Raw genomic sequence first — 71,222 nt, 5'->3', positions numbered from 1 at the left:
TCCCTGCTTTTTTTTTCACTCATGGAGCACCTTAGAGCAGGATTAGAATAATACTAACTACATATAGACTGGTCAAATCTGGACTAGGTTTGTCCTACGTAGGCTGAATAGTCTTTAAACAAAGTTTTTGATGTATTAAACCTTTTGTTCTATGTATAATAATGGGGAAAAAAGCAAGATTAGTTTGTCCCTGAGAGGTTAAGGACTCTTTAAAACTGAATTTGTAAAGCCACTAGTATTTGAACAAAAGTTTGGCTCTTCTGTCTTTCTGCTCTGCAAACTTCTCTGTTCTTTTTGGTTGAAGTCCCTCGTCTCTGTGAGCAGCTATTTCTCCACTGACAGCATGACCAGTGCATGAAGTCATCAGGACAGGAGCTGTCATCTAGTAGAAAGGCCGTGTGACGCTGTCAGACACTCAGTTAAAACGCAGTCGTAACAACGTCAAAGGACAGTTCTGATATCCAACCACAGAAGACAAAAGCAAATAAAGACAAAATTAATTGGCTTACAGCAAACGTAGACCTGGATGCACCGAGCTGCGTCCCGTGAGAAAATCTGCAGCTGCCAATCAGCTCAGGCCAAGGTCACATGATCACGATAAGTTTTTTGAGCTACATACACACTAATGTGGCCGCGACCCGCATCCAGGAAGTGTAGAGTTAGTAAACACGCAGTGAAGACTAATTTTGAATCTGTTAATAATACAAATATTGTGAATATGGCAAAAGAATATGAACGTTATTATTAATTTTGTGTTATAATTAATTCAGGTTTAATTTTATATTTGAGAACTACTTTTTATCTGGTCATTAGCAGTGGGGTGCCCCCTGTTGACCACTGATGGATTGTCTTGATTTGTCTAACACTGATGGAGCTGCTTTGTTCAACAGATGCGAGGTTTGGATTTCTATAGACTCTAACATGTGCCATTCAGAGACAGGATCAGCATCCTCGTAGACCCTGGATTGTTTTTAACACACGAGCTTTGGCTGAAGACCGTTAAGCGTCGTATAAGTCTTTGTCATGGTGCCCGGTGCTAGCAAAACGCTTACAATGCTCTCTGTTTACCTGCCTGAAGTCCGAGTGATTGCTCCCTCTGTACGGAGCAATAAAAGACTTGACCTGGTTGTGAAAACACATACTTCAGATGATTTGCATCTTCTGACTTGCATGTAGAGAACACAGGATTCCATGGGCTTTTGGAGATTGGAATCCTGTCCACCCTTCCTTCTTCATGCTCCAGTTCAGACAGCGCCCTGCTGGAGCTTTACTACAATTCTACAGTTTCATTTGGAACACGCTTTTACCCAAAGCGACGTCCATCTGAGAGTAAACAACAAGGTTCACGACCACCTACGCAACATTGAGGACCGACTTAAATGCAGAAATGCTGTTTTGCAGAGCGGTTCGGCTGTTTGCTGGATTCATTTGACGAACTTTATTGTACTTGCTGTGCGTATTATGTAGGAAAATGGTGTAGGATTGAGACTACACTAAAAAAAAAACACAACACAGATCAGATCGAGGGTAAAAACCAGCTGATCAGGACCTCACTGTGTAGTGGTGTCAGATCTGGACCTGGTCCAATGTGATTTTCATGGGGGCTTTGTCTCATTTTTGCATTTTTACAGATAGTGTTTTGTAGATCACAGACTGTGTTTTAAATGATTCTCAGCCTCTGTTGGGCAGTAAAGCTCAGATCTGACTCCTCTATAAACAGTGTTATTAAATCAGGTCCTGGTCTACACGTGAAACAAGCAGTAATAACTTCATTATTGGAGATTTTCACAAATAGAATACATGTTGCACAAGTGTGATCTGTGTTTTAGGCATCATTCAGTATTTGCTTAAATTGTCCAACACTTTTTTTTCTTTTTTTTTTTTGCATTATTCAGCCCAGTTTCCTTTAAACCATCCAATGTGAAGCCGACTTCAGCATCGTGCGTAACTTGTAGTATTGTGCACCAAACGTCGCAGCCTGCGTGCGCTGACAGCAGCTTTATGTTGAAGTGTGTGTTCCTGGATGTGGCTGCGTTTCACTGTGGAGGACTTGACTCTGGACTCTGGCAGCATCTTGACTCGGCTGCAGGACTTTGAGAGAGAGGGAGAGAGAGAGAGAGAGAGAGAGAGAGAGAGAGAGAGAGGAGGAGCAGCTCCGTGTTTGGAAGCTTCGCGCACGGCTCCGTTTTTCCTCCTTCTGCCGGAGGAGTCGCGGCTCCGTTACGCGGATGCTTTTCGCACGACAGACCGAGTGAACCTGTCAGGTAATTTGTGTGTTTTGCCTCAGGAAAGAAAAGCGGTTAAGTAATAGTGAGCCTCATCTCGGCGATACAATTAGAAATGTGCGCTCCATTTAGATCTAATTAGGACATGGATTGTTAGGGCAAAGATGGAAGACGTGATACACTTGGCTCATCATTTTCAAGGCTTTGCTGATATTAAAGTATAATTCGACAAATGGTATCCTGGTAAATTTAGATTTTTCCCCCCTTGTTAATTCCTTGTGTCATATTTGGACTCTGCGTTTTTTCTTCATGGACATAATAAGATGTGGCCTCAGGGAACATACAGTAAATTATTCAGAGTACAAGTGTCAATTAAAGCAGGAGACACTCTTCTTTCTCTTAGAGAACCTACTAACAGGAAGCGTTACTTGTTTCTACTTATTATTTTACAGTCTTCATCTCTTTTTGTTGTGTTTATTCTAATGGTAGTAGAAGTGAAAGATCAGGTGATGCTCCTTCCTTTGCATTTCCTCCGCTTTTATCCGCCCGAGGCCAAATAGCTCCTGAAGTTAATTTGCTTTTCCGAGAAAAGAAAAAAAAGCTGCCTCATGGCTTGTGTTGCAGCTCTTTCCGCTTCCCACTGGAAGAAGTCCCCACTTTAATGGGCCATTAAGAGGCAACCACGATGGTTAAGCTGTCATCTGGCCCTGATTGATTTGGTTAGACCACGAGATGAGACTGATCTGTGCATGGGATTCCTCTGAAGCTCTCTGCTAAATGTCTCCGAGAGATGGATGGCTTCGCTTCAAGACTTTGGAGGAATCTAAAGTAATGTGCGTGTATGTGCAGTGCTTGTTGATCTTCAGCGTTTCCTCCCTGCAGTGCAGCCGGCTCACAGGTGGAGGGACGCTGAGGAAAGAAAAAGTTTAGCAAAGGCGAGGAGCATTTTGGGCTCCTTGTAAAAAGTGGGCCACCGGTCCCTGCGGTGAACGGTGCTTTTCTGGGGCAGGCTCGGTGATGACGCTCACCCAACCCGGATTGGGAACAGACACCCTCCGTCCGTCCATTTCAGAGAGAGGTCTGGAAGCTGCAGGAACGTCCGAGCAGAGAGACCGCAGCTCCAACTCCAATTGCAACTTTTTCCAGATCTTATCATTGATACCTGTGCGGGACGGGCCTGTAAGTATGCTTCACCTGTCTCTGGCATTAAATCAGTCCTTTGTGTCCCTAAGAAGGAGACAACAGTCTTAAGTAACGACTTTCTTCCACTGACTTGGCGGCGTTTTGTGCCCAAAAACCCGCACCCTGGAGTGAGAAGCGAGCTGCTATTTAAAGATGGCATAACCCAGCCAGCTGCTGCCGTTTCCGCTCCCATCGTAATTGAATCAGCGCTTAGCAGAGTGCGCCAGTGAGGGTGTGTGCGCTCCACAGAAGATTACACGGTCGGGACCTCGAGGCGGTTCTGTAACGGCTACTTTGGCATACCTGATTGGCGGCTCCTATTCCTGGTGAGTGTCGTTTGCGGTACGGAAGCTGGGAAGAGGACAAAAAAAAAGTCAAAGCGGGTGTCATCTGCCACACGTGAAGGATGTGGGCTGTTAATGTGAGGTAGCTGATTGCACGGAGCTACAGTCGATTATAGCGTGAATCGTGATTGATGAGGTAAGTTCGGCTCGTTTATTTGGTCCTGTGTCGGAAGCTCTAATTGGAAGGTTTGTGTCATTAATTGGTCGTGTGTCTTCTTCAATTTCAAGACTTTCGAAGGCCTCTGAATGTTTCTTCCTTGACAGCGAAGACACCAAAGTGACCTGGACAACCTCATCAGTTTGATATCGATCCGCTCAGCGTTGGAGGGCACTGAGAGGGTTAACAACTCAAAAAGGAACTAGGCCATGAACATCCCGTTTCTTTCTTTCTTTTTTTTAATGGGCACATTCAGTGAGTGGCTGTGAGCGTGACAGAAACACCAAGTGAGACAGAGCGATGTCTGACGGTGGAATGTGTCCGTTAAAGTCAGTTCTGAGTTTCTTCTTTTTGAAAAGCGTGAGTCGACTTGCAGTTTTGCATGTACGCCATATGAGGCTGTGGCTGAACTGCTGGAACGGTCGCTGCGTTTCGTAGGCCTACCCCCTCACTGCCTTTAATCCACTCTTACTTTCAGACTCCGCAGATATTTTCTCTTTCTGTGGAACATTCACCGCTCGCCTCGATTATTTTGAGTCATCTAGCCGAGGCTGCGGCGCTGGGCGGGAGTGTAAAAAATTTCATCTCAGACCACGAATGCATCTGCCTCGTCTCGGCGGTGTTGGGGGTTCTCCTCCGGTCTGTTTGCACGGCTGCGCTGTGAAAACTTCAATACTTTGAAGCCCGTTTCGTTTGCTCGTAGGCAGGATTATTGGCCCGTTTGATGCTGAAGTGTTGCTGCTTCTCTTTTTAATGTGGAAGTTCACCTTTGATCCTGCCAGTAAACTGGCCTGGAATAGAGAAGAACAGTGAAATCCAGATCATACTTCTATAGGTAGGAAGCAGGTTCTGGTTTGTGGATTTCACTGCTGCATAATCGCACATATTTCCTGGACATTGATGAGTAGATACATGAACAGTCTTGCCATAGGGCCTCTTGTAGCATCACCGCCTGCAGGGAGTCTTTCTCTTATCTCCCCATTGGTTGGAAGATAACATGAAGCCACAAGGCAACGAGGTTGCAATTTGGTTAGACCAGTAATTCACTCAAATGTAAGATGATACGGAGGCCTGTTCGACCACCAGAAGGTTACCTTGCAGAGCTGAATTCAGCAGTAACGCAGAGAGAGAGAGAGAGAGAAGCTGAAGGAATTCTGAGGGCTCGTTTAGGGTTGGACAGCTTGAAATGTCTCCTTCCCACCATATATTACTTTTTGGGTTCTGGGGCAAAGCAACTATTTGTGCTTGTTTTTCTCAGCTGCCCCAAAAGCTGTGGCCTCCACAGCATCACAGGCAAAAAAAATCACTCCGCTATGTAATGACGTTATGGTTACTGCAACAAATGAACGTTTTCATTTAGTTATTTTAAAAAACCAGCAATAATAAAAACTAGAAAACCTGTGAAAATAGTGCAGAATTTACATAAGTTACCCAAAACTCAAAAGGAGATGTTAAAATTGCTTAAATGTTTAATTTAACGCAGTACAGCACCAGAAGAAACTCATTCTTGGAAGCTGCAACTAGCAAAAGATTGTTTTTTTAGTTTATAAATGGTTTAATCAGTTGATCAGAATTGTCGTCTTGATCGTTTAACCCACTGGTGGTTTGATCTGCGGCTGTAACTAATGGTTATTTATTGGTTCAGCATTTTTATTATGAATCTATCATCTGTAAAACACCAGAAAATGGTGAAATAGTTCCCCAAACCTACATCAGTTGTTTTGTTTTGATGCAAAAAAAAACATGAAGAAATGTCGTGTGTTGCCATGTATGGTAAAGAAAAGCATCAAATTGTCACATTTGAGAGACTGGAGCTGATGTATGTTTGACATTTTTGTTTAAAATTGACTAATTGATTCGTAAAATAGTTGCAGATTTGTTTTCAGCCAATCTGTTAATCAACTTTTCAGAGAATTTGGTTATTTTCTACTTCCTATCATCCTTCCATCGTGTCCACCTTCGATCTCATGCTTCCTGTTTTCTGAGTGGGCTTCACTGAGTCGTCGATATAGAACACATGGTCGATCATTACCACATGAGATACCTTTTAAAAGGTTACGGTCACTCAAAGAGGTCGAATTTGGTAAAGCATTGACAGTTTGAACCTTAACTTAGACTCTGCATCTCCTTTAAACTGCAGGCTTTATGATTTATTAACTGCATTGTCATTTCGGCTTGAACTCACGATTCTCTGCGCTGAAAATTCTGGTTCCAACAGCCTCTGACTGGTTGATGCCAAACTCGGTCTCCTCTCCGAACTGTGTCACATCACAGCTGACTCTGTTTCCCCGCCGCCTCGGCTCTGTTTTTGACGCTTTATTCTTGTCCAGCTCCAAAAACAGGACAATCCTCCGGTTTTGGCGTGCACATTGATTAACCTTTAAACGGGCGTACCTGCATAGGGCCGGACACTTAATCAATTGCACGTCGAAATCGTGATCCTAAACAATGCAATTAGCGGATTGCAACGGCTGCGTTTAACGTGCAGCACATACATTATGCAGCACGTCTGACTCTGGCTTTAAACTGCCGCGTCAGTGGTTTCACAGATTCGTGCCGGTCTCCTTGTGTGACCATCACATCGTGGATGTCAGAAAGATCACGTGGTAACGCTCCATCGCGTCTAAATACATCACAGGGTGAATACTAAACTGAGGTTTGACTTTTAGAATTGTATCACAGATCACAATATCTGTCAAAAAATGTGCGAACAGTCGTGCACTTTGATTTCCCTCAGCTCAGCCCAGAGGTGGTCGTCTTTAAAAACTACTTTACCAGTGAAGTCGTTCTATTCTTTTCTACATGTGCGGCGTCTGTTCTCACATCGACTGAAGTTGCGCGAAACAACAAACACTGAAAGCATTGCGATGTTAAGTTCGGTGCCGTTTTGAGGAACACGTTTCCTGCGCTACGTTTTAAAAACACGAAAGACAGAAGTTGAACCAAATCAAAGGGCGGCTCCACAATAACCTACAGAGAAGTGCTGTCGTCTGTCATCCCGCAAAGCTCAGCAGCACCAGGTTTAGTTTTAGATGTGAATCAGCAGGAGAATTACGTCACAATTTATTGCGGGAGAAAAAAAAAAAAAAATCCCTGTCAGTGTATGTATTTATTTACTAAATCTGAAATAAATAAAAAAAAACAAATTTGCCAGGTATGAAAGGTCAGCTTTAAGAAAAAAAAATCAACAAATAAAACATTTATCAGAGCCAGAAACTGTAAAAATGTAAACGTCCTTAAATGAATCATGTGTGTCACGCTGCTCTGTCTGAAAATGAACCAGGAATGCATCATATCGACCGATGTTAGTGTTTTTTCCCATATATCAGTCCTACGAAGAAACCGATGATTGTCTAACATCAGCGCCTTCGTCTCTACATTTGATATTGCTGCTATTTCACAGATGTTTTAACTTAAACCGTCCTGGACTTACTGACTTACTTTTGTTGCATATTAAAGAAGACCATGTGGCCTAATTTGGAATGGGCTTCTTCTGAATAGTTTTCACAGTGTTGGCTTATTTTGAAAATCGACGTCGGTGATATCGGTTATCGGCGACGTCAGAAATCTTGATATCGGGATCAGCCAGAAATTTTAATATCATGCGTCACTAAAATGAACCAAATGTAGGCTTAAAATCTTGATATTTTTCATTTCTTATAGACATTTTATCTTCCGTCTCATTTTAAAAATAAACCATTTAAAGTTTTCGAATTCTGTACAAATTTATTTAGATTTTTAAAAATCTGTGCTGGTCGACAGAGTTGAGAAGCCACGAGGAGCTCAGCTATGACCGACAGTCACATGACAAAAATTCAGCGATGTTTCAACTGAACTGTTCACACAGCAGAGAGGAAACAAACTGAGAGGAACATGAAACATGGCATCACTAAAATAAATGTCAACAGATGTTAAATAGATATAGCGTCTCAAGACCCCATTTTTCCACATTTTTGGTAACACCTGTGGATGCTTGGAACAAACGTTGTACATGTTTGTTCCTGCTTTTTCTTCTTCTGTAAAAGAAATGTAAGTTTTTTTTCCTTTTTTTCCCCCTTGGTTGTGATGATATATGACACTGTAACTGTGTCATACTGACCAACAGACATCTCTGAGTTCCCTCTCTTCAAGCCATGTTTGTGTTATTTGGACCAGAAGTGCAGGAATTTATGGTGCAGTAAAAAGTCAGCCCACAGCGAGTAAAAATGTTGCTGGAGCAAAAAAAAGAGGGTTCATAAACAGTATTTGTTCAGCCAGAACGTCGCTAACCAAAATAAAGAACACATAAATATTTTTTGTCAAACATAATGACCCACTTTAAGCACCTAAGAGGGTTTGTGTGTAGTCCTGTAGTGATGCTAAGTGTTTAATTGCATAACCAAAAGTGTTTCGTGAGTGTTTTGACTTTTCACACGTGAACAGAGCAACGTTCGGTCGGAACTAAAAGTCTGAGTGTTTGCCAGGAAGCCGTTCTCCCACCATCACCACCAGCAGCAGCAGCGTGACGTGACAGCAACGGATCCACACTCCAGTCGTCCATTTTTGAGAATCCCTGTAGTGTTTTTTTTTTTTACCAAACCGTGTGCGATGTTCTTACACACTGAGCTTCTGAGGGCCTTTGTTGTTTTGTTTTTTTCCCTGCTTCCCACTTTCTACACCCTCGTTCAAATACATAACAGCACAAATTGCATAAATCCTCTTTCCTGTTTCATCCACACGTCTTTTTTTTTTTTTTTTGTCTGTCCTTTATTGTCCTAGAAAAAAAAAATTATTACAGTACTAAAAATAAAGCACATTTTTTCCTGAGATGTGTGATATCGTCCGTCGGGCTCACAGACACAGAGGTCCTGAGTTCTGCGTTCTCCGGTCCGGATGCTTTAATGTGTTTGCGTCTTTGCAGCCAGTTTCTGGGAATCAGTAGAACCCCATTAATTTTTGATCTTCGTTCCTTCTTGGCAATGCGTTGACTAACCCTGATGTCATCTTTCCTTTTTGTTTTTCTCCTCCAGAGGGGCTAAGATGGGTGGAGCTGCCATCATCAGCATGCTGGAGACCTGAGAACATCCTGCTGTACTGCTGCTGCTGAGGACCTCGACCACCTCCACCCACCCCACCCATGACTTTCTACAGTGTAGGTGTACAGCTTTTTATATTTACACAAATCCACAACTAATTATGCTAAAATGATTTACACACATATGAAAATTATTTTAAAACGAACGTGTGTTTACAGTATTTAAGAGTTGAATGAAACCTTGTTATGTAAAATTTGCTGCAGTGATTAATCGATTAGTTGTCATTGTTATATTAATCAACAAGGATTTTTTTTTAAATCAATTAACCAGTTTGAGTCAAAAAGAAAAGTTCTCTGATTCCAACCTTTTTCTTTTTTTTTAGCTGATTTTTTTTCTCTTTTGTAAAAACCAAGTAGATGAAAAAACAAGACATTTGAGGATGTTATCTTTGGGAGTTGAACATTTTAGAGCTCAAACAACTAACTGGTTAATCGAGAAAGTAATCAACAGATTATTCAACAATAAAACATATTTTTAGTTGCAGCAGTAAAATAAAATTGCAAATTTTAGCAGTGGTTTGTACCAAAATCTATCGAGAGATGGTAAAAAATATTTTATTGTTTGACACTTTAATAATTTGATTAAAGCAGAGAAATATACACATATGAATCCCTATACTGCATTTAAAATTGGATTCTTTCAGCCAAATTAAAGGCATATTGTACATATTTTATTCATTCAAATTTAGCTTAAAGTAGATTTTTGGATGATGCTTTTCCAGGTCAGTCTGGTTTAGATGCTTCAGATGCTTCTATGCTGGAGACTAATTACAGCTGTTAGGATGCAGGGCTAGCTCTGTGAACCCTATGAACCCCAAAACACAGGTTAAAAGGCATGTTATCTTTTTTAAAGAAATCACCACATTTACATCATTTATTGCCAGTTAGAAACAGAAAAAAACAGGTTTGCTTCATTTTCAACCTCCTGATGCTGTAAGTTTTACAATTTAATTCCACAACATTTTACCAAATTCAACTTTAAAATAGTGAGATGTCATTGAAGTCACTTTATTCTATTTGTTTTGTTTAAACAGATTCTGAAAATAATAATAATAATATAAAAATATCTGTGTTCCTTCCTTTCACTGTGAAGCTGTAAATGACTCAGCTCTGACCAGCAGCTATGTGACAAAAAATCTTTTTTTGGCATTACTGGGCTGAACTACAGGCTGTGCTTACACAGAGCGAATAGGAAACAGGCATGGAAAGAAATTAAAAATGTATGTAGTCAAATATTTAGAGTTTGCAGAGTCATCATTTACCTTTTCAGGATGTTCCCTGACGTTCGCTCTGTGTCAGCTGCAGCCCCACCAGTGGGCACGTGTTGATTCAAGGTTTTTTTTTTCCTCCACTCTTTTATTAAATAAATAATCAATGTTTTTAATAATATATGATAAATCTATTATCCTGCACAAGACATTTTTCCCTCATTTTTGTCATAGTTGTGCTGTTTCTATAGAGATGCAGTTGTTGAGTAAAAACATGACCGTTAGCAAATGACCAGAAATCGTTTGGGGTTCGGAGGATCAAAAACTTAAACTACAGTGCTGAAAAATAGGATCACTGCCACTGCTGTTTATCTGAAAGTGTCTCCGCTCACATGCTGAACTGTTGTTGACGCTCCGACTGCTGTTTTTCAGGAACCGTTGACTGGTGTGCCTCAAACTCTGTAATGGAAAATCGCGGTGAGTAGCAAAGTTACTCGTTGTGGTTTGTTAAGTGCAGTGTTAATGCCGTGGAGAGAGAGCTGTAGATCCACTCGTCTCGCTGTACATCCACTGTGTTTACGGGCTCTGTCTAGCCTCTGCGCCTTTTACGAGCCACTCAGGACTACAGCCATACATCCTCTCAACATCAAGGATCCCCTCCCGAAACCTCTGGCTTTTTCAGGGTTTTCCCTCGTTGCCGTGTGTTTACATGAAGATTTAGTTAATATCTATTGTGTTAAGTTCCACTGATTTTTTACTGAGAATTTGAGTTGCTTTGTATTAAAATGAGCTGCCCGTTGGTCACTGTTTTCACATGCTCTTGTGGCAGCGCTGCTCCTTCCTCCTCCTATAAACCGGGCAGCTGACTGGCTGTGCAGGAACAGGAAGTAATAAACTCGATTATGTGCACAGGTGGTTTTTGTTCACCATCACCTGTAGCTCTTCAGTTCCCTTTTGTGAAACAAAATCTGCCCTGAAAGCAGTTAGAATGTCTAAATGTGCCTCCGCTAAGCTTTCTAAAGGGACTGTCGTTCAAGACTTCTGTTCTCATCACTGTGTAAAGATCCAGCAGTGTTTTGGAATATGCATTAGAGGAATCGTTGGAGGAAATGCATTCACAAAGCCCCTCTTTAGACACGCACTCCGTCCATTCCTGTTAATTTGACGGCATCTGAATGTGGACTGTCCTGTCGACCACCCTCCTCGCTTTTCTGACAAAGCGGCGTCGGCAGTCTTACGAAGTCTGATGTAGAAACCTTTCCGTATCACTTTTGACATGTTCGAACTGCGTACCATCACATTCATGCAGAGGTCTGCTCAAGCAACCTGCTTTGAGTTGCGATTCAAGGAACGTTTTTTTCCCATATTTCATCACCAATATTGATTTTAAAATATCACACAGACACATCACAAAACATACAAAACAACGTTCTCATTCACTTTGCTCTACAGATTCTCATCTATTACAAACGGAAATGTCTATAAAAATGAAACTTTACTGCAATAAAGACAGCGTAGATTCATTTCTCTCACCAACACTAAATGTAATCCAGGTTTTGGTAAAACATTAACATGAGCTTTAGGCGATATTTCAATGCGTTTGAACCTTTGGTTTGCACGTAAACGAAACTATGAGTCACTGAAAACAATCATATCTGAAAGTTCCAGCCAAAGTGGAGATTTGGAAAAACGGAGAAGGAGTTTGACGCCACAGGATGCGACAAAAGCGTGATCACCTTCATGTGTGTTTACAGTTTGGCTGCTGTGATAGAAATGGATGCTGTTAAAGCCGTGCTTGTTTTTGCGTTTGTGCAAATGCTTTTGGCCTGTTTGCATTTACAATAACTAATGTTTTATTATGTGGAGGAGCAGAGGAGAAGGATGGCTTTGTTGGTCCAAACAAACGACCCTTGCGCCGTTACCAGGAAGCAACTCTCTTCTCCAGGATTCTGATTGGCTAGCATGACTTTATGCTTCTCGTTACACTGCCCCCTATAGGTTTGGCATGCTCATAGCAGCTCTTAACGGGTTTGTGTTAACAATCTGGTGTGAACAATGTTATTTTTGAAAACGTAGATGCCTGGCGACGTGTAAACGTGGCCTTAGTCTAGTTTTTTGCTGTCAGTCGTTTGTCGGGGTCTTTCCTCTGGATTTATTAGGTATGTCCAGCATTGAACAGCAGCATTTCAGTGTTTTAAAAGAGAGGGAGTTGAGTGCATTCACACACATAGAAGACATTAAGCATCACAGGAGGCTTTGTCATGGTGGCACTTGTGTAGCTAAAGTCCCACAATGCACTCTGTTTGCCGACACGGAAGTGCTGGTCGCTGATCTGCGATGCGTTTTATGTCCTTTGTCTTCTGCTTCGGGGGATGGGATTAATCAAGATGTAGTGATTAATAACTTCCCTGCATTTTAGAAAGGTGAGCTGTCACACACGTAGTTATGGGGATGTTTTTATTTTACTGTGGATAAAGTGATCACACATCAACACAATTTTCAGCATTTAGGAAATCATAAATAGCCTACACTGTCAGTTCTGCCTGATCTAAATGACAAATATTGTTTGCATACAGTGAGTCTCTCAGTCACAGTGGTGGGTACGTCTGAGCAAAGCCATGAGCACAAGTGACCGATGCCTGCGTGACAGAGTGCTGTCACTTCAACAGATTGATGAAGCAGCATCCTGCGTCTGAAAAGGGTTTATGAAGCTCTCGCCTGCAGCCTGTTAGCTTAGCGAATCGGCTGTCAGGATTCTGTCCGGAGGTAACACAATCTGCCTACTCGCGCCTCAAAAACTCACTAACATGCTACATCTAATTTAAAGTTTATTGCCATCCAGTCTTTGTGCCAAGCCGACCAGATGATGAAAAATAATTGCCCGTTCCGTCTCCTTCCCTTCGTCTTTACCTCCATGTACATTTCCGTGAGCAGTTCAGGTGATCAAGACATTAAACATTTGATGTCATGAATGAGCAGCGAGCTTTTCTAGCACCACCCTGTCGAACTCTCGGCATGTCGGACAGGCCTGGATGCACGCGTGCACGTACATGCTTACCTGACTTTTTCTGGCTGCCTGATGAAGTAGCCTGGCCCAGTCTGTTATCCAGGTCAGGCCAACAGGTTCTGGGCTCATGCGGATTGGCTCAGTTCTCTCTGGAAGCCGGCCCGGTGTGGAGGCTGTATGTGGGGCACAGGGAGAGAAAAGGAACGCTGCCGAACACACTCGTTCTCCATCTTTAGAAACAGCCCGAGATGCAGCCAAACGCTCAGAAAACTCTGATCTATCCAGGCATAATGACACAGCTCGGCGCACTGGATTCCTCAGAGGCACAAAACAAGGGTTTTTTTTTTTTTTTTTTTTGAAGACACTCAAACCTCAAAAGGAATCAAAGCACTAATTCAGGGGGTCCAGCTCCTGCTTTTCCTCTAGTTGAGAGAAAGTTTTTTTTTTTTTTTTCTTTTACTTTCTCGCTCTGCCTTTCTATATTCAAGCCCAAAACAGGACAGCTCTCCTTGGCAAACATGTTTCAAAGTCATGCTAATGCCTCCAAGTCTGTTCAAATTGTGATAAGAGACTTGGAGATGTGAGTAAAATGGTGCCTGGAGGAATTAAGAGAGGTGAGCAGCATGATAAACACCCTGCTAGTTCTGAACGACGGCAGTCGCCTCATATTAGCGAGCATACAGAATACATAAACTTCACCTTATAGCCGATCAACACATCTTTCTATTCGTCTGATCAATTCGTCAGCTCGATCGACATTCATGTGCAAATGCTGAGAGGAAAGTAGCATCTCTGGCACACTTGACCTTTACGCAGTTTCTGCAAAAATCAGGTCTGATCTTGTGTAACATTTCCCCTGATTGAAGGAATTGATTGAAACTGTTTGAGTTTTTCTCCTCCGTCCAGCACATCTTGACTAAATTACGGGTTTTGCTTGTCAGTTTGGAGGCATTGCTAATTTAGATTTGTGTATACAGTATCTTCTGTTCTCTCTCTCAGCTCGAGGAAGTCGTACATACTGACACTTTTGTGTTAGAAGGATAATTGTTTTGTGGACATGCAGTGTGGTCACAGCTCTGCGGTTTCAAGTCTAGTTTCCTCTGTGATGGTGAAGTCTTTTCCTTTCACTGTCTGGCCCGAATCATGAAACGCTTTCTTCTCCTGAGACGCTCTGCACCACAAAGCATACTTTAACGTCGTACATACATTATTGCACGCACACATCGCACCGCATACCGCAGCGCGCCCGTCAAAATTGAAAGCATAACTCGTCGTCCTCCCAGGAATGGTAGGCATCTGTCAGTGAATGCTGACCTGTGCTGCGAGCCAAGGAGGGAGGGTCAGTGAGTGGAGGGGAGAGGGAGTCCAGCTCCTGGAGGGAGGGAAGGTCTTAAGGAGATTGTGAGAGGGAGGGACTGAAGTGAAAGGCATAGAAGAAGAAGTGCAGATGAGAGAGAATACAGAGAAGAAGAAAAGATCTGAGAGAGAGCAAGAGGGCTTTGTTGAAGAAGAAGGAAGGCAGGTGCAGCTGCTGATCTGTCCAGCGTAGCGCTCACGTTTCTGGGTGCAGGACAGGTAGAGGCCCCTCAGGGGCTGGATCATGGGACAGAGCCTTCGTGTGGAGATCCCAGCTCAGGACCCACAACAACACAACAATGGCGGTGAGTTTCTGGACTCACTTCTGCACTCTCCTCAGTTGTCTTTTTTGTCCCCCCCCCCCCCCCTCCTCCACTCCTAACAGCATATAATTATTTTCCTCTTTGATAGTTTTTCAGTGAGGAGAGATGAGGTTTGAAGATTGTGTAATCAACTTCGCACAGTCTCCTCTCGCTACCCCCTTCTCTCAGCCCCTCCTTCACTTTCACCACCACAAGGAATGTTAAATCACTGGGATCACGTGGATCAATCTCAACAGTGTTTTTACACTCTCATGCATGTGTTGCGCACTTATTTTCTGATGTTACGGTGGAAAATTAGGTCAGGATTTCTGTCTGACTTTGGGCTTTTACATAAATTTGGATCACACTCGTAATTGAAGTTTTTTCATAGTTAAGACAAAATTATCGACTCGCAGACATGGATTAAGACTAATCATAGACTAAAGGAAAAGTTCACTGAAAAAAGTTTTTAGTCTTGGACCGGGCTTAATCTTTGTCTGGGAAACTAAACCTTTAAATTTAACAAATTAGACCACATGCTCATATTACGGTACGCTCCAGGACTGTTTTTCTGACTTCCCACGACTGGTGAACATTTTAGTAACCACAGGTTTCCACAAGAAGCAAGCACAGTTATTCTAACTGCGCCATGCTGTCAATTAAGTAGATTAGATTTCATAATCTGCCCTGGCATGGGTCGGGATTATAATGAGGTTGGAGGTATTTCCCAACTGTTGCACCCCCGTGGACGCCGGCTTCTTACGTAAGCGATCAGGACGGCCTTTAAAACAACAATCTCCTTTAACCACGCGCTCACCTGACCCGGCCTGCCGTGACTCATTGACTCATGAGGTCAGACGGACTCTTGGGGAGATGTTTCACAGAGCGGTAGGTGTGGCTTCGTAAAGGACGACGTCAGAGGAACACGTACACAATCACAAACCCCCATGTTTCCTGACTGGTGCCTTATCTTGGCAGAGCTCATGATTACGGAGCATGACTGCTATAATCCTGGTTTGGGCCTTGTTGTGAATGGACTACGTTTAACACCATCATTTATTAGTTTGACTGGTGTCACCCACCTTTAGCAGCGTGTTTCCCTGAGCTGTACAGCGGACCGTGTTGTTGAGTATGAGGGGAAGAGGCTGTCTTTGTTCTCGGGGAGGAAACGGCACTCCACCCTGATTCTGTGACTGTTTCCAGCCTCCCCCCCCCCCAACATAATGTCTGTACTTTTTCTCCCTTTGTAGCTCTTTTTTTTTTTTACCCTTTACTCTCATTCCCAGTCACACACAGCTGTAGTGCCACCACACACCAGACCTCCTCTCACTACAGCTGAAACAATGGCATGTCGGAGAGTTTTTCAGTATCTGTGAAGAATCCTTTTGAGTGGATCCACAGCTCTCTTGCATGTGATAATTGACTTGGACGATCTGTACTTTTTTCCTCTCTCTTTTTTTTTTTCTGATGGTAGATGGACACATTTTGTAATCGGGTTTTGCCGCCTAAGTCTCCTAAGGATACGGTCAGTCATCTTTTTCAAGCGGATGCCTGCTGCATGGGCTGAGTCCTGTGCGATCGTCATCTCTGCAGTGCTTTGGAGTGTGCAGGCCTGGCACAGCCAGCTCTTATCCTGCTTCACTGGCTTCAGCTGAGCCACTGTATCAGAGGCTTCTCTGACAGAGCAGTCTGCTGTTTGTGAGAACCTCAGTTCTGGATCACAGAGACGCTGCCTTAAGCAATGCTTAATCTGGATGTTATGGCAGCTGGTCTGAATCCTCAGATTTCTACCTCGCCAAGATAAGCTGGATTTCCATGGTGTGGATATGTCTCTTGAACCCGGAGCCTCTCTGCTGTAGTTTCAAGCAGCTCTTCTGCATTTTCTTCCTCTGTGATCTGACTGCTGGATATACACAGGATAGTTGATTTTGGGGTTGCTGAATGCTCCCTGCTTCCCCATGGCATGCTGCTTCAGGTCCCGCCACCATGGAAGCTGGACACTTAACACCCCTCTTCCAGGTAGATTAGTGTCTGTTTGTCAGAATGTCGTTTTAAAACTTGCAGTAGAGAGTGAGCAAAAAGAAATCTAATTTTATTTGTTTTGCGATCTCTGCTTTTGCCGTCTGCCAGGCTTCTAAACTCTGCGCTACAAGCATTCAGTTCAAATTTTACCCTGCCAGCAGTGTGGAGTTAAACACTCTGTCCTTCAGCTGCAAAAATGGCTTTGAGTCTTGTGTCAGCAACCATCCACCATGCTAAAATGTCCCTTAGTAAGATACTGAAACGCTGCCAGCTCCAGGGGTGCTGGTCTGTAGCTAGCTAACCCCGACTTGCTGTGCGTTTGTGAAACCAAGAGTCGCTTTCTATCCAGGAATAATATTGTTGTTATTGTTGTTCCTGGTTCCTTCATTGGACGGGTAAGTAAGCCACATCAGTATTGTGTGGGACCATATTGTTGTGGGAATCAGACTGCAAGGCATTACTGTCGCCTAGACATCCTGTGCGTGCACTGGGCTGATGTTTCAGTTCGGACTCTGTTCTCCCTCCGCTGGTAAATATTATGTCTGCTGGATCGAGCAGCTGCAGCCTGAACAGAGAGCGAATGTTTGAAACTCTCTTCGAGCTCAGCACTCTGTCAGGTGGCCTGTCAATCACGTCACCCGGAATATTTAGCCATGACTGCAGAATGCCATTTAATGAAGCACTTGGAGCCCGGGTGACACCTCATAATGACCGGTGTTCTCTAAAAGGTTTTGCTTCTTGGCTGTTAGCTCTTCGTATGCATCATGACTGGCAGCCTTTTTCTGCTGCTTATGACTGCATCCATGTGTGCCCTGCCTCTCCACAGAGGGCTGAAAGGCTGATAAGGCACTAGTCTCCATCTAGCTAAGGAATGTGAGCACTTGACAGTGAGAAATCCTGGCTCAGTGCCAGTGTCAGACCTCTCCTGTTAACTGTGGATGTGTGGAGGAGTCCATGAGCTCTCAGCATCAACCTGCCAAGGCACACTCAGTCCCCGAGAACTAACAGCTAAAGATAATAACAGCCGTAATGATCCTGGCCCTCGTTACAAAGGCAGCAGATCAGCTCGGTTAGAATTGAAAGCTGTGCTGTGGGGATAATATGGCTGCTGATGGATCTGTACGCTTATTTTCCATGTCGCGGTTTCTGATTTTAAAAAAAAATCTTCCTCAAGCAGTCTCTGGGCTTTTATTATTATTATTATTGTTTTTTCCTCCTGTCACATTTTCACTCACTGTGTGCTCTGCAGCTCCGTAGAGTTGGTCAGGAATGTTTAAATCAAGTTGTTGTTGGTTTTTTGTTTTTTTAAATGTGCACAGTCCAATACGAGTCATTTATGATTGTCTGGTGTCTGCTAATACACCATCTTCCTAGAATAACACACTTCAGGTATTGTAGATTAGCTGTAATACCTGGTTGCACCACCAGGTGGAGACTCTTATTGTAGAAACCAGAGAAGTCGGGCACTTCCGTGTTGACAAGCAGAGGGTATTGTGCGGGTTCAGCGAGTAAAGGGGCACCATGACAAAGTCTTCATGACTTTCAGCCAGCTCACATGACATTGTTCATATGTACCAGTGGTATTTGTAATGGCCACTGTCACAAATAGTATCATGCATCTAGCGTCACCACTAATATCAGCGCATGGCCGATTAAGAATTTGCTGAACTGATATTATTAATTAGTCAATCATGGATTAATGTTGCTGCACTTGCTAAACTATGTAATCAAATTTACAACACGTGTGTGTCAGCAGTCTTAAACAAAGGATGGGTCGTAGGATGATTCCAATATCGATCAGTTAAAAACTTCCCTGATCAGCCATGATCCCGATCTGGTTCAGGACATCTCTAGAAACGGCCCAACCATGGTTAGAAGTAGAGAGGATTTTAAAAATCCCTTGTGCAGTAATAGCAGAGTTATAATATCATAAATCATTTTTAAAAAAAGAAGAAAGTATGTATTATTTATTCAGCAAAAGAAATGTAAAAACCTGGAATCTATATGTACAACATTTTTCCATGTGCCCACAAGTGTTATCAGTGAAAACACAACAACAAAGGTGGCTTTCCTGCTAATTTAATCCTAATTTTGTATTTGTTTTCAGACCCGACTCCAATCTGCTCCATGTAAACATCGCCTGCAGTTCAACCCAGTTCAGTCTCTGAGTGTTTGTCACGTGACTAATTATTGCAGTCGAGCCACCAACAGCTTCATAGCTGCGCCACAGAGTGCAGAATTTTTTCCCGTTAATAGAATCAGGATCGCATAAACTGATTGTTTTTAGTGAGTTTTTTAAATGAGGCATGCCAAAAAAAAAAAATCGATTTTCGAAGATAACCTGCCTTTTATGGTTTAAGGCTTCAGAGGGTTGTACCTGCTGCATATTTATTAAATTTCTATCTTCTCGTTGTGTTTAGATGATGACACTGAGCAGCACCACGGCACAATGGTGGGAGAGGGGGGCAGCACGGGGGACAGCACCCCTCCCCCAAAGCGCAAAGGCAAGTTCTCGACCCTTGGCAAGATCTTCAAGCCGTGGAAGTGGCGGAAGAAGAAAAGCAGCGAGAAATTCAAGGAAACTTCCGAAGGTTTGTGCTGTAAAGTCATTGTGTGAGCGAACCCCGCCCCACCTTTATTTACCGGCCATGTCGCTTACATTCAACTTTCATCAGAAGTGCGTGTGTTCTCGCTCAAATGGCCAGTTTGACTCCCCTGATATAGTCAATGCACATTAAACAATAAGCCGCAAACAAAACATCCTGTTGAGTGATGGTTTCTGAGCTTGCATCTTTAAATTCTGGAGCATAAGGTCACTGCAGTGTTTTTCTTGAGGGGGAAAACATTTGGTGTGTAATCCTGTTTGTTGTCGGCAGAGCTGGAGAGAAAGATGTCGACGAGGCGTACGCGACAGGAGCTCATAGAACAGGGAGTGCTGAAGGAAGTCCCGGACAACGGTAAGAGGACTTCTGTGATTCATCTGATCTCTTTACACAGTAGTGTCTGTTTCTGACAGCAGCGGCCCTGAGGCGATCACACCCACGCAGGCGATGCAGTTAAGTCATCAGCGCGTTTTGGCAGGAGCGCTGTCGTCCCTGCATCCGGCAGGTGTCTGAGACATATTTAAAGAAGGCAAATTTACTTTCACCTTGCTGTTTTTCAAAGTAATGCAATATCTGTTTAAAATGACACGCCACTCTCCAGAGCTGAGGGAAAGTGGAACGAATCGCGCCCTGCAGCAAAATCGCTCTGAGAGGGGCGTGTGCGAGCGTTGTGCAGGCCCCGCTGTAGCAGAAGCCCATTTATTAAACCTACAGCTGCTCCTTCATCACACCAACAAACACTGGCTCTGTCTGTGGGGCTTGGGTTAAGGACACCTTCCTTTTTTTAAAACAAAATATGGAATGATTATTTTGATCATTTTCTAAAAATAATTCTGCAAAAACACCCGTCACTTTATCTCAGAGCCGCTCGTAGAACGGGAAAAAAATCTGCAAATCTTCACACTGACATTTAAGAAAGTAGAAACAGCAGGAGCTTCATAATCTAATAGATCAATTGTCTAATCATCAGTCCTGTTTATTGCGTCGGATTTGTTCTACAGTATCAAACGAGACAGTTTTGAATGTAATTGGTGTAATTTGATTAGTTTAGGAGTTTGGAGTCTGGCCGCGTACCAGATATTTGGTGACGCACTCGCTCGATGCCTCAGAATAACGCTGGATCTTGTCATTTTTGAGTTGTGTGTTCATCAGGGAATCAGTCTGACTCACTGGATGTAGACTTCAGGTATAAGCCTGCAATTTCCTCTCCTCCCCTTCCATTATCTGTGCGTAACTGTTTCCAGTCTCCAAGCTCGCAGCCAACAAGCTGAAAGCCTGAGTCGATTCTTAGTCATCCAGGTAATCAAAAAGCTTTAGTTGAAGGCAGCTGGACTTGTCTTTCTGGTTCTTGAAGACATTTCACCTCTCTCTTCACAAAGAGTTCTGGAGCATCACTTTACTTTTCTTTACAGACTTCTTGACTTGAACAGCGTCACGGCTCATATTAATCAGATTTATTTGTATTTTGTTGTTCTGGAACAGAATTGAAGAAGCCTGTTGAATGAGAGGTGAAACATTTTTTATAAACCAAAAAGTGAAGTCTTTTTGCCTTTAAGTAAAGCTCTTAAGAACATGCAGAACATTTCAAGTTTGCAGAAGATTTGGATTGTGCAAGAAGAGCTGCCTTCCTTGTTTTTTTTTGTGTGTGTTTGCCCCCTAAATGCAGATCACCAAAATTCGCACATCAGTTTTACAGCTGCTCCCTATTGCACCTCCAAAATGACTCATTGATTCAAAGGAATACAAACAGGACAATGCTTTCTTCTCCCCTGATAGCTGAATGATAATGAGGTGCAGTCAGACCCTTCTCCCTTTCTGACTATATGAGACTAACCAAGGTTTTTTTTTTTTTTGGGTCCAACCTTTTCAGATGGAGATGCACAAAAGCAGTCCTACGTGAAGAATGGCCACACTCTGCCTGTCGGGGTCGGAGGAGGTGGAGTCATCAGCGGTGGCAGGAGCCCGTGTAATCAGGGCAAACTCCCCTCAGAGTCGGACTTTAGGATGAACCCCGCATGGCTCACCCAGCCGGACGACTGCAGGGGCCGCTCACCCTCGGACGGAGACCGCCGCGGAGTTTTGTGCCCCAGGGGCACGGGGCATCACGACGACGGGCGGAGGAGCGGAGGGATGGGGATGCGTGGGCACGGGGAGGGAGAGTGGAAGTCTAACATGGCCTGGCAGGGCCAGATTCATGGCCAGATGGAGGAGGGCAGACGCGGGGGCAGACTTCACCCCGAGGATGGGCAGAAGAGGCCGGGGCTCCAGAAGGCCCCATCGGAGGACGGCAGGAGGAGTCGGCCCGCAGAAGCAGACTGGAAGCCGACGCTCCCTCGACATGCATCTGCTGAGGAAGGAAGAGCTCGCAGAGGTGAGTCATTTTCCAACCAGCTTTGAAAAGCTGCAATCCAGAGATCCCTGTTGTCACTGGAAGAAAGTCACAGACAAAGTGCACATTTTACAACTCGACCTCCTTCATACATGTTAGAAGATAGCAGGTGAATCTTTAGTGGGTGTTTTTTTTCTTTTTTTTTTTCCCTCCCTGCTCCTTGCTGTCACTTTCCTGCTTATGTGCTGTCCTCCCCGATATAGACAGACTCCTGTCGGCTCCCAGGGGTGCTGCTCCAGCTACGCTTCCTATTTAGGAACATGAGGGAATAGCTCGTCCTCTCTTCTGCTCTCCTAATTAATGTGGCACGATCACTATACCCATTATTGCCCTTTAACGCTAACACTGTCAGCTCAGTGATAATTGGTGAAGAGCCACAGCTATAATTGATTCCTCAGGAAAAAAAATAAATAAATAAATTGAGGAAAAAATGCTGGTTTTAGATCTCATTTGTCCAGTTGTTTCGCACCTGAATTATTTCCGGTTTTATCATTAATTCTGTGCGAAAGTATGTCAGTAAGATGAGAGGAAGTCTGAATGATCCAGAGAAGATAATCATCATATTGCAAACAACGATGCAAAACTACGACAAAGAATTCTTTCTATCGACGGATTTGTAGGTGAGCAGATATTTTCTCCTCCCTTCATGTGTCCCTGCTCGGCTCTATTCTCCATCTCACCTTGTATTTTCCTTTTTTTTTCTTTTGTCTTTCTCTCTCTGATGCTACTTTCTCTCCCACTCTCTTTCTATCTTTATCCTGCTTTCTGTCCTCCTTTTTCTTTCTCTCTCTCTCTCTGTTCTTCATTCTCACTTCCTGCTTCTCCGCCGGATTATTTCCTCTCCGGATCGCGTGACGTCACCGTGATAAAGGTTCATCTGTAAATAAATAACCCTGAACTCGAGAGCTGCAGCTTTGAGGAATGGCGTGGGAGCAGCGGCAGCGCGGGGGCCGCTCCGGGGCGCGGCGGGGTGGGCAGGGGGGGAGGTGGGTTTTTGGTGGTAATTGCAGCCGCCTACTCTGTTTATCTTCACAGCTGATCCCTAGATAATGCAATTCTCAAACAAGTGCTATCACAGAGAGCGCTCGGAGTGGTGAAGCGGCAGAAAAAGGCTCGCTGCTCAGTCTCTGAGCTGAAACATTTATAGCGATGCTGAGAGGTATTTTATGATTCAGTAGTGGAGAAGATAAAAGCATATTTTGTGATTTTCTTTCATGTAGAATTCAATGTTGGCACCTCAGCGGGAGATTTTTGTTTAAATTACTCAATCTATGTTAAAGCTGTATTATTATTTTTTTTAACTTTCTGAACCTTTTGGGTGTTTTTGCTCATTTTTCCTCATTTTGGGGGAATTTTTATTTTTTAATTTGTCTATGGAAACCGCACAACCATAGCTGGAAGAAAGGAGAACTCTTATTTTTTATTTTTTTTTTGCAGTATGACAGTTATAATGCCATAAATTATATAAAAAGGGAAAAAAAACAAAAGTTGATTTTTAAAAAAAAAAATGTTATTATTTTAAAAAAAAAAATAAAAAAAATGTTATTATTTTACAAGCATTGAAAAAGCCTGCTGTCATCATCTACTTTAATTTGCACTGTTTAATTGTATCTTATTAGAAATCCTTTTTTTATTATTCTAGTAAATTTACTTTTTTTTTAAATTCCAAATTTATTTTTAACATTGTGTTTTTATGGTCTAAAAACTGCATTGCAATCAATAAAATATATATATTTTCCAAATGATGTTTGCAACACTGGAAAACATTTAGGAGTGCCGAATACTGTCTTTATTTAACTACGTATGTTTTAATCTTATTCCTTTCTGCCTCTGAGTAAACACAGCCTGCAGTTCAGCCAATAAGTCCTTGAATTTTTGTCATGTAATTGTTGTTTGCGACTCTTATGGCTTCTTGGATGCGCAAAGAGGGATTTTGAACCACTGAAAGTTGTTTACTTTTGGTGTGTTTTTGAAGCAAACGTGTAGAATAAAGTGAATTTTATAAAATAGGATTTTAAACATTTGGTGAAGTTTTCCAGTGGACGGTTGTGTCACAGATGAGTAGTTCAAGGACTGCTGGAAAGTTGAAAAGCACTTGTTGTTTAAGTAGAATTATTTTGTAGTATATAACGGATCCCTTTGCTTCTTTTTGTTTTCTTAGAGTCAGAGAGCCATTTCGTTCCGGACCCGGAGGCCTTGCGCGACACCCTTCGTGAGCCTCTGCCGCCCAAACAGACGGTCATGCCTCCAAAGTGGCTGATGAGCTCCGCCCCTGAACCCGGCGGCGAGGGTCCGCCCCGGACACCATCCAACCACCCCTCAAACCAGTACTCCTCTCCCCCGGCTGTGGCGTCCAAACCTGTTCGGTCTGTGTCTTCTGCCGGGTCCAACACTCAGCAGTCTTCGGGCCTGACCTCCACCTCTCAGGTCGCCAAGCAGCCCCCTCTGCCTCCACCCAAACCCGTGAACAGGAGCAACGCAGCCATGCTGGGTAAGTGCTGCAGGAGAGCGCCAGATTCTGTTCAATGGCCCCTCTGTCTTCAATCAAGTTTTTTACCTTGTTAACATGTCCATATGGTGTTTTGTTTTTTTTATTAGCCAGAAGGGAAATCCTGAGCAAAATAAGCAGTCAACACCATGACTGAGCATTTCCACCTTGAAACTGACGACTGTCTCTGAAACACAGATTCAAGCCGCCGGGGTTTCATATAAAGAACGAATCCAACTTGCAGGGTGGGGCTCTCTGTGTCATTACCGTAGACAGTATAAAAGATGGACGTAGCTTCCGTGACGTCACCCGTTGGTTTCTGCACTGAGAAAATGAAGCCAGGGTTTTGCTACTTCCTGGTTGACATCTTGGATTTTTGGAGGGGGGCGGAGCCATAGGAGCAGCGATTGGTCAGACGGATTGAGAGGCGGGCCCTCTCTGCCCCGCCCACATTTACCGCCTTCTGCTCGCTTCGTCTGTATGGTCGCTGCCGACTGTCAATCAAGCCAGCCACGCCCCTTGTCCCGCAAAATGTTGACGATTTTTAAAAAATTCAGTATTGAGTTATTTTCAGATTGGCCACCTGATCTCTGGATTTGACCATGAAAACTAGTAAGAAAATAATCCTGAGCTGTAGGAATGCAGTATTTGGTGATCTGTGATCACTTCTTTTCCAATTCATTTCTATGGGAGCCAGGGCTTTGTGGAGCCAGCAGCTAGTGGACGTAGTGATATTGCAGGTTTTTGACACTTCTGGGTTGGCTTCATTTTTCAGGGCCGGTTGCTACGTCCATCTTTTATACAGTCTATGGTCATTACTCTTCATCCGAATTGATTTCCAGTTCGAACATGTGTGGCTGAATTCGCGTAACTTTGCGGTGTTTCAGCAGCGTTGTAGGCGAGCTGGTGTGCTCGAGCTACCGCGGGCACGGAAGAGTGATTTGAAAGGGAGGCGAGGATGCACTTATTCTGAAGGAGAAGGGAATGATTTTTGCTGAAAACGGCTTCTGAATATGTAACTATGATTCCCAGAGATGAGTAAAATCAACAATGGGAGTTGGACTTGAACAGACAACGAAGGGAAAACCACTTCATGTCATCAACAGTTACAAATGCACATCATGAACACTCGCATGTCGGCTCACTTAGCACGTAGTCTTCCCACTGGCGCATACAATATGTGCATTTATGAGTCAGTGCACAACTGACGGTAAAGAGAAGTCTTGAACACAACGAGCTACACACACACACACACACACACACACAGATGCAAACATCCTGGTAATGATGTTATCTGAACAGCTTGAGCAGCTTTTCCCCAGCTAATTACTTATTACGCCTGGACTATTTTAGCTGCAACTTTTCCAGCGTTTTACACTCTGAAGATAACAGGGACTCTTGTGGCTGTGGGCCGCTGCTCCCACAGATGCAGTGTAGTGGTTGTTGTTGTTGTTGTTGTTGTTGTTTGCTGTGGGTTAGTCTCATCTGGGATCTTGCCTTAATTCCCTCTTGGGCAAGGCTGTCTACTTTGATTCATCTTATCAGCACATCTGATGATTTTGGTACCTTTTTTTTTTAACATGTGCTTTTCTTGTCCTGCAGTCTGCATATATCTTTGGTTAAGGCGTGTTTTTATTTATCTTATGTGTTTATCATTTGTGTCATCAGATTGTCGTGCGACTCGTGAAATGGGAAGAAAAACATTACTGAAGGAAATAGAGAAGCTGTATTGTTCAGGAGTCCAGCAGATGAGCCGCTAATGTAGTTTAGAGAACAAACATTTGTTAGTGCACTTGTTGACTGTTTGCTGAACCTGAACATGAAGTCAGAATAACTGAGGATTAATATTTTAAGGAGTTGTTCGGTTCCATTAAAAATGGATCTGGAGCCAGGAGGCATTTAGCCTTCTTTTGTTTTTATGCTCACGTTAATGCACATTAACCCTCTAAACCCCAGGCACTTTCTGTTTGTTTGTTTTTGTCACATTTTTACCTACTTGTGGGCTCATTTTTCAGTGAAATATAAAGTTGTGAACCTCTTTGTAAAGATCACAACGATAGCCAGAAGAAGAGAGAACTCAGAAATGTCTTTTATGCAGTATGACATGGTTAAAATGAAAGAAATCATGATAAAGAAAACTGATTTTCATTGATTAATAGAAAGTTTGGGGAAAAAAAGTGATTGCACTTTTTTACAGTGTGTTTTCACTACAAATTATTTGTATTATACATTTTCTTTTCTAAATGAAATATTGAGATTAAGGAGATTCTGATGTAATATCACCATTTTAAGCTTGGAGTTGGTTAATGTTTCCAGTAGAACTGCACATTACACATGATTGATTTTTTTTAAAAGACTTTTTTTTTCCTGATTTTACAGCTTCGCTCTCTGCAAAAGTAACCTGAAAGGAGCCTTTTGTTGTTGTTTTTTTGTTTTTTTAAAGTTGTAATTCTATCCTTGCTGATCCTTGGGCATAGCAGAACAAGCCTCGATGAAATAGCAGCCTAAGTGCCAAACATTTCATTCTTTTTCCTCCTTCAGCTATAATATTTATTTTTCTTAGAGGTTTTTAAAATGTACGTTTGAGGGTTTTTTTTTAAAAACTAGAACATGTTTTTCAAACCTGTTTTGGGGTTCAGAGGTTTAAACGAATGACACAATGTGGTAATAAGAGCTCATGAGGAGCCCTTTTCCATTTCTCCCTGCATTGTAGCTTCATATTTAACATAAGGATTGTTGCAATTTCCTCATCTCACTACTGACTAGAAACAAATAAGTACATATGTGGTGCTATTCCTTTGGCAGGGTCGATCATAGTAATCAAGACTTTAGTTCAATCATTCATAGTGGATGAGCATCAGGGGCATCACAACCCTTCCCTCATCGTGTACCACTACTTAATATCTGATCACCAACATATACAGTTCCACCATGTAGCTGCATTCAGTAAACACTCCAGCTGAAGGCCTCCGTCTCCTCCCTGTTAGTCTCCGCCCTGCAGGGGGGAGAAAACGCTCAGCTTCCGCTCTACTGGTCCTGCTGGAAGCGAGAGTGCGACTATGATGTCTACCTGTCCCTGCCTGTGTACCTGTGCCGGCGGGCCGGAGGCCTGCGCTCAGGTAAAAGGATGCCCTCCGGTAGCTCTTTGACCAGGGTACCAGTGTCTGGAATGCCCCCCTTCAGAGTCTGCATTCTTCATCATGTCGCATCCTTTTTCTAGCTGGCAGCATATTTCCTCCCTTTAACTTGTCGATTGGCCTTGATCGCTTCCCTTTGGATGTGGTGTATAAGAGCCGCATGAGCTGATAATGAGCGCGCTTTCTGTGTTCGAGAGACAACTTCTGTGTGAGCGAGTGTGAGTGCAGTTGAGTGTGTTTGTCATGTGGATGAGGGAGAGCCTTTAGCGGGTTCCAGCTGCGGCCTGCAGTGCATCAAATGAATTTTATAGCTTCTAATCCACTCAGCTTCTGCTCAACTGGGATGGATGGGGGGGCCATGAATGGATGAATGAGTGTTTGGGATGGTGGAGGGGCAGTGGGGTTCTAACATACGAGCTTGACTTGATTTCGAGAGGAAGATGTAATCTGCACTGTAGCCTTCTGCATGTTTCAAGTCTGTCAGCACTGTTCTCCAGTAGCACGGCTATGCTTTCAACACTGAGCTGTTCTACAGAGTTCTAAGAACCATGTAGCAAATATACGAATCTGCATGCTAATAATACGACGGTTTGCATTTGAGCTTCTTGCGCTACACTTTGCTCGTAAATACGTTTTCATGGCAGGTTTAGAATCTGGCTGTGAAGCGCATGGAGGCTGTTTGCATCTTCTTTGGCTCTGTGACCCGGAGCACATGCTGCACACTGGTCCCGGTGTGCATTTATGGCCCAGTCATGTGATCCGACTCCGTGTATGTGTGCAAAAATGCTCAGTCAGACATGTAATCCCAGTTTTGTTCATGTGCAGTCTGTCATGTCTGGGTATATAATACATGTATGACTGATGCTTGTGCACTCAAGTCACAGAGGCAAACTGGACTGCAAAAATAAGGCACTTGCTAGCAACTCACTCACATGTGTAAGTTTATTTTGCTGTGCAGGATATGATTGGATTAACTGATTCTCCGTTTGCAGGTGACTTCATCCAAGCCACAGGAGGTGCCAGTCTTGTGCCGGCTAAGCCGTCTCCCCCGATGCCCCCAAAGAGAACCACCCCAGTCACCAAACGCAACCCAGAGGACTCCAACCAACCCATCAACCCGTCCCCGCTGTCTCTGGAGGACCACAGCAGCCTCCCCATGGGCTTCCAGCTGCCTCCCCCGCCTCCCTCCCCTCCCCTGCCGACTCACATACCGCCCTCGCCGCCCCGCCAGCACATACACACCCACCACCTGCACCATCAGCACTCCTACCCCCACCCGCTACCCCAGCCCATACCGATGCTGTTCGACCCTCCGAGCCCGACCATAGAGTCTCCCCAGCGCCCGGCTCCCGTACCGCTGCACATCATGATCCAGCGGGCCCTGTCCAGTCCAGGCCCAGCTCAACCGCATCCAGACGGGTTACAGCGTGCACACACTCTGCTTTTCGAAACCCCGCCGGAGTACCAGGGAGATCGTGGTCGCCCCCTGCCTGTCAGCATCCAACCACTAAAACTGTGAGTTTCTCTGCACACAAGCAACTAAAAGCAAGGTTAACTGACAAAGAAGGAAGCAGCAGAAATAATAGCCTTTCTGTAGTATTTCTCTCTACATGAGATCCAGCTTTTCAGGTGACCTTGGGCAGCCTCCGCATCCATTTTCTAAGCTTTGTACGCTTTGTACTTGATTCCGTACAAAGCTGGAGAAAATCTCACTCTGATCATCGTAAAGTCGGTGTAGCTACGAGGCCGAGGGTTAGACTTGTTTCCTGGTTACACTGAAGTATTTAATACTGGAGGTTGGATGCATACATTTTCTCGTCCTGTCACATTTTGTACTCACTTAAGATGGCAATATGAAGTCCTGTACCTCAGTGAAAATAGCACAGCCGTGGCTTAAACAAGAGAGAACTCAAAATCTATTTTCTGCAGCATGACACAGTTTTCATGCCACAAATCACCAAAATAGAAAAAACAAAGTTGACTTTCCTTAAATATTTACAAAAATTGAAAAAACCTGGGACCAACATCTGCAGCTTTGTCCAAATGCCCAAAGGTGTTACCAATACTGAAAAAAAAAGTGCACCTGCTGGACATTTACTTACATTTTTAATTTGTTTCCCTACTTGTTGCTGCTCTGTGTAAACGCTGCCTGCAGTTCAACCGAAAGGTCCCTAAATTGTTGTCACGTGACTGCAGCTGAGTTGATAATGGCATCACAGTTTCTCCAAGGAGTGCAGAGTTTTCTGTTTTTTTACAGGATCTGGTGAATGCAATTGGCTTATTTTTGGCAAATTTTTAAAAGAGACCTGCAGAGTAAAGCTGTTCTGATTAAACATCCTGATTTGGAGCTTGAATTTGGTTCAAGAGTGACACGTGATTAGTTCAAGGACCTACGCAAAGTTGGAAATGACTTCATTCGTCCTGTTTTTACAGTTGTTTGCTTTTATAAATACTTTAGTTTTGGCGATTTCTTCCTAAAATAGCACGAACCCAGCGGCAGGTTTAAGGGCTCAGAGGGTCAAAAATGTCTGTATCCTCTAAATTAGTGAAATAAACACAAATGCTCCATCTGTATTAATAATGCTTTCATGTGTATTCATTTTTCTCTTTCCACTAGATCTGAAGATGACTACTCAGAGGAGGAAGAGGAGGAAGAGGAAGACGACGAGGAAGAGGAGGAGTATGACGGGGAGATCCCTCAGCCAGAGCTGGAGCCACGGAGTCGCCGGTGTTTGGTCGGTGACGCCGGCATTTGTGTCATCCCGGGGGGAAATAGTAGCGAGGAAGAGGAGGAAGACGACGAGGATGAGGATGAGGATGGAGAGCATGACATGCATGGGGAGGACAGTGACTCAGACGGTCCTGTGCTTCGAAAAGACGAAGACTCCGATGAGGATGAGGAGGATGAGCCCCCGCCGAGTAAGCGTAATCATTTTGTAATGGAAAGAAAAAGTAGCTTCCTGAACCCCAAGTAGTTTCTGAGGCTTTATTTGCTCACTGTGGGCTCATTTTTCACGCTGTATTTTGGATAATATGACACAGTTATGATTCTGTAAATCTTAGAAAATGAAAACAATAGAAATAAAAGTAGAAAAGTTTCTTTATTTATTTTTTAAAAATTCAAAAAAAACATTGAATTAAGATCTACAACGTTTTCCTAAGAGCCTCCATACTAGAGATAGTTTTCACAGACGTTTTTAATTTGTTTTAATTTGTTTCCCAGCCCAGTTCAGCTGACTTTTCAGAGTTTTTGTCATGTGACTGTTGATTGCAGCCGAGCCCCTCGTGGCTTCTGCACTTAGGTGTGCAGAATTTTTAGGTTTTTTTTACAGAATCTGATTACTGCACACAATTTATTTTAAGCAAATTAATTGAAAAAACAAAAAAGATATATCACGATTTCAAGCTTAGATTTGGTTCATTTTCCAAAAGTTACATATGAGTTCAAGGGCTGTGGAAAAGTTGAAAATCCAAAGATTTTTCCTGGGTTTTTTTTGTTTTTGTATTTTTTTTCCTTTATTTAACCAGGTAAGTTAATTGAGAACAGGTTCTCATTTACAATAGCGACCTGGCCAAGAGGCAGCACAGAGCAGAAAATACAATACATCCTTAAGAAAAGAATACACAAACAAAACGTAACAATAAAAGTCTTTGAAGATAAAATACACTAAAAGCAGGTGCAGGACTCGATAAAAGTTGCTTCACCATATTTTCAAAAGAAGATACAGATATAAATACACTGAGTTTGATTGTTTTTTGTAACCGGTTCCAGTCGAGATCTGGCTCTGATAAATGGCATAATTTTGACGATTTGTTAAAGATGCATTTCAAACCCTGTCGGTAAGTTTTGGGTTCAAACATCATTCAGTGCATTTTCTAGACTTGCAGCGTTCGTCTGCTCCTTCACACCTGACTGCAACATCTCTGCTTTTCATTTATCCAGGTGCGCTGGCCAGCAGGGTGAAGAGGAAGGACACCCTGGCTCTGAAGCTCAGCAGCCGCCCCTCGGCCCCCGACAGGGACCGGTTCACCCAGGAGAGGTGCAGCAGAGACGACCAGCCTCCAGGACAGACCGGCCTCACCTGGCAGAGCAGGGAGCAGTGGGAGGCCATTCGCACGCAGATCGGCACTGCGCTCACAAGGTGACTGCAGCGTGTTCCTTTTTCTGTGTTTCGTTTAAGCCGACAATAGTGAATGTGCATTTCCTGAAGAATCATTTCTAAGATCTTTGTCCTACTTATTGCCTGAACGACAAGGTGATGAAATTGTGTAAAAATAGTGCTTCTTTTTTTTTTTTCACTTCAGGCGACTCAGCCAGAGACCCACTGCTGAGGAACTCGAGCAAAGAAACATCCTCCAGCGTTAGTATTGGCTCTTTCTTTTCAATTTCTCAACCAAAGAATGCTAAAAGAGGGACGCTGCTTTGACTCAGCTGCTCCTTGACTTGTTTGGACTAATTTGCCTCTGGGTTTTGGCAGAAGCCTTCCCCACTCCTTGGTCGGATGCTTTTGTCTGTGAATGATAAAGCCACAGTTTATTATTCTAGCTGTGTTTTCGCATGTCTAACAGTAATTTCCACATGCATTAACAGCAAGAATTTTCACTTGAAAAGGTTACTTGAAACACTGATTACGTCTAATTTTGGAAGCTGCTTTTCACTCTACCTTTTTCCTGCACATCAAACCGAGCTTTCATAGCCGAGTCTAAATTAAGCTCTGTTGTTCTTTCCCTGTCCTCGTTCTTTTCTTCAGCCAAAAATCAGGCTGACAGACAAGCTGAGGTTCGAGAGATCAAGCGGCGGCTGACCAGAAAGGTGAAGCAGCACATTTGCTACAGACATCCAAGTATCAGATCATGTGCTTGCCAGACATTATACTGACATGTAAAACTGTGTGCTTATTGTAGCTGAGTCAAAGACCCACAGTTGCAGAACTACAAGCAAGAAAAATCTTGCGATTCCACGAATATGTGGAAGTCACAGATGCCCAGGACTATGACAGGAGGGCAGATAAGCCGTGGACCAAGCTGACTCCAGCTGACAAGGTATTCAATTCTGTTCTCAGGCTTTATTGACACAACAACAAGTATGTATTATACTAACATCCCTTTACAAGACATTCACAACATTGTCACAAACATCTGTGTGGAAACAAAATAATAATAATGATCATCTTTAGCAAGTCTGATGAATGCACCCAACGTGTTCCCCTGCAGTGATTTATGTCTCACACTATATTAACACCATGTGTAACGCTTCCTTTCATCTTTACATTTACCTGAAGTGTTTCTTTTTTCCATCTTAGGCGGCCATCCGGAAGGAGCTCAACGATTATAAGAGCACTGAAATGGAGGTTCATGAAGAGAGCAGAATTTACACGAGGTACATCATTATCGTTTGAAACGAGACGATTTAATCCTTTAGATTACAGACAAAACAAAAAGCAGTATCGTAGTGCATTTATTCAGGTGCTGTACTCGAGTACAGTTTTGAGGTACTTGTACTTCACTTTCTGCTATTTTATACTTCTGCACATTTGTACATTGAAGATGGAAATACTGTTTATACTCCAATACATTTGTATAACAGTTGCAGTGACTATTTTTCCCAAAGACACAAGTTTGAAGTTATTGTTTTGGCCTTTGTGCCTTTATTGGATAGTGTTAGTGAGAGAGAGAAAGGAAAGTAGGGGAGAAGAATGGGGGGAGGACATGTGGGAAAGGGTCATGAGCGGGATTCGAACCCATGACCTCCACATTGGGACTGTAGCCCTGCACAGCTCTACCAGGTGAGCTATAGCTGCGCCCAGACACAGGACATTTTTAAATATTAAACCAGTGGTGACTGTCAGATTTATCAAAACAAACTGTCCTTCTAACTCCTGAAAATTGTATTTTATCTGTCTGAGCCTCTAAAAGGTAAAAATCTTCATGCAAAAAAGGAAAAGATTTAAAAAAAAAAAGAAGAATACTAATTTGTGTAAATCATCTAAAGACCCTGTAGATTTATCTGTAGCCGATAGGATGCAACAACATCTCCAGTTTGATTAGTGGAAACAGTAAAATACTGCCAATGCAATGACGCATTAAAGCCGGATCATGAAATATAAAGTAATATATGCATCAGAGGAGGCATTCTTCTACAAAGGAGTACTTCTACTCTTATTACTTTAAATACATTTTGTCGTCACTGCTTCTGTACTTAAGCAGGATTTTGAATGCGGCAGCTTTACCTTGGTGTAATGGTGCTTTGATACGACTGGCAACAGGTGCGTTTTAATGCTGCAGCAAATACCGCTTGTGTTGTTAATGCAACATAAAAGCAACCGGCGTATCTGTTTGGCACTCAGACGACGTCATGTTGCTTCAACAGACGCCTACATTTCTGAGCAACATTCTGCATATATTTACATACACTTGCGTACCTTTAAGCGTCCTTAACACCTAAACCTAACAAGTTCGATATGTGACACGCAAATGCTGACGCGGTGGGTTGAAAAATATGTGCTAATTGATGAGCTGATTAGCTTAATTAGCAGAGAACTGATAATTCTTGTTAACATAATAATTTACTGCACAATGAATTGTAGCAACTTGATCCTTACACCACATATGGACGATATCTGATTAAGGTTTTGGTGGCGCTCGCAGCATACATTTGCATATGAATGAGAAGAAACTGATGCTTTTATGAAAACTGCCATTGCCGTGAGCATGTACACCCATCAGCCACATTAGGTGAAGCAAATATCACTGATTATCTCATTAGAGCAGCACCTGTTAGCAGGTCGAGGTATTATGCTGTTATATTATATTATTACGTACAGGAAGCAGGAAAAGTGGACAACTGTAAGCCCTGGACATCCCACAGAAGAGCTGCTGTAGCACAGATTCTTGAGAAACCTTAATGTGGATCATGACAGAAAGGTGGGGCTGCAGGTAGCACTGTTGCCTCGCAGCAAGAAGGTCGCCGGTTCGCGTCCCGGTGGGGGATCTTTCTGCGTGGAGTTTGCATGTTCTCCCCGTGCAGCGTGGGTTCTCTCCGGGTTCTCCAGCTTCCTCCCACACAGTCCAAAAACATGTTGAGGTTAATTGGTGATTCTAAATTGTCCGTAGGTGTGAATGTGAGTGTGCTTGGTTGTCTGTCTCTAAGTGTAGCCCTGTGATAGACTGGCGACCTGTCCAGGGTGTCCCCTGTCTTCGCCCTAAGTCGGCTGGGATAGACTCCAGCCCCCCATGACCCTAGTGAGGATTAAGCGGTGTATAGATAATGGATGACAGAAAGGTGTCAGAACATACTGAGCATCGCAGCTTGTTGTGTGTGTCGTCGTATCCACGCTAGTCCCCGTCCACCATCGAAAACACCCACAATGGGCAAGCATCAGACCCTGGAGAATGGAAGAAGATGGTCTCATCTGATCAGTCATGTTTATTTTTCCTGGTTCCTGGCGTTCATGTCAATGCTACCAAACATTCCTGCAGATCGTGCAACACTATCCTTTATAGCCTCTTTCAGCAGGATAACGCTTCCTGCCACTCTGCAAACATTGTTCAGAGTTGATTTGAATTGGTCTCCAAATTCCCCAGAACTTAATCTGATCAAGCATCTGAGGGATGGGCTAGAAAAGCAAGTCTGATCCATGTAGACAGCCTGTGTGACTTGTAGGATCTGCTGCTAAGGTCTCGGTGCCACAGGACACCTTGGCAGGTCTTGTGGAGTCCATATCTACACAGCATTAGAGGAGTTGTGGCTGATTGATGTATATTCCTCTGTCATGGAGATCATAGTGGGATATAAAGCAACCCAAGTGCTTCTTTTTCTATTATCTGATTTCACGGTGCGCAAAGTCTGAGTAATTTCTCACACAACTGTCGGGCCTACTGCAAAAGGGAGTTCATTATCTTGCAGAGGAACTTGCTGCTTGTCAGTCAGTGTTTCACTAATGCATCTGTTTCATTTTGCTCTCAGAGGGCTGCCTTTGTAATAAACACAAAGCATTTTCTGCGAGCGCTTCACCAGAAAAGCGACTCTCTTGTTTCACCTAAACAGTCTTAATGTGGATTAGCAGCTGCGGCGTTTTACATTAGCAGCGGCTTTGATCCGGCGAGGAGCGAGTACAGTAAACACTGAGGCCAGATTAAGTTAAAAGCTGTAACACTTGATTACATGCGGTTATTGTGTCCGATGAATTCCTTGCGCATGTGAAGCCAATTTACATCCTGTGCTGGAACTGCGGATTCCACCTCTAACAATGAAACCACTATATGGAGATTTAATTACAAAACTATAAATACAGTGAGTGAATATTGCTGCGGAGAAGAAAAAAAAAAGGGTTCTGCAAATAGCATTAAAAACGGTGATTCAATTAAAAGCTTAAGGATTGCCTCATGAGATCTCTCTGTTTTGTTTTAGGTTCCACCGGCCTTAGCGTCCCGACTCGCGGATAACGAAGCACTTAAGATCTCCGTGGCAAGAAGCTGCTCCCTCGGCAGACAGATCGCCCCTCCTTACCAGAATGTACTGTACAGATAATCAGGGAAAGCCTGGAATTGACTCGCTTCTCGCTTGAACTCCATCGCCCTCTCACTGCATTGCTTTCACTTAACTGAGGTGGTGGTTGGTGGTTGGTGGTGGTGGTGGTGGTGGTGGATGAGGACCAGATGCAGTATTTCTCCCATGCGACAGGGGGATCCACGTGCCAATGAAGTGGAGAGCAGACGGCAGAGGACCGACAGGACTGGCTCTCGCTCTGCCGTGGTGCGGTACCCCTCAGGGACTCGGATCTAGTTACAACCTTTAACGCGGCCTCATTCTGTGTTGCCTTTTTTCCCCTCCTCTTAACTGTATATAGAAAAGCTAACTCATCTTGTAATGGCATACAATAATAACGGTAATAATAATGATGATGATGACCTATAATACTTCACACAGTAATAATAGATAATAGAGCTGCATCAGGAGCGAGCTGGAGGGTGAAGACTGCGATATTCTGTTTTAGGACTCTCTGGGATATTGTGTGTTTTATATTAATTGTGTACAGACTGCTATTGTGATACCATAGAATGAAACTGGGAAAGATCTAATTACAAAATATTCTGTAATGCACAAGACGTTTTATATTGTAATTTTGATCACATGAGTAGTGACAGCTTTTATTTAAGCCTTCTTTTTTTTAATTTTTACTTTTGGCTTGCCTGTATTTGTGGTTGTGATGTACGGTGGCCTTTTAAGCGTCAAACTAGTTATTAGAGAAAAAGGTGCCAGTCAGGAGGCTGTTGGTGTTTTTTTTTGTTTTGTTTGTTTGTTTTTTTATGTGCCAACATACCTAAAGGACTTTAGGATTCTGGTTTTTCATATCACCAATTTGTGCAATCCACTGCATGAGCCAACACACGATCCAGCGCCGTCGGAGCTGGATAATCTCTCTTCATTTATACTTTTTTATGAGTTTTTGTACTTCCCTTTAATGATCGAACATGCAATGCATTCTGTAGCCATTTTGAATAAGGTCATGCCGATAGCGTCGATACTAAGAGTTAAATGTAAGTTGCTGTTGAGTGTAGATCAGGGATTTATCAAAAAATCTGAAAATGTATAAACGGTCAACAGGGAGTCAATTTGGCTGGAAACCTTTTGAAACTGCAGAAGTGTTTTATCTTGTATTGTTGTCTGGCCAGTAGCTTACAGGGTTCTCTATGCTGTGTACAGGTCGATATAGGTTTAACTGATGCTTCTGTATATCTTGTCTTCCTTTCATTTGAAAAGAAATTTTAAATATAAAAGTATTATAGGTTGCTATTTTTTTAAGCACAGAATATTAGTTTATGATTAAATGCTACAAGAATGGGAATATGAACGTTTTCTGTCAAACTAAGTTCATTTTTAATTGAATGTGGAATTGTATGAGCTGACGGTTTTTCTTTTTAATTGTAAATAGTCACATCTGGATCTAATTAAAAATCTTATAATTCCTTGAACCTTCTGTGAAATGACTCTACACCCGACTCTTTATTCAAAAGACTTACGTAATGACTCAGGTAGAGATTGTAGGAAAAATTTAAACTGAAACCATTTAAGTGAAAATACAGGTTTGCAGCAACACCTGGTGGCAGTTTCATTATTTATCTTTTTTTAGAAGCTAAACCTTGAGATTGATTTATTTACAGCAGCATATGTTTAGAAGAACCTCAGAGTAAATTTGGTATTGTAAGTGTCAGACACATTTTTTTGTCCAAATTCACATCCCTTCTTCTTGTTTGAATTGCCCCCTACGAATTTATTGCAAATGACAAATTAGACTGCACAAGTTGACTATTCCAGCAATTCCAGTTGCTTGTCTGTGCAAGTCTGCAAGGGAAAATATATTGAATTTACATCAAATATAATTGTAGTTACAACCTGCATACAGCTGTGGATGCATCTCTGCACATTTATATTTGTTTAAATTATTGGACTTGTCGTTGCATAAATATGATAGTATGTAGATATATTTATATCTATGCAATCCAATCATTATATAGATGTCAGCTGCCAGCTTTGTTTTTTTAAGGCTGTTATATTAGGGCCAACAGCCTACACTGTTGTAGCGGCACTCTGTTCCGTTCTTCTTTGTACCACACTCGTAAGCCAGTCTCGCAACTAATATTTGAAACGCAAGTGAGACGAGTTCTTCTTTGTAAATAGTTTAATAAAAAAGAAAAAAAGATCAAAAATTACACATACACGGTCAAAAAACTATGTTGCTTCCCACGTCTCTGGCTTCAATCTGAACAATAACCCTCATCCACTGCGTCAGAGCGACGCAACATTATTTAATTGGAAGCACAACTCAAACTGCTCTCAAACCTATCAGCAACAAGTTATGCATTTACTAAACACATTCTTCCAAACCATAATGAAACTATCAGTTTCCAATATTACCATTCCCACCTTCAACTAAATTATTATCAAATATAAAATAATAAATTTGGCTCTGACAACTGTTCTTTAAAAAACAAACAAACAAACAAACAAACAAAAAAACCCAAGATAGAGTATGTATTGCTCGTTCTTATATTGACTAAAATAAAACTAAAGGCAGTGATATGACCATAAATATATCTAGAATAAGATCTTATCAGTGATGAGGTGATGCTGTAAGGTGAGGGTGTTGTATTGTTGCAACAGAAGAAAAAAGTTTTTTTTTGTTTGTTTTTGTTTTTAATTTAAAGGCCAAGCATATAAACAGATTGTTGAGCAACATTAAACTTTATATTAAATAATAAGGAAACCAGCATCAACAGGTGAGGTGCAGGCTCATTGAAAGGTAATACCTGAGTAAAATGATAATTAAAAAAAAAAATCCTTTAATTGTTTATGATTTTAGAACAAATGCACAGATTTTAATGAGACTCAATTATATTAAAAAAAGAAAGAAAGAAAGAAAAGAAAAAAAAGAAAGATTTCCCAGTGTTATTTTTACAGTGACCAGCCTCCATCGCTGCTGACCTGCAGCGCTCAGAGTGACTGTCTCTTTAAGGAGGCGGGGCTTCTGCAGCCTCCAAAGAACGGGAGATCTCGCGTGCGGTGCAAGACCGGGAACAGGCGCTGCACATTCACTTCTGGCCAAACTACAAACTTCTGTATATCACAGGTTAGTAAATTATCGCCTCCTAAACTATCCATTTGGTAAAAACAACCAATAAAAGACATAAAGCCACGGTTGGTCACGCTGGAAAAGTAATAAATTATGTTACTGGGGTTCATTCATTCCCAAATGTCACGCTAACACGGCTAGCTAGCTAGTTAGCTTCCGCTGGCTGGCAAACAGTTAGCCAGTGTCATACAGAATAGCTTCACTTTGATAGCAGTCAGCTAGCATTAGTTCACTTGTAGAAACGTGTGTCTTGCATCTTGCTTTCTCACTGTATTAGCAGCGAGTGGTGTCACTTTTTTCAACTATCAAGAATGAAACTGGAGCTCAGCCACGTACACCTAGCTAACTCTAAATGTTAGCAAGGGCACATGGGTGCTGCCAGCGTTAGATCACGCAGCTTATTTTAAACTGTCAGTCTTTGCTAAATGATTACTCTGACCGCACTCCTCAAACATGTCCTTAGCAAATCATAGAGTGTATCGTACACTGTAAATGTGTAATTGAGAGCCAAGCTTGACTCCAGTTTAAACTGCAGCACTTGTGCCCTTATTTTGCGGACGTTGGTTTCATTCCAGCATGGCAGCACAACTGTCTGTGAGCTGAGAGAACCTGACACTGTGCCAGCCATTCAAGTGATCCTCCGACAGCTGTTGAACCACAGCAGCTTCTGGTTAAGGTTAAGACGAAAATAAAGGCTGCTTGTGCCTGACGATCCTTGTCAGTTGTTGATAGACAGTAAAATAAGATAAACTTTGCTGATCATATGTTACAGCAACTGGATACAGATAAGGCGTGAAACAACAAGTAGGGCAAGAAACTACGAAAGTACAAACAGGGCTTTAAAAAAATGAGGACACACCTAGAACCGATATACCAGACATGACATGTATTGTGGCAGTAGTGCTCTCCTCTCGTTAGACTTTTCAGATCTGGCATCTCAGGCCTGTGCATGGATTCAGGAGTTGGGTGAAGTTGGGCCTTGAATTAACTATATGATAAGTTAATAATTAAGTAAATGTCCTGACAAATATTGTGATACAAGTCATGGTTTTAGTGTGGATGGGAATTTTCATATGAAACTGCAGATGTGCTCTTCACCAAGCAAGCATGTTCCCTTATGTCTGGAGAATATGATTTGTAGGCCCGGGCGTCTCTGTTGCATTTCAGTGCTTTGTTTTTTAATGGTTGTATCGTGGAACGTTTGCCTTTAAGCCAAGAACTGTAGCTCCTGTGTTTTGGATATATGCAGTTTCGATAAGCGTATACAAAAGGTGTTTTTTCGTTTTTTGTTCATACATGACCTGCTTCATGGTTGTTTCTTCTTCTTCTTTTTTTTTCTTCTAAAATTTGTTTAGATACAAACAGCTCTATTCTCCTGTAACATGTTGAAATGTCAGCTATTAAAAATGGTTATTAGTCGTGACAAACCTCTGTTTTTTTTTTTTGTTTTCAGGGCGGATAGGGATTATTGTTAAACAAGGAGAGTGACAACCAGTACACATTTGACATACAAATTAAAATCTTAGTGTCAAATTTTACAATACCACAAACTTCAACAGAAAACTTAATTGAAATGCCGTTCTTCATTCGTGTTTTACTTTTCAACTTTGCAATGTTTAGCCGTCTTTGTTAATAGACCACTGCTCGTCACATGTCACCACTCGGGTGTTTATCCCATGGATTTCCTTGTTCATTGAAAGAAAAGATATAGAAGATGAAGCTTCTGATGCATAGTTTTAGTTGGTATGATCCATAGATAGGGGTTAACTTTTGTGTGATATTTAGCAACTATCCTGTTTGAGTTTTTTATATATGTTTTGTTTGACTTTAAAAACTCTGGGTCCTAGTTGTGATCCTTTAATCAACTCACAGCTAGTGTTCAACTTATCTATTTTGAAGTGGGGTTATTCACCAGTGTCTCCTCTTTGTTTTCATTAGTGCTGCCGTCATGCCTGCTAAAAAGACCGCCACCAAGAGGAAATCGGAGACGATTGTGGAGGACAATAAAGACGCCAAGAAAATAAAAGGTAAATCACTAGTTTTGTCCAAAACGAGTTGATGGAGGCATGCAGACTGGATTCATATGTAGTTGATTTCTTGACCAGCTTGAGAGGCACAATGAGACTCAGTGTAAACATACACTATGGATGTATTTCTAACCTAATGAAGAAAAGCATTTGTTTTTACAAATTTTGTAGTATGCAGCCACTGTTTGACTTGGTAATTCAAGTCCTGTACTGTTTTCATGCCAGAGTCAAGCTTGGCCTTTCAAGATTATTAATACGTAAGATTAAATAAATAAACTGGGTATAAATTGTGCGTGTGTTTGTACCAGTTTCCCACAGGAGTCATCTGAAAGAGGCGGGCCAGGTTCTTGTTTTGGGTCAAGGTGATGTTGGACAGTTGGGTTTAGGAGGGGATGTCATTGAGAGGAAGAAGCCAGCCCTGCTGTCACTGCCAGAGAAAGCTGTGCAAGTGACAGCTGGAGGAATGCACACTGTTTGCCTCAGCGACACTGGCCATGTAGGTGACCGTTTGTTGTATTTATTTCTTTTACAAAATGAATATTGCATGACTCACGTCATGCCAACATTGTAACTAAGAGGTCCTGTCGTTTTGTTTGTTTTAGGTCTACACTTTTGGCTGTAATGACGAAGGGGCTCTTGGCCGGGACACGTCAGCGGAGGGGTCTGAGATGGTTCCAGGAAAGGTGGCGCTGGATGAGAAAGTGATCCAGGTTTCTGCAGGAGACAGCCACACAGCTGCACTCACAGAGGATGGAGCTGTGTACATCTGGGGCTCCTTCAGGGTTAGTTACCTGCTCTTTTTCCACCCCCTGGTTCTGTGTTTGGAAGTGTGTGTGTGTGTGTGTGTGTGTGAGAGAGAGATTTTCCCTACTACTAAAGATTTGTGTGGTATTTTTTTCTCTTACCTTCCTCCATATTCATCTCTTTCATTCTACTTTAAATATTTGTTCTCTCTCAACAGTTCTGGAAGTCGCAGGCCCCTTTATAAATCTAGATCCTCCATAGATATTACGTTAAATACTGTTCTTGACTCTTGACAGATGATGTCCTGCGGACTATTTAAACACTTAACGCACATTGGCCCAGAGCTTGAGTCTGAGCATATTAATACTTTCCAGGACTTCTCTGTCTGTACTCAGTGTAATGTCTACAGCCCTGCAAACATTTAGACGTATACTTAAACTGAAATGACTCTCCTCGTACACACACACACACACACACACCTAATGCATTGGATTCAGTGTGATTTTTAATTTAAAATCAATAAAATCTCAGTTTTTCCTGCAAGTCTAGAGTCCATAATGTATACAAATGATTTAAAAATCAAAAACTGACATTCCTCACTTACTGAATGTTTTACGACCCTTAATTCAGGACTTTGTAAAAGCCTTTTGTTACCTACTTTCACCGCAACATTCTTGTCTGAGTGGATCACCTGTTTGAGAGGATCTGAACCCCAAATATTCCCAAACAAAGAGTCCTATTTCCTGCGTACTGTTGTATTCATTTAGAATGTTTCATATGTGCATCAGATGAAATTTGACAAATGAGGTGTCTCCAATTTTTATCGCCTCTGTCGCTGAATTCCATCATATCTTCATCTGTGTTTTTTTGTTTGCTTGTTTCTTTCTTGTCTGTCTGTTTGTATCGGCTATTCCCTATATTGTACTGCAGTCTTTTTTATTTATTTATTTTTAACGTCAGCTCACTTCTAATATGCTGATTCCCTTTTTCCAGGACAACAATGGTGTTATTGGCCTTCTGGAGCCCATGAAATCATCTACTGTTCCAGTTAAAGTTCCCATGACAGAACCTGTTGTGAAAATTGCTTCTGGTAAGAAACGGTTTGTCTCTGTGCGATATGTTTTTATTTGTTCACATTATATGAACTTCCAAGAGTGTTTATGTTTAATTTTTATGATTTCTTTAATAGGCAACGATCACCTGGTGCTGGTGACAGTGGAGGGAAATCTCTACACATCAGGCACAGCAGAGCAGGGGCAGCTGGGAAGAGTGCCGGAGCATTTTTCAGACAGAGGAGGCAGGAAAGGCCTTGGTATGTACTCTGTCCCTTTTGATGGACTGAAGATTTTAAATGTACAATAATCTCTTATTATATAAACAGTGTTTTGTTTTTTAAATGTATTGCCTGTAATGTATGTTACTGTGCTGTGATTTCAGAGCGGCTGCTGGTGCCACAGATTGTCAAAGTCAAAGGGAAAGTTCACTTCATTGATGCCTTCTGTGGATCGTACTGTACCTTTGCTGTATCGAAAGATGGACACGTTTATGGATTTGGCCTCTCGAACTATCACCAGCTGGGTCAGTGTGACTTATCAGTGTTTAATTATCGTGATATGATGCATGTAATCTTATTTTCTTTATGACTTTACCTGCACTGATATGTGATACTGCTTTGCGTTCAACTCTGTGTCAGTTTCTCACAGTCTGCTCTGAGCTTATTGCATCAGACATCATGAGGTAGTTGTGTGCAACTTTCACTTTTTTCTTCTTCTTCTTCTTCTTCTAGGCACTAAAAGCATCAAGATGTGTTTTGTCCCAGTAAAACTGACATGCTTCAAGAACTCTACCACCTCCTGGGTGGATTTCTCTGGAGGACAACATCACACACTCTGTCTTGACGCTGAAGGTAAGCAAAATGTTTTAGATTCACAATTTGTGGCTGTAAAAGTTCATCTTTTTTTGAATCTCTGAGTTTGACAAGCTTACTGATTTAGTTTGACAAATAATACACAACTGATGTCACAAGTCATGTTTTAGCAGTCAAGTGTCGGAGCTAACGGGGTCTTTGCTTCGTTTTTCCTCGTTTTCTAGGGCAGGTATACAGCCTGGGCAGAGCAGAGTATGGCCGTCTTGGTCTGGGTCAAGGGGCCGAAGAGAAGAGTGAGCCTACACCTGTGATGGGGATGGAGCTGGCGAGAGGAGTGTCATGTGGAGCGTCTGTCAGCTACGCAGTCACTAGAGAAGGTGAGAAACAAAGCGAATGCAGCAGAGGATTAAGCAATCAGGTTTTAATTTGGATCTTAACAGTCTTGTATAGTTTGCTCTAAAGCGGTGAAGCACAACAAATCCTCACACCTTGACAACAAAACTGGTTGTCTGACAGTGCTTTCCATATATCTTGTAGGTTTTCCAATCCATCATTTATGTGGTTTAGTTGAGGAAATGTATTGCTGTTGTTTTTCAAATGTATATATTGGACAAAAACACGGTGTCCTGTGTCAACGTCACACGCTTTACATGCACAGGCATCTACCCTAAACTACTTAGTGATGTGTTAAAGCAGCGACTTTGCTTTAAAGTTGTTCTATACTTTAAGGTAATGTTTATTGTTGTGCTTTCCAAGCTTTAGGCCCCTTTATGCAATTTTTTGAGAGGAAAGTGAACATTCGTGAGTGAAATGTGGTCAAATCTTTGGCCACCAAATCAAAGCGATGGTCCTAGAATTGCACTGAGACATGTTTACCAGTAGCTAATTTGAAGCGGATTGAATTTCTCACTGTACGACTGCTACTACAGACCCACGACGACAGAGTACTTATCAGAATACAGCATGAAATAACTCCGAATACACTGACTAGTCCCCTAAGTGCTGTTTTTGTTAAAAGTTTAAGGGAAATAAATACTGTTGTCCGTGTCCATGACCGGGACAGCACTCTCCTCCCTTGTGGATCGCTGTGTCGACACTGTGGTCAAAGCTTGTTTATAGGAAAGTCAGACTTGTATAGCACATTCTATATACACTAGGACAATCCAAAGGACCTTGAATAGTGCCTTGAAATGCTTAAACATGCAATTTAAAGTATGAAAGTACAGGTTCACTCAACATGTATTATTTGAATGAAGATTGAATACATAAAAGTGGCACATTGAAGGTCCCATATGGTGAAAATCCATTTTTATTGTGTTTTGTGGTTGTGAAAAGCAGTTATGATATGAAGGCAATTGCTTCTGCCATTCCTCAAGTCCCTGTTACATCTAGTTGGCATCCCAGCTTTGAAAGCCAGTATCACTTAGAGCAAGGTGTTGCCTCACACCTCTACTAACCAATAGTTATCAGGGTAAAACTTTGGATAGTCCTGCACACTGCTTGCTAGGTGAGCCAGGATAAACAGCTGCCTCCCAGCCAACAGGTTTGTTTACTGTCTAGAGCTGCTTCTGCTAACTCTGAGATGTCTCAGCCACGAGCAAAGCACATTGAATGCTCTACCGTTGGCTGCAAGTGTGAACACAAGCATATGAGGAACTGAAGACAGAGTGGATTGCTTCTGTTTTTTGACAGTAATGCCACCACAAGAATAGAAAAATGTTAAGTTTTAGCATACGACTAATGCTGCCATTAGCTTTGGCGGTGTGCCCACAGGGCAGAGCTCTGTGGAGGTTGTGTAACTGAGGGATGAGGAAGGTGGAAACTTTAATACCGGTTTAAAACCAATAAACAAACACTGGGCGGGTTAATGGGTGTTCTTGTTGCTTGTTGTGCTCCAGTGGAACCTGAACAACCGGTGTTTGCATCTGTTGCATCTCTCCTGCTCTCATAACGTACATTTTAATATGACCAGATTCCCAGTGAAGCTGTTCTCATTGGCATAATTTTCTGTTGACAGATAATGGAACGAGTATAAAATGGTGGCGTGCAGCCCATTAACACTACATGTTAACAAGGAGTCACTTCAGCACCATTTCTCAAGCTGCTGCTTTGTACCGCTAAGCGACTCATTTTATAACCAGTGCTGTCTGACAAACACACTATGCATAAGTTAAAAACAACAGCTGTGCTGTGAATTTGGAAATATTTCCATGTCAAATGGTCATGCAGAGAGAAAGTTAGAAGCGGCAGATAGTCCCAGTCTCTCGGTGTCAGCAGCTGTGCAGTCAGTTGTTCTGCTGCTTACTGCCAGTCACAGAAGCAGAGAGTAGGAGACGTGGACAGCAGCTCTTTTGTTTTCAGCCCTAAGACCAGGGTTATAGAGTCGTGGTGAAATGAACCATTGAACCATCTTTGCAATGTTTTAAGCTTAACAATCAGAAGGCACACTGTGGGGACATGTGAGACTTGGATTAATTTGCTGCAGAAAGGAACAATATGAGACCTTTTAATTTAAAACAATGGACAAAGGGACAGTCTTAATCCAAATTTTAAAACAGTTGTTGCATATTAAAGTTCCAAAGGGGAACGATTGAGGCAGTGGACAGCATATGTTTGTTTAAAAACCCTGGACACCACTAGTCTTTGCATATCTTGCAGGATTAACCGGTTTGTACTCATTAAATACATTTCTGACTTATTTTGGGCCCTGACCATTAAAAAAACCTACAGAGAAAAAGTGGGGTCTTAGATTTATAGTTTTGCTGCTTTCAAAATGTAAGAGCAGATGACAGCTGCTGATGTCTCCGCTCTCCATCTATCCATTTTCAATACACCGCTTAATCCTCATTAGGGTCGCGGGGGGGCTGGAGCCTATCCCAGCCGACTTAGGGCGAAGGCAGGGGACACCCTGGACAGGTCACCAGTCTATCACAGGGCTACACTTAGAGACAGACAACCAAGCACACTCACACTCACACCTACGGACAATTTAGAATCACCAATTAACCTCAACATGTTTTTGGACTGTGTGGGAGGAAGCCGGAGAACCCGGAGAGAACCCACGCTGCACGGGGAGAACATGGAGACTCCACGCAGAAAGATTCCGGTGCCCCCACCGGGACGCAAACCGGCGACCTTCTTGCTGCGAGGCAACAGTGCTACCAACTGCTCCACCTTGCAGCCCGTCTCCGCTCTCACATGATTTTTTTTTTTTTTTTTTACGTTGGAGTGCAGTTATTCATCGCAGCGTGTGACATGCCTCAAACAGCTGTTGTGCGATCTGACACAGACCGTGAACCTGGATTTTATGAGAGCAGTGACACACTGTTCACCAAACGGCTTTAAGTTGACCGATGTTGTCACACAGTTTAAAGGGTTAAAAAAAAAAAAAAGGATGCTCCTTCTTCTCACTGCTGCCTGTACTTGTTCCTGCACGCTACAGGATCGGTGTACGCCTGGGGAATGGGCACCAACATGCAGCTTGGCACAGGAGAGGAGGACGACGAGTGGAGCCCCGTGAAGATGACGGGAAAACAGCTGGAGAACCGTGCAGTGCTGATGGCATCCAGTGGAGGGCAGCACACAGCCCTTTTAGTCAAAGACAAGCAGGAGAGCTGATGTCCTTTACTGACGGAGAGCGATGAGGAGTATTTGAATCTGTTTCAAGGTGGGGCCTTGTTCAGGGTGCTTGCTTTTGGGGATGGGGGATAATCTATATATGGCTTCCTGTGCTGGGGGCGAGGGAGCGCGAGAGCTTCAGGGTGGAGGGGAGATTTAAGGTTCAGCCTCTTTTATGGGAACTCTTAGCATGATGGAATTGTTCATGGAAGTTTTTGGTAGATCATGACAAATGAGAGACTATTTTTTTAAATCTAGTTTTTGATGTTCCTTTGAATTGTTGTCATTAAAAGTCATTTGTGTGACTGTAAGATGGTATACGTGATGTCCGTGAATGTTGACTGTGCATGTACATAAAGGAAGTGAGTGTGCGAGCTGTTTAATAACTTTCCCAAACAATAGTGTTTTTAATGTTTTCTTTAAAGCAATAATTAGATTGACTTTGTTCAGACAGTAAGTGTAACATGTGCCACCGCTGTTCATTTTACCCACAGACTTGTGACTATTTGGACATTTACACATCATACTGTACCCTGCATTTTGTCTGTCTGAAATAAACTTTTTTTTTTTTTTTTTAAGTTCATAAAGACTTTTCTTATTATAAGGAGCAGTAGTAATGTTAATAACTGCACCACCAATTCACCGGTTCCACCTCTTCAGATGCTTTGCTATAATTCTTTCACGTAATATGATAGCAATCTTTCATTTACACTGCTGGCCAGACGGCAAGCAATTTGAATGCTCGATTTTAGCTCTGGAAATAGATTTTGTCGTGTTTTCTGACTTTTATATAGGAAAAAACTTTTCTGTTAACATGTCCATATGGTTTTTTTTAATGATATTTTTTTTTTTACCTTCAAACTGCACTGATGTCAGTCTCAGAAACACACATTTGGATTTCTGGAGTTTTATACATAAACTAATCAGCTTGCGGGACGGTGCTTTCTCTATCAGTCTTTTTTTTTTCCTGAATTGGTTCAAACATTCATAGTTGAATTTCTCCAATAGTACAACTTGCCATTGTTAACAGTAGTGTTTGAGTCGTAGGTGAGCTGGTGTGCTCGAGCTTTAACAAACAAACGGGGAGGCTTAGTAGGAAACAGTTACTTTGACCTTATTTTAGGATGGACGGGTTATTTTAATGTCAAAGAAATTCTAAATATGTACATTTGCTACACAGAGTTTAGTTTTTTTTGAGGGGTTAAATCAATAACATAAGAGAGACTGTACAGTTACTACTGACGTGCCTACAAAATGCTTGAATGTGTGAATTTTTAGTGAGTCCAAAGACATTAGCTCACAAATAACAGCTACAGTAATGCTTAACTTTAAAAGGAAAGCATGTGAAATTTAAGAATATAGCTCAAAACTTTAATGCTTTAAACTCTTACAGGGGTGTGTACAACTGCAGTCAATCCGGAGGTGAGTGTGAAATAGAAATAATAGATGACTAGCATGTTTCATTGCAGTCCTGGTTATGATAAGTGCCCTTCACTTTTGCAGTAGAGCAATGTGTGCTATCACTTCCACACTGTCCCTTTTGGCCTCTGTATAAAATGCACTGCCATTATAGTGTGAGGGCTCCTATGTTGCACCCTCGTTGCTTTATGTCTATTATAAATGCAAACAACGCATTTCGTACACATGGAGTCATGAATGTAAATCGGGAACACTTAAGGATGCAAATGATGGTACAAGTGCACACATCAAAGCAGTGCGCTTTTGTTTTATACGTGTGGTGGGGGGACGTGCCGGGTCCTTGCTCGTCTCATCTTCCTTTCATCTGACCAAAGGGACTGAAGATGAAGTGCAAGGGCTGAGTCCTCGTGGCAAAAAGCTTCTCAAAAAGCTTTGAAATGCTAAATTATCTTTCATAAGCAGTTAATTGATCAGAGTGGGTCTCTTCCCTTGTTTGTTTTTGTGACTGCTATTTGTTCTGTGACGAAGAAGAAATGTCAGGAATACTTCAGAGGACCCAGTTCACCAGCGATGGTTCATGGAGGCACAGAGGCCGCACGAGTCTTGAAAACAAGTGATGGTTGACCTTAACTTTTTTCAGTACTTAAAATACAATACAGTAAAGTATACCTGAATTAGTTCTGGGTTTTAAGATAAATGGTATATGTTCTGCTCTACGTTTTACTGTTCTGCAAGGACTTAAAAGGCCTGGTTTTTTTTTTTTTGTACATATTAGACCAACAGTTATCTGAAGTATGAAGGCTTTGCTGGTGTACACTATAAAAAATAAATACATTTTTAAAAAAGGGAAAATCTGGTGGCAGAAACACTATAGCATTCAAAAACTGTACAAACCATGAGCAGATATCTGTAAAAGAATTATTTAAAAACACATTTTACAGTCAGTATTTAAATTAATACTTTTTTGTGGTTTTACTTAAGATCTGTGATTTAACAAAACAGTATGTTTTTGTTTTTTTTAAAATAGTTTTCCTTTTCAAAAATCTTTAACATGCATAGTCTTTCCTTTAAATAACAGCAAATATCTATAAATTAATTGTGCTTTTTTGCAAGTTTGCCTGTTTTCTGTATAGACAACATGCACAGAAGTAGTGAATAAATGTTTCACACTTCTTGGTCAACTCTGCAAAACTTTATCTGATTTTTGCGAGATAACGTTCTCTTCTGAGATGTGGCCATAGTTCATTAATTAGCTGTTTCTTTTTCAGTCCCCAGCAACATTTTATTATTCATGATATTTCCGAGGGCTGCAGGGTGGCGCAGTTGGTCGCACTGTTGCCTCGCAGCAAGAAGGTTGCCGGTTCATGTCCCGGTGGGGGCACCGGAATCTTTCTGCGTGTTCTCCGTGCAGCGTGGGTTCTCTCCGGGTTCTCCGGCTTCCTCCCACAAGGTCCAAAAACATGTTGAGGTTAATTGGTGATTCTGGGTTGTCCGTGGGTGTGAATGTGGGTGTGCTTGGTTGTCTGTCTCTGGGTGTGGCCCTGTGATAGACTGGTTACCTGTCCAGGTGAACCTGCCTTTGCCCTGAGTCAGCTGGGATAGACTCCAGCCCCCCCGCGACCCTGGTGAGGATTAAGCGGTGTATAGATAATGGATGGATGGATAATATTTCCAATTAAATTACAGCTATAGACATGTTTCCAGCATCTTATTGTTTTATTGTTCTGGAACTACAAGTCTGTTTTATTCTGAACGAGTTTATGAAACCCGTCAGCAACTTATGAGAACATAGAGTAGCTGTTGCACGGATGCAGCTTAAGCCTCTGAATCAATAAAGCTGAATGCTTTTAAAGGTCCCATATGGTGAAAATCCATTCCTGTTGTGTTTTGTGGTTGTTCCAAACCTTGAAGTGTAAAATAAAAGCTGCTGAGACATGAAGACGCGTATTTCTGCCGTCGCTGCAGTATTTTGAACTGAAAGACACGCTGTGGCGGCTTGTGAGACTTTGATTAATTTGCTGAAAAGGGGCAGAATGTGGGACCTTTAAAGACAGAAATAGAGCCTCTCTGCACAGACATAGGTAGACCTGAAAAGTAGCGGCTGATGTGCTGTTAGGAGGCTGTTCAGATGGCACAGATTGATGCTTTTATCGGTGCTGAATGCTGGAGCACTCAGAGTCTGGTAATGCTCTAAAACCTTCGCGTTCAGCACAAAGAGACATTCATGCAGGAATCGATATCCTGCGATTAGTTCCCTTCACTCCTAGAAAGCAGATTTCTTCAGAATGCATGTGGGCCCTAATCTCCTTGTCATTAAACTAATAACAGAGGAGAGCAAAGAGTCTCAGGCACCTGGGCCGCTTGCTCTAATAACGGAGAGAGAAATTAATCTCACAACCGGCTCATCCACTCACAGAGGTGTTCGTACGGCTTTCATGAGCTTTTGTTGTTTTTTTTGTGCCATTCACGACGCACACATGTGACAGGCTGCGTGACACATTCATGAGCAGGAGCATCGTGCTATTAAAATTACAGCCTTACAAATTTAGCTCATTTAGCTCCTCATTGATTGGCTCGAAGTCACCCTGCTGCTTGTTTAATTAACTTGTTATTTCCAATTGTTTCTGAGTGTCTCAAGTATGTCTTAATCAAGATATCCTGAGGTTTTTGATGACTTCAATGCTTTGGGAGGCTGGGTTTTCTTCCATAAATCACCATAATGGGAGTCTAAACAATATGTTGTGGCACGAAGCTGTTGTGCAAGTCAATCTCCTCGTACTCGCCTACACACAGCATGTACATTGTCTGGATGAAACAACTTTAAATGCATGTTTCTGTGTGGGTTATTTAGGATGTAGAGAGAAGATGGATCGATATGCAATGTAGCATCAAACATGTCAAGTTATTACAGTGAAATGACAGATTGTGTCTGTGTGACATTCAGCCGACTCTTTTCTTGCACCATGTAGGGATGAAAACACTTCAGAGACGGTGCCTTTTTTTTACAGCTTGTATTTTCCAAGAGAAAATCATCCTACGGTATACAAGAGAAGCGAGAACACCCCGGTGCAATTTCATTTTAATGTCAAACGATTGTATCCCTCATTAATACATGCATCACTTTGAAGTTGAACAGCTGAGTATCTGCTCTGTGTAAAATTCCAACTTAGGTTTAATATAATAAAAATACAGGCACCGCAGTGGGAATTAAATGCAACAAAAGTCATTACACTTCCTATGTTCCCCTTCATTTTAAATGACAGATTCAATCCACAGCATGAATTATACCAGATTTCTGTTACATTTCATTTCAGCTGCTCTTTCCTGGAAGGTTTTTTTTTTTCTTTTTTTGCAGCTCTACCTTTCTTATTAAAATACCTTAAGGGTGTTCTGTTGGATTCAAGGCAGGAGACATACTTGGCCAGGTCATTGTTTTCAATTTTTCTTCTTTAGGAAGTCCTGTGTGATTTTGGCAGTGTTTTTGAATCATTGTCATGCTGGAAAATTCTTTCTCTGCCAAGTGTCTGCAGACTGGGAGTCGTCTTGTCAGCCAGTAGTTTTGGTATGTCCACTGACATTCATAATGGCATCTATAAATAGCATCTTTCAAACATGTTTTGTGTTTTTTCAGCCACGAATCATCACATTTCCACTTCTGTGCTTCACTGTCAAGACTTTTCATTTACTGACAAACCCTATCTGATACAAGCAGACGTGTATTAACCTCATGTGACCAAAGAATGTGCCACCAATATTCATCAGGCTTCTATTTGTGCATTTTATTTTTTTTTTCACAGTTTAATCTTGCTATTTCAAGCCAAAGACAATGTGTTTTTTGGGAAGCTGTCCATAGAAGTTGACAATAATGCAGTGTCCTTCACACTGTATGAAATGTCCCAAAACCTCCATTTCTGCTGATGTGCTGATGACCCCTGTGCCAAGCCTGGTGCACTTGTTTGTGTGTTTTTCAGAGCCAGATTTTAATAGTAATATACTGTCTGTAGCATCACGTTAAGACCACTACGGCTTTGATTAGCAGTACTGACATTCATTGTATGCCTCCTAATTGCTGCTGGGTTTAAAGCAATTTTTAGTTGGTCACTGTTCTTCCCATATGCGTTCCCATCTTTTTGATGTCATACAGTCAGATTTTTTAAATTCCTCTAGCTATTATTTCTCATGTGGAGCCATGATGCAGACATGAGGATAGACTCGGCACACACAACCACAACTGATTGTTCTGGTGTCCGCAGTTCGTTTTATAACTATCTTCATGCACATGCACAGTCAGTGCAAGAATAATTGGGAACACCCAGTGCAAAATGTAGGAAAGAAACAGAAACAGAAAACAGAAAACAGAAACCACACAGTGCAAAAATTGCAAGTGAAAAAAAACCCATTATGTGCAGAAGATTTTTTTTTTAATTTTTTTTAAAGAAGACGACATACACAAGGATGAGGTAGTCATGGTTATTGCACATAGTGGAATGTGTTTGTTGGTGGAAAAAAAGGAAAAAGTGCAGCAGTAACAGAGGTACCAGTGGAGTCTATAGTGCAACGTTGTAAAGTCTGACTGTTGTTGGGATGAAGGACCTGCGGAAACGTTCCTTCTTACACTTTGGGTGAAGCAGTCTGTTGCTGAATGCACTGCATAAGGAGTTCACAGTCTGATGCAGAGGGTGGGAGGTGTTTCCTAAGATGGCAGACAGTTTGGCCAGAGCCCTCCTCTCTCCTACCACCTCCATGGAGTCCAGGGGGCAGCCACAGACTGAGCTGGCTCTTTTTATCAGTCTGTTGAGTCTGCTGCTCTTAGGACGCTCAGATCACCCCCGTCCCCAGCACACTACTGCATAAGAGACCAGAACTGATTGGAAATGTACTCATTTTTTTAATGATCACAGTGCAGGTTGGGATCACATTTTGGTTCATTATTTTCTACTTTAGGGCCTATATTTGTGATGTAGTATTTCTAAAATATCTGTTTTTGATTGTTCATAAGAGTTAATACGTGTAAACTTAGAGAAATAATACAGTTGTTGAGATGTGCTCCAGTATGAAATCATCTAACATTGCATCTGAGAAATCCCGATCTGAAACGTTTCATTACAAACCACTCAAACATATCTATAGGCATTATCTTAAAACTAATTAAAGCAAATACCATCACTCTTCATGCTTGAAGAAGAGTTGTTGTGCCTCTCAACACTGTGTCCAAACAACAACCACACATGTCCCTGCTGCTGTTGTTGGTCCATGGAGTAATGCTTGGAGCACTAAGTGTATGAAAAGCTCCAGCACGTTGTTCGGCCTCTTGAAAGCTTCAGTGAGAGGATAGCTTACTCTGAGGAAACATGCACTTTCTGTTAGCGTGTGCACAGGAAACCAAACAGGGCATTATCAGCAAATGAACATCTCTCTTGCTGTTAAGTTGTTGGTACACCATCGCCTGCGGAACGCACTTGTAATTACTGGTGACTGCCTTGATAGATTGGACTCCTCGTCCAGTGGGTTGAGGGTTTCTCGTGAGGCCCATGGTGGAGGACCAACAGCTGTGCGGCGGTTGGAAAGGAGGGCGGATGCCGTGGTGTGACGCAGATTTACAAATGTGTCGTGTTGACCAGATGACAGCAAGCATTAGGGCCTGTTAATGAAGCCCTATGGTGTGTGATTCATCCCTTCAGTGGACCATGATGCCTCTGTCGTATTGATTGATGGCTAATTATCATGTGGAGGAATCATGTTCGCCTGCCCAGAATCTCAAGGGGTTGTATGAAAGTGACTCGGGAAACAGGGAGGTGTTGTTTTGAGTTTAACTTCTTTTGTCAAGCAGGGGAGGATGTTTTGTTTTTTGCATAAGTAACTACATCAACAACTATTTTAACCCATGCAAAATTTTTTTATAACAGTTTGAAAAACAAAATAATTATAACAATGTTATATATGTAGCACTTTTAAAACAAAGATTTATAAAGTGCTTTCACAGACAACGAACACCAGGAACTCAGAAGGGAAAATAACAGTAAGCCCAAATCAAGGAAGGTAAAATTAAGGTGAAATTTGGTGAAAATCAAAACCAAAAAAACAATACAAAATGCAGTATGTCACTACAAATAAAACATACAAATCAATTTTAAGAGAAAGTGACTTTTGGTTTGTGCAAGAATGGAGGTTGTTACAGTATTTAAGTGTATGAATTACTGAGAGTGTGACAGCATTGGTTTAATTCTGAAGATTATTTGTTTTAAAGAAGCAGGAAATTTTTTTTTTCTGTGGTTCAAAGGTTAGAATGGAAACAGTACTCCCAAATCTCTGGCAGCAGGCTTCATATTCACAGACAAAAGGCCAAGACCAATGAGACTGACATAGTTTGGAGGACTGTACAGTATTATTTCTCATTTTGAGTTATTAAATAATATATATATGCCAACAGTTGACATCACTGAGAAAATCCGAAACAATGGCTCGGCTTCTCAGGTCACCAGGTCTCAGAGGAAGGTCTATCTGTGTGTCCTCAGTGTAGCTGTAAATAATTTGGCAAAGTAGAAGCACATAAATAGAAAATAAAATTGGACCTATAATGGAACCCTGAGGTACACCGCAGTTAGTGTGAGTTGTTAGCAGACAAGTCATTACCCGTGGTGATCATGTGCAGTGTCCCTGAATGCCAACTCGTGCATTTAAAAAAGAAAATCAAATTCAGCACCAAAAATGCTGTAAAATCGATGGAATGTAACCATCTTATAATTTAATTTAATTTAATTTAATTTAATTTAATTTAACCTCTTTTTTTTTTTTAATTAAAACAAGTGTTTTTACATGACATGTAAATTCATAGTACATTTTTGTAATTGTATTTGTATTCTTGTGTACTAAAACAATTAAAATGACACGATGTACTGTGTCGAAGGATACAGGTCTAAAATAATTAAAGTTGTGCTCTTGTCAGCTGCCAGAAGGAGGTCACTGGTTTCCTTGCTGTAGTCACTTTCTGTGCTGCGTAAAGCTCTAAATCCAGACTGAAACATCTCAGATATTAACATCACTACAAGGGAAACACAGATATTATCTTTTATTCCATTCAGTCTTCTTTTGTCTCCAAAAGAGGTTCCCTCATAACCAACCAGGCAACTTGGCCCCTGAAGGTTAAGGCAGGAATTTAGATGTGTTTTGTTAGTGGCAGCCAGTTTTAAACAAGGGCCCCTAGTTTCAAGCAGACATGAAGCTAATTTGCAAACTTGTAGTCTTCACTCCCAACAGATGTTGACTTAATCTCTTGAGGCGATGCAACACATTTTATGCCACGTAAGGTTTTGTACAGCGTTTCGTAAAATCAGCAGAGTTTCCATGGACTGTGTGCATTCGTAGTAAACATGACAAAAAAAAAAAAAAAAAAGGTTTAAATTGGGGTGTATCATTTAAAAAGCTGCATAAATGTAACATGATTATATTGTTTTGACCCATTGTGAGAAGGGTGTTGCAGTTTTTATAAATCAAGAGGACATATTCATAACCCTGGGGAAGCTTTGTTAGAAAGTAAAGTATAAAATGAAGCCTTCCCATCCATCCTTCCCTCAACATCCCTCAGTCCATTATGACTGCTGGCAGATGGCACCCGGCTTCAATCCCCGTCTCAGCTCTTCAGCAGCGAAAGAAAAATGCTTCACAGCTTTTCGCACTTCTGGCATTTTGTAAACATTTCAGCGCGAGGTCTGATGGTTTGATGATCAGTCTTATTCCAAGCATTCTTTGCTGATCAAAGCACAAAGCAGCGAGCCAAATCATCAAATCCATGAAAGAAATTTCTGCATAATCACCGTTTTCCCGTCGGGTGTTCAGTTTTGGGTTGTTGTACGGCAGTGACTCAGCACTGACAGGTTGTGCACTTTGAGCCAAGATGAGGTGGAAAGCCTGATTTACATTATGTAGGTGTCTGCTGTGAGATGTGCTGGGATTTCTTTTGTGAAATATTTACACTGGCTGCAGCATTGTGGTATTAAGGAGCTCAAGTTGTGGTTTTATCCAAGCTGCCAAATATGATAATTGTGTTTCACCAGGCCGAACAGCAAACCTGTCACAGTGAACTGAGAACAGAAACATCTCCCTCCTTCACACACACTCCTTTGTAGTTTCTGTCACAGACAGACAAAAAGGGTGAAATCATATTACAAGTGATGCCCATGTGAGAAATCCCCTCCTACTTCAGTTGCTTTATGATTTACCTGCGTTATAAATAAAGTTTTAGAGGTTAAGTTATTGTTTCATTAAATAGCAACAGTGTTAGTTGTTATTCTTATCTGAATGAATATTGTGTGTATTGGGGCTGCTGTGGTTCAGGTGGTCGAGCGAGTCGGTCGATGATCGGAAGGTCGGCGGTTCGATTCTGCCCTGTAACCTGTTTCATGGTCGTTGTGTCCTTGGGCAAGACACTTCACCCACCCTGCCTGGTGTGAATGCGTATGAATGGATTGTTTGAGTTGGTGGTCAGAGGGGCCAGAGGGGCAAAATGGCAGCCGAGCCTCTGTCAGTCTGCCCCAGAATGAGTGTGTGTGAATGAATAACTGACAGTGTAAAGCATCATTGCGTGTCTAAAAAAGCGCTATATAAATCTGATCAATTATTATTGTTATTATTATGTGTCTCTGTTTTTTCTTCTGTCAATACAAGACCAATTCAAGCTTTAATTTATTTTATAAGGATGGACTGCAAACCTTTGGCCTTTGATGATCTACTTAATTATCCCTACAGATAGATTACAGCATACAGCAGAAGTGTGCAATATCACTAAAATCTCAAACTATTCAAAATATCTCAATCAATCCAATATTTCCCTGCTGGTAATTAGTGTTTCCTCTAATGAACATTAAAAACTTTACAAAAACGTCTAAATACAGACCCCAAAGAAGGCACTTAATCAAAAAGTGAATACACCTGCGATCAGTGAAACAAAGTAGAGTACACCTGTGATTTCCAGTTTTCCTGCTGGCATGAACACCAATATAAAATGACTGCAGATCTTCCTCAGGTTTGGATCTATGGGCGGTGTCTGCCTGCATGTCTGTATCATGGCTCCAAATGGAAAACAATTCCCAGAAGAACTGAAAAATCTTATTGTGAGGCTTCAGAAAGATGGAAGAGGACACAGGGAGATTGGTGGTCAACTGAAAATTCACCAAAACATAGTTGCAGCGGTAATCACGAGGTGTGGAACGAACCATAACACTGTTCATCGAAGCAGTAGTGGGAGTTAATGGCGCCTTCAACAACTGCACAGTCTGGCTCTGAGATATTCAGAAGTAACACAGGGGTTATTAATACAACTCAGCTTTAGTAACAGCTCAGACAGCGGGAAGGACATTGTATAACAAGATAAATTTGTTCAGCTCAGACGGCGTCCAGCATGTACGGTGTGAACCTGGCCAGGACTACCACAGTGAATGTATCGTCCTGACAGTGAAGCACGGAGGTAGGAGCTGCATGAGTGCAAAAAGTGTTGGGAGATGATATTTATAGATGCCAACATGAATTTCTGTGGATGTGCCAAAGTATTGTCTGACAAGACAACTCCAAGTCTGCAGAAACTTGGCAGGAAAAGAATCTTCCAGCATGAGAGCCATCCAAAGCACGCTGCCAAAAATCATACAAGTTTCTAAAGAACACAACAAGGCCTCCAGAAAAGAGCAGCGGAAAAAAATGTCTCTTAAGAATGACAGGAACCTACTGTGGGGCCTATATTTTCCATACAGTTAATCTCACTTCACTACGTCACCGCTGCTCTTGTATACTGTAATCTAACCGCAGGGATAATCGACGACATGAGCGAAGGCCAAAGGTTTGCAGGACGGAATAACAGTATTCAACCCAGACAGAAAAGAAAATCTTGCTTTGAAACTACTGTTTGCTCTGAGCCTTTGATTGTAGCGGCACAGAGAGCTGTTATTAATGCCTCAGTGAGATTCCCTCTGTTCTCATTCGCTTCTGTTAATTTGAGTGTATTTGAAACCATTAGTTAGGGTCAAAAGACAAAAGCATTTAATTATGTGAGCGTCACTCTGCAGCTGGTCTGTCGTATCTGTATGTGTGACTTCACATGTTTCATCGCAAATTATCTAATCCAAGCTCTCAGAAAAAAGAAAAAAGATTAATTTCAAAACCCAGAACAAAGCTGTTTCTGCTGGGGGGAAATATCAGTTACAGTTTTCAGACGTGGCTCTACTGTAGATCTGATTGCTCTGTTGAGTACACCACTTTGGTATTCATATTCTAAAAAGGCCAGCATACAGTGTAACCGTGTCAGGAGCCAGCTCGTAGTGTTTGACTGAATTATTCATTCTGTTGCTTTGTCTTTTACACAGTCAACATACAGTCAGAGCCATGTATATTTCATAGGGAACATGCTATAGCGTGTGCTCTGCTCTGTGGCACAGAGGAAATCCTCAGCAAGCCCCCGATCCCCTCATTTTCCCCGTCGCAGCCGTCGCTCCCCGTCTGATGTCGTGGTGAAAGAGCTGCGATGTCTTACATAGGAGAAATTAAGAATGAAAATCTCACGTTGCGATCATCTGAGTGATATATTTCGGCGTTCACAAGACTCTGAAAAGAGAAAGACTGATGCCATCTAATCAAGGATTTCTATTCTCTGGGGGATCATCAGTCATTCAGAGCGGAAAAAGATTTCAGGCATTTAAAGTGTGCAGGATGTTTAAAAAAAAGAGACCATTTGAATATATAATCTATTAGCCATCATGAAAAAATAGCCAAGCATTCATCGTCTTTAACACGTCTTCTGCGGGCCTCGCTGGCATTTACAGCGTGCATGCCTCATTGAAGTGTTAAGTCCATTTGTAATAATCTTTTAGTCAGGATTTGTTTTCTTCTCTGTTGACACTCCAGCGTGACCCACACTGCTGAGTGTACATGGCCTGTGCTCAGCGAGGATCTAAATTATGCTTTAAAAGACAGCACAGTGGGTAATTGGATTCTTTTGTTTTCCAAGATGAGCCCACAAACACTCATTAGTGATTTAAACTGCAAATCTGAATGATTACCAGCTGTGATGGTGGAGCTGGTGTTGACTTTATCTCGTGAGTCTTTTTGTGTGTGTTTGAGGTGACACTGTGCAGGTGTGTAGTTGGATTGAAATGAAGAGTGTGAAGATGGGATGAGCCATTAGCACTAAGTACTCATGCAATCATGCGAAAAAATTAGTAATGACTTCTGAGTTTTCAAAAAGTCAATGTGATGTGTGATCCCACGAGGTGGTCTCTGGTTAATTATTGTAGTGTAGTATATTGACTTTACTGTAAACAAATGAATTGCTCTTAGCTAGATGTAGATGCCTGCCATTCCCAGGATGCATTTCACATGGCTTTCTCCCCCCTTCTTCTATTTGCATATTACCCTTCGCTACAAGAAACAACAACAACAACCGCCGAGCAGCGACCTACATGCTGAAAATGGCAAATTTTGCATAAAGTAAGGGTTCTTTTGTTGAATTTGCAGTTTCAATGACAGCACTCATCTCCCTGTGGGCAAATGTTCCACCAAAACAGCTCCTCTTTCATTGTTTTGTAGGAGCACCATCCCTCCATCCTGGGCTTAGCAGGTAATACAAACAAGCCAGAGCGTCTTTGTCCTCTGATAGTAGAATGATGATGACGTCAGGTCTGGCTATGAGAGACTATGTCAGCATAGACAAAGCCTGATGTAGTTTACTCCTCTGTGCCATAAAGCACCATTATTGTCCAAAAACCAATAACGACACATCACTGTGACGGGTGATTTATTCTTTCATTATGAAAAACCAGGACAAATGTCTTGTTTGCTTTAGGTAGAGTGTGACTCCGCTGTCCTACTGCCACTAAAATGGGATCACAACCTGTCGCAATACCTGCCAACACGTTGACGTTGTGACCCATGAGTTCCAGACTCATCATCGTGCACGAATGTGACACTATCATGGTGACAAAATGTCTCCAGAGAGAGACAGGCAGGCGTACAGGCCAAAGCACTGGCACAGTGGAAGATAGTGTAACATAGTGGTGCATGGTACTGTAGATTGTGAAAAAAGCAAATGTCACTCTCTGACTTTGGGTTTAGGAGCTCCTTCGCATGCAAATTATATGCAAATGACATGTTTCCTTCCCTTAACGCCACAAAGTTGAAACTGACGCTGACAAAATACTGACAGCAGGAAAAAACATTACTGTAAAAAGACAGACATGAAGAAAAAAATGAGAACTTTGCCATTGAAAAGCACTAAAAACACTAAAAAAACATCATAAAATGAAGCTGTTTATGTCTCAATTTTCTTTTTTGTGGAACTTTTGTTTTTTTTTATGCCTATACAACTTGTTCAAATGTGTTGTAATTGTGTTGTCAGCTCTGGTTTAAATGCCAAATGATGTTTTTTGATGCCAAACTATACTGTCACTGCTATGGCCCCATACATGCACACATGTTGCCATGATGACACACAAACAGACTCACAAGATGAAAACAGTGCCAGCTACACAACTGCAGCTGATAACAAACACACACTTGATTCCTGTTTGAGTAACATCCACAGAGAAGTTGTTGAAGTCATCAGAGGCAACACATTGTGTTAATATAATACTGAACATCACCAGCCTCATCTTTTAATCGAAACACTGGACCAGAAATGGGCCAGAAACTCAAATATCATCTCTGTTTTATTTCATATTGTGTGTTATATTCATGACTGTGACGATGGCCCTCCTGCCATCGGGGGCCCCAGCGTCCTGTCTGTACTGACCTGATCAGTAATCAACTAATTACATGTGAAACTCCCACAAAGATTGCAAATGTTAACAGCGTCTGCAATAGTGATCACAGAAAACAAAGAAGTATTGAATTAACAACTGAAAATGAGCAACAAAGATATTTCAGAATAAAAGCACAAGATACAAATGAGATGCAGCTTTTTCAATATGACAGCACTCGAAATGTTTTCAAGACAAAAGCAGTTATTACATTTTTACAATTCGGGTTTTTTTTTTCTTATATGCAGCGTCTGTGAAACCATTTTGAAATATCAAACACCGTTTTCCTGTACAAAATAAATCACTTTTTGCAAAAGAGCGAAACACAAAGCTGAATAAGGCATTACGGTACATATTTTCATTCAGCTGAGCGTACTGGGCTTTTGTAAATGCTCTTCTTACAGTGATGGAAATAAATAAAAAGTTAGAGATAGTCCTGATAAGAGATAGGCAAGACCCTTCTTCCTCCACCCCCACAAAGTTTAGAACGCTTTGCCCAAAAATATAACACTATAGGTATATAACATTTGATTTTACCAATTGGTTACAAGTGAAGCTTAAAGGTACAACAGCTTGACGGCACATTAAAATAAAATAAGTCACGTTATCACCTAATATGCAGTTACAGAACAATGCTATCTTTACATTTGACACATTATAGATGCCTATTTAAACAAAACTGCTGCCATGGCAAAATGAGAGGCATCTGTCTGACTGTTCTCCCAAACTGTATATATTTTTAAAAAAAACAAATCGCTGCCCAGATCTTCTCCTCAAAGCAATCATCAGTGGAAAATTGTATAGGAAGATTCCTGCTGCTTGCTAATGCAGTTCATCCACTTCAGGCTTTTTCTCTGTTCGAGGTCATTCAGTCACCTCATTACGAGGTGAAACAGCAGCTCGCTTTCCCCCTCAGCTCCTCACCTCAGTGTCAGTTGAACATTTGGTTTGCAAAAGCACGGTGGCCTAAACTGCTACAGGAGAGGAAACATTACGTGAGCTGAACAGTTGTTACTGCTTAATGATGAAGGCCGTGTTTTCCTGTTACGTTGGGTGTCTTTCAAATGTTTTTTTTTCCCGACGTATTGGTCCAACAAAAGTAAACAAAACAGCAAAAAAAAACATGACGAGGTTTCATAATGAATATTCCTCCTCTTTTGAAAATGTTAATTATCTGTAATCACATCTCTTTTTACCATCACAAGGGCAAACATCAAACTGAATACATCCTGTAATTTAAATCCAGAGACAATGGAAATACAGCCTCAATTTAACATTCGCATGATTAAATTCTCATTAGCTCCTCGATGAGGTTGAGTGGCAGCACTATTAACAGTCTAGATATACAGTACAAACTGTCAGACACATTTTACATCATGTGGACTCTGTAGTCTAATTAAACTTTAAAGCTGCTATAAAAAATATTTCATATTAGCAATTTATGTGTAATGACAAGAGTTGGTGGCAGTGAAAAACCCACAAAGAATTGTTACACCACTTGAATAAATTGGAGCATCACCACCTTAAAAGATGTTTTTCTGTGAAGGTGGTGGAGACCAAAACAAAAGTTAATAGATTAATTGCATTTCATAGGCTGCAACTTAAGCTGTTGGCCAAAAACTTTGTTACATCAACTTCAAATGTGATGAACACTGGACGTTAACTTTATGGGTGTCACATCGATAGTTTAAGAGGTGTAGCCCTTTAGACGATAAATGGTCCCACGATTTAAGGGACTAGAAAGCATTTTTACAAGCTTGCACATGCCTAAATAAAGCTGCAAATCGATGAAAGCCTGCACCCACAGGTTTGCAGACGGCTGTGTTTTCCCCGATGCTACTCTGCCAGCACTGTGCAGCGGCTATCATCACTTCTTTCTGCCACGGGGGATTTTCTGAGTCAGCCTGGTTTTCATCAAGGAAAACACTCGATGCGTTGGTCAGGTGACCGTCTCGGCCAATCATACCTTGGCCCCTGCTTGGCCATAAAAAGACACCTTGGTGGCACGGCCTGTGTGCTTACCGGCAACTTCTTGCCTGACAATCTCATCATTAACGGACTGTGTATACATAGAGCTATGAGTCCGAGGCGGTTCACCTTATATGGGTGTGAAAACCTCAGCATTTCATATTTCGTGTTTAATTGTGTTCAAATGGAGAAGAAGAAAAAAAAAAACTTCACTTTCCCGCTATGTTCTCGACTCCTTTATGCGTGTTTGTTCACATGGGTGCATTTTGCATGTATATATGTACATCTGTATCCATTATCTTATGCACAGGCACACCGAGCATGTTTGTGTTCGTCCTGAAAGACAACCCCGAAGGAACATGCAAACCAGGTGGGACAAAATAAGTTTCAATAAATGAAACCAAAAACACAATCGATCACGGATGCTCTGTGGGCTCAGACTCCTGTGGTGAAGCACTGTGTGACCTCGGTCTGGAGGTCATCCTGGACTGTTCTCCCCCCCAGCTGATCCATGCCTAGTCAGGCAGGAGGCCTCTCTCTTGTCGCAGGAGCGCAAACAGACGCCGGTTCTCTCGTGCTGTTGCGCGCTCTGGAGAAGCTGCTCTGCTCCAAGCGAGAGCGATACGGCAGGCAGAAATCCCTGAAGCACCTCTTGAAGTTCTCGTCCAAAAAGGCGTACAACACCGGGTTCAGGCTGCTGTTGGTGTAGCCCAGGGCGATGCACAGGTGCCAGCAGGCCACTACCAGGAGGTTCTTGTGGTCTATATTCACCATGGTCTTGACGATGATGAAGATGTGGATGGGAGTCCAGCAGACAATGAAAGCCGCCACCACCACCAGCACCATGCGGGTGATCCGCCGCAGGTTCCTGTCCTTCTCCTTTGAGCCGGAGAGCAGGCGGACGCTCTTCAGCCGCAGGATCATCAGACCGTAGCAGATGGTGATGACCAGGACGGGCACCACGAAGGCGAAGATGAACACGCAGATCTTTGTCACTGTGTCCCAGTACCAGTCCGGTTTGGGAAACCTGAGTCCGCAGGCAGTGTTTCCTGAGAAGGCGAAAGAATTAGAGGTTTATTACCAGCCTAGAAACGGATTTAAGTTAATAACCCAGCTCAAATGTATTCTCTCTGACTCCCTGAAATCAATGCTCTGAAAGCAGAAAAAAGAAGGTCAGTGTGAAGAAGTCAGGTTTCTTTACAATGACGGTACTCTTGAGCGTTTTTCTGCAACAGTAAAATCCTTTTACCTTTGCTCGTTACCCTGGTAACAGCCATGATCATCACAGGGACTCCGACGGCAGATGAGAGGATCCAGATGCAGACGTTGATGAGTTTGGCTTTGGTAGGCGTGCGGAAGTCCAGCGCCTTCACAGGATGACACACGGCGATGTAGCGGTCCACGCTCATCATGGTGAGCGTGAAGATGCTGGTGAACATGTTGTAGTAGTCGATGGCCATGACGACTTTGCACAGCAGCTCCCCGAAGGGCCACGTGTTCATCAGGTACTTAGCGCTCTGGAAGGGGAGGGTGCTGGTGGCGAGAGCGTCGGCCAGAGCCAGGTTGAAGATGTAAATGTTGGTGGCTGTCTTCATCTTAGTGTATCTGGGTGAGTTGGAAGGAGAAGCAGCGAGCGGTTTTGTTACATTCCGACTCGCAGGCAATGGAAACGACTGTCAATAGGAGGAGATTGAATTTTCTTTTTCAAGGTCCGCCTAACGCTGTGTTGCAAAGACAGTGTCTCACATGGTTAACTCACAATTTCTATTAAAAGTTTCAAGGTTGGAACCCATTTTAGAGTTTGATTGAATTTGTTTCCTGCTAATCCACCTTGAAAAAATATTGAAGCAAGCCTAATGAAAGAGGTTTTTCAATGTTGTGGCGGCGGTGCACTAAATGAACAACAGCCTCTGTGCTCTGAGCCTCCATTAAACCACCTGTTTGTTGATTTTAGATGGAAAACCCTTCAAAAAAAAACCTCCCTTCTTTATTCCAGATTTACGGTTATTTCGCTATTTCACTCATGTCTGACCACCAGCTGCTTTGACATCCTGCTGTTAAAAGACAGACCTCTCTACATGACTCCATAACATGACAGTAGCCGGTCACGTTTAATTAAAGTGTGTTTTCCGAATGCTTTTTGCTGTCCGACATCACAAAGTAACAAGCGCAGCGAGGATAAAAGAAGACAAAGGGAGGCCTTTCCTTTTATCTCGGTCCCCCATGTAAAGAGATTTATAACATTACACACCATGAGCCGATCTCACTCTCAGTGGAAATTGCTTTAGCAGAAAGTGTGATGCATTTTGGATTCTGTTTGTTTGAAAACTGGAAAGTCGCGTTTCACACATCGCTCCAGGAGAGTCAGGCGAGCTGATTGATTGACACCGCGGTCGTCACATCAGTGCCCACTCGTGTTGGGCTGCATTAGTTCCACAACAAATGACAAAGAGAAATCATAAAAAGCATTAACCCGTGAATTAATAAGACACAATATTGCTTCTGAGAGCGCAACGTGCTGCTTGGAGATTAATCATCAGAGTTCAGAGCACAGTTCCTGCTGCAGTGAAGTCATTTCAGTGATAAACTATAGATCGTGGTCCCTTCCTCCCCTCTCCTCCCCTCCTCTCTTGTGTGTAGGAGGTGTGTGTGTACGTGTGTGTGTGTGTGTGTGTGTGTGTGTGTGTGTGTGTGGGTGGCTGTGTTAGAGTGGCTCTCAGACACACTGAAATTGTGGGCAATTACAAAGAACCTTCACAAATGAAGTCATATGGCAGAAAATGTTGGCTTTTTTCCGAACATGTTGTACTCTTATTCCAATAAGGGACTTTGCCAAAAAGACAATTCCTGCTGATTTAAAAATATCAATCATTTTCACACTGAAACTGAAGCATTTTGACCAACAGCACCTGATATTTAAATACTAAACTAAGTTGCTGGTTGTGCAATTTTGTCTGTTTTCATTTTTTTTTTTCTTTTTCTAATTGATTGAAGGTTCTCAGTGCACCATATCTTTCTTACCTGACCACCCCGTACATGACAAGCACGTTTCCCAGCAGTCCCACCACACAGATGAGAGAGTACAGAGCCGTGATGCAAACGGCGATGATGAGGCTCGTGGTGTCCCTGGTGTCAACCCTGCTGGTCTCGTTGCTTTTTGAAGGCGCAGGCAGCAGATCCTCGGAGAACGTAACGTTGAAAGGAGTTGCAGACGCCGAGTAGCGCTCCATAAAGTCGTCGAGAGGAGGATGAAGAGTAGGGAACTCCATGTCAGCAATTCAGGGGAGAATTTTTTGTAGTGCGTGGAGAAAGTGGCAAAGGTTTCCAAAAGCAGGTGCACAGGAGCGCACGGAGACTGGACAGGAAATTGGCAACGAGGCGCACAGAAGATGCCACTCTCTCTCTCTGCCTGTCTATCTCTCTCTCTCTCTCTCTCTGCCTGTCTATCTCTCTCTCTCTCCCTCCCTCTCTCTCTCTCTCGCTCGCTCTCTCTCGGTCTGCGTGTGCGCGTCTCCTGCGCGCTCGCTCCGTTTGGCGAAGCGCACTGGCGCACAAAGCGAGATGTGAGGAGACTGTTCCCCTTCCCGGCTTCTTCTCTCTTCCTGCCTGAGGGGATACCATTTTTCAAAGTGCTTTAATTAGGCTACATCTAACATGAAATAATGCTCCATCACGTGCGTTTTTTTGATCCCTTTACCCAAAATAACAGCGTCTTGTTCCAGCTGCCACCAAGCAGCCCATCAAATGTCAGTCTTAACCAATCTGAGCAGCTCCCTTTCTTGCAGCTTCAGAGCCCAATTAGACGCGTCTTTATTGGGCCATTCCTCCTGTTTTTCCGGCCCTGACAGCTTCTCCCACTCTCCGTGGCCTGTGTCCTTCATCAGCAGAGCTCCATTAGAGGGCTGAGTGTTTTCACCAGGCGGACACTTTTTCAGAAATGCCTTAATAAACCACAGAAATGATGCAATTACTTGCCAGTAACAAGAAATTGCCATCTTAGCCTTCAGATTGCTTGCCCGCCTAAATAATTTGTGGTATCAAGTACAGCTGCATGAGCAAACACACTGAACACACATGTAGACATATTCATCTGAGAACATGTTTGTTTGGAAGACGCTATATTTTCATCTGCCTGAGGTTAATGGATCTGGGACATTTTTCATCCCTGGATAGAACTACAATTAATGATTATCTTTATTGATAAATCAATTAGGTGTTTGGTCTAGAAAATGTCAAAAAAAAAAAGTCGATCAGTGTTTCCCAGTGGCCAAGATGTCCCCCTTAAATGTCTTGTTTTGTCCAAAGCCCAGTGATATTTAGTTTACTGTCATAGAGGATGAGGCTGCATGTGTGACGTGCGTTTCTCAGTCATAACTGTTTTTCCAACACCGACAGATTGAACATCTCCCTCGGCTGTGTCTATAGTGTTCGTAACTGCTGCAGTCTTTATCCACTCTGCAAAGTGACCTTTACAAATCCCCCTTTAAGCGACCACCATCAGCGCAGCACCAAGCGGGGACAGTCAGAAGAATCGGGCCAGGAAGAGGAACCAAACCTCTGGTGTTTCCCTCGTTCCTGCTAAATATAGATTTTGCGTGTCTCCCGCAGATTAAGAGCAGTAATTAAAATAGTCTGACTGAGTCATTTTGGAAGTCCACAAGTTCTTTTTTTTCATTAAAGGTGGGTATTTGTCTAAAGGATCTGCTGAGCTTTGTAACGATCCACAGGTGTCCATTAATCTGAAAATGTTTTACAAAGATGAGTTTTCAGACTCAGCAGACAGTGGACGGCTGTGTTGATCTGTCCGTTGTTTGGTTGAATATATACAGACTGAAATCTATACAGTCTTTGGATTGTGGAGGATAATTGATGATCTCAGATGCAGCCTTGTTGTTCATGGCCAGCTATAATACTTGGGCTTTGTGTTCGGTTGTCTTTCATTTTAGTTTTTAGCTCAACCCACTGCTTCGTACAGCTTCATAGCGCTGCATCACTTTAGACAGAAATGGATCAAATTCTGATAATAAACGCAGTCATTATGTTGTGCCTTAGAAAATGTATTCACTGTTTTACAGTCTCTCCTTGTGGGACAAATGGTCTATTTACCAATTGTAAAGTTTGTCTTTTTCGAACAAAACAAGAAAATGAGAAAATTACTTTTGGGATATTGTGCATAGCCAATCTAACTGCATAGCAAGACCATTATTTAAAATCTCCAGTCTCTGATTAAACCCTTAAAAACATCTCCATGTGTCACATTTTTCTCTGTGAAAAGAATTGTTTCATGTCTAAAAATTAAAGATGTCCCAATCAAGTTTTTTTTTTTTTGCCTCTGATCTGATTTGAGTGATTTATTCTTTAGTATATGAAGATACTCAGTCCCAATCCAATACTATTTTCCATATCAATCCAATTTACATGCTTGACAGTTTAATAGCTCAGCAATGTATGAAGAAAGAAATTGCATTTCTGCATCCAAGCTGTTCCTTTACATCACATAGATGGTCACAAACCTTGTTGTAAAGTCCCTGTCAGCACTACCTGAGCTGTAGTGTGGAGAGGGTGGTGTGTACAGCGGTGCTCCACAAGCTCCAAAAGATGGTGAAAACCTGTATTCCCTACTTGTGTGACAGAAAATGTCTTGTGCATTAGCTGTAGTACTTGGTTGTGCCACCAGGTGGAGCCTCTTAATGTGGTAATATTGTGGTAATCTGAGGAGACAGGGCAGTTCCATGTGGGCAAGCAGACAGCATTGTTGGAGTTAAGCTAGTAACCAGCACTATGACAAAGACTTCTGTGACACATAACGGCCACGAGCTAATGTGTGTAAAACAAGCTGGGATCAACCAGAGTAGCAATCTTGTATCCCTATAGTATGTATAGCAAAGTGGATTTTGCTGGCAATATTTGTTTCCATTGACTAAAACAGAAATATCAGCACAGGATTAACGTCAATTGCGGTCAAATTGTGTTATCAATTGATTCATTACTGATTATTGACCCATATTTAAAAAGCTAGCATCCTAAACATACTGCCACAAACGGTGCTCTCCCTTTACGACAGTTGTATGACAACAGACCTAAACTAATGATTGGGTTTTTAAAAATGCCTTTATCGGTGTCAGCACAAACATTAAAAAGCCTCGATGGGCCCTGATCCCCATCTTTGAAATCAGACCAGAACATCCCTTCTTAAAATGACAAAGATGTAACTCTACACTGCTAACTTGCTGCAGATGGAGCACACCAGCTCACCTACAGCTCTGCTAACGCTGTAAAACTGCTCTCCTGCTTCCACAATGGATAGATGTTATATTTCAGCTACACATGTTAGACCATGGGCTGCAGGGTGGCGCAGTTGGTAGCACTGTTGCCTCGCAGCAAGAAGGTTGCCGGTTCGCGTCCTGGTGAGGGCAGGGTGGAGTTTGCATGTTCTCCCCGTGCAGCGTGGGTTCTCTCCGGGTTCTCCAGCTTCCTCCCACACGGTCCAAAAACATGTTGAGGTTAATTGGTGATTCTAAATTGTCCGTAGGTGTGAATGTGAGTGTGCTTGGTTGTCTGTCTCTAAGTGTAGCCCTGTGATGGACTGGTTACCTGTCCAGGTGAACCTGCCTTCACCCTGAGTCAGCTGGGATAGACTCCAGCCCCCCATGACCCTAGTGAGGATTAAGCGGTGTATTGATGATGGATGGATGTTAGACCATTTCCAAAGAAGAACTGGAAATACAACCCTACTCTACAAGTTAACAGGATGATTCCTTAGGTTTCTGAATCTGTGTGTTTGAGACTGTCACTGCAGTTTCAAGGCAGAAATGTACATTCATGATGCTTATTCTGCTCATAATGTGTCTCGTAGCATGTAAAAAAAAACACCATACAGACATATTAACAAGGAATTTATATTGGAGGTTGTCTGAAAGTATAGAAGAGCTGATGTCTTAATTTCTAAGAGCAAGCTCCTTTAAATGAGCTTAAGATGAGCGCAGGGAGGCAGCGGGGGCGGAGAAGTCACCAGGGTTATCGGAGAGAGACACCTCCTTTCACATATTGCATGTTCCATTCAATTCAGCCCACGGCGCCTCCAAAGGGCTCTGCTGTAAATCGTGGCCTCGACAGTTATCCAGCCTGTATACATCCACAGCTCTGACACTGAAGCACCGATCACAACATTCAATATCAACAACAATAGTCCAAGTGGGACAGCTCACCCCGCCGGCGTGCAATGACTTCCACAGCAGTGCGGAGCGTCAATTCAGTCAGTTTAATTCCTGCTACTGCTGGGTGGGAGAACAGTGCAACACCTGCTTCTACTGCAGGAGCTGTGATGATGTACAGGGTTACATTAGAGGGCTATCTGTTCCGCTAATGAAGAGGACTAAAAATACTATGATGCATGAGTGCAGGCGAGGCGCTCTCTGTAATGGCAGCAGGCTGAGAGCGTGCGGTTTTTGCTCTGTACACAATTTTAACAACGATGGGAAATGTGCTGTAAAAGAGAGAGAAATGGGTCCAGACATACAGTAGCCAGCAGGAACACAATGCTGCCGTTGTGTTTATATTTTCTCCTCTGCCCGCAGGGAGAATCAGTCATGATTAGTCTGTACAGGCAGCATGATTACCAGCATCACTCATCAGCCCAATGGAAACCTTGGGAAGCATTATGCTGCTTCCCC

The 71,222-nt window shown here is 42.3% G+C and overlaps 3 protein-coding genes across 3 annotated transcripts; 2 read left to right on the top strand and 1 right to left on the bottom strand.

Annotated features, from left to right (window-relative positions):
- The first annotated feature begins 14,694 nt into the window (after positions 1–14,694).
- Positions 14,695–37,481, top strand: phactr4b (phosphatase and actin regulator 4b). Its single transcript, XM_008288118.1, has 14 exons — positions 14,695–14,858; positions 19,298–19,468; positions 19,754–19,834; positions 21,351–21,851; positions 24,031–24,360; positions 27,345–27,476; positions 28,487–29,009; positions 30,112–30,413; positions 31,438–31,636; positions 31,800–31,855; positions 32,246–32,307; positions 32,400–32,537; positions 32,798–32,874; positions 35,905–37,481. The coding sequence occupies exons 1-14, from the start codon at positions 14,798–14,800 to the stop codon at positions 35,918–35,920; spliced, it is 2,649 nt and encodes an 882-aa protein (XP_008286340.1). The 5' UTR covers positions 14,695–14,797; the 3' UTR covers positions 35,921–37,481.
- A 1,572-nt stretch (positions 37,482–39,053) lies between these two features.
- rcc1 (regulator of chromosome condensation 1) lies at positions 39,054–47,966 on the top strand. Its single transcript, XM_008288117.1, has 10 exons — positions 39,054–39,124; positions 41,066–41,154; positions 41,463–41,650; positions 41,757–41,936; positions 42,892–42,988; positions 43,088–43,210; positions 43,336–43,476; positions 43,685–43,804; positions 43,990–44,142; positions 47,208–47,966. Exons 2-10 carry the CDS (start codon positions 41,076–41,078, stop codon positions 47,381–47,383), a joined length of 1,257 nt encoding a protein of 418 aa, XP_008286339.1. The 5' UTR covers positions 39,054–39,124; positions 41,066–41,075; the 3' UTR covers positions 47,384–47,966.
- Positions 47,967–64,068: 16,102 nt separating this feature from the next.
- oprd1b (opioid receptor, delta 1b) lies at positions 64,069–66,818 on the bottom strand. The gene is made up of 3 exons (XM_008288125.1): positions 66,571–66,818; positions 64,799–65,154; positions 64,069–64,598 (listed from the first exon to the last, which is right to left on the bottom strand). The coding sequence occupies exons 1-3, from the start codon at positions 66,816–66,818 to the stop codon at positions 64,069–64,071; spliced, it is 1,134 nt and encodes a 377-aa protein (XP_008286347.1).
- Between the last annotated feature and the right edge of the window lie 4,404 nt (positions 66,819–71,222).

Source organism: Stegastes partitus, unplaced genomic scaffold (assembly GCF_000690725.1).
Source record: "Stegastes partitus isolate 25-593 unplaced genomic scaffold, Stegastes_partitus-1.0.2 Scaffold542, whole genome shotgun sequence".
Taxonomy (NCBI): domain Eukaryota; kingdom Metazoa; phylum Chordata; class Actinopteri; family Pomacentridae; genus Stegastes; species Stegastes partitus.
This window is presented reverse-complemented; position numbering and strand designations above follow the sequence as displayed.

What these genes read in the sequence shown, in the direction of transcription:
- phactr4b (XM_008288118.1), top strand. Translation starts at nt 14,798, where the DNA reads ATGGGACAGAGCCTTCGTGTGGAGATCCCAGCTCAGGACCCACAACAA. An exon ending in GAGCAACGCAGCCATGCTGG is followed by an intron (nt 24,361 to 27,344) that starts GTAAGTGCTGCA and finishes CCTCCCTGTTAG; the next exon opens with TCTCCGCCCTGCAGGGGGGA. An exon ending in ATCGGCACTGCGCTCACAAG is followed by an intron (nt 31,637 to 31,799) that starts GTGACTGCAGCG and finishes TTTTCACTTCAG; the next exon opens with GCGACTCAGCCAGAGACCCA.
- oprd1b (XM_008288125.1), bottom strand. Translation starts at nt 66,818, where the DNA reads ATGGAGTTCCCTACTCTTCATCCTCCTCTCGACGACTTTATGGAGCGC. An exon ending in GTCATGTACGGGGTGGTCAG is followed by an intron (nt 65,155 to 66,570) that starts GTAAGAAAGATA and finishes CAACTCACCCAG; the next exon opens with ATACACTAAGATGAAGACAG. An exon ending in TACCAGGGTAACGAGCAAAG is followed by an intron (nt 64,599 to 64,798) that starts GTAAAAGGATTT and finishes TCGCCTTCTCAG; the next exon opens with GAAACACTGCCTGCGGACTC.
- rcc1 (XM_008288117.1), top strand. Translation starts at nt 41,076, where the DNA reads ATGCCTGCTAAAAAGACCGCCACCAAGAGGAAATCGGAGACGATTGTG. An exon ending in AGACGCCAAGAAAATAAAAG is followed by an intron (nt 41,155 to 41,462) that starts GTAAATCACTAG and finishes TGTTTGTACCAG; the next exon opens with TTTCCCACAGGAGTCATCTG. An exon ending in CTACGCAGTCACTAGAGAAG is followed by an intron (nt 44,143 to 47,207) that starts GTGAGAAACAAA and finishes TGCACGCTACAG; the next exon opens with GATCGGTGTACGCCTGGGGA.